The sequence below is a fragment of the Eucalyptus grandis genome, chromosome 8 (genome assembly GCF_016545825.1).
Source record: "Eucalyptus grandis isolate ANBG69807.140 chromosome 8, ASM1654582v1, whole genome shotgun sequence".
Lineage (NCBI taxonomy): Eukaryota > Viridiplantae > Streptophyta > Magnoliopsida > Myrtales > Myrtaceae > Eucalyptus > Eucalyptus grandis.
The window spans coordinates 19,909,877-19,980,929 of NC_052619.1; the positions used below are offsets into that span (position 1 = coordinate 19,909,877).

Here is a 71,053-nt window from a genome sequence, read left to right on the forward strand (position 1 = left end):
TGGACAAATTCAATCATAAACCTTTTAATATTAGTACCAATTCGCCTATCCTACCAATTTTGACCGGCGGGCGTTGACGTGGACATCAACCGGTGGCTGAACACTGATGTGGCAATTATTATTATTATTTTATTATTTTTTCAAAATTTTTATTAATTTTTTTCTTTTTCCTTTTATTTTCTGCCTTCTTCCTAGCGATGGCCGGCTAGCCTCCGGTGAGGCTCGCCCGCCATCGGCGAGGGTTGCAACCTCGCCCCGACCTCTCCTAGGGTCGCCGATGAGGCGCCTTCGCTCGGATCTAGGCAAGGCTAGCCTCACTCGCGGCTGGCGAGGCCATGGCGATCATCACCCGGGCGGAGGCGAGGTCATGAAGCCCTCACCCGCCGCCGGTGAGGGTTGTGACCCTTGCTCGGCCTTGCCCAGGGCTGTGGACGAGGCTGGCCTTGTCGTTGAGTCTTCGACGCCTCCCTCGCTATCGACCTTAGAGCATCTCGACCTCGTCACCGCGGCCTTCACCTCCACAAAATCCCAATTTGAGGCCTTGGTCCCCCACCTCCAACGCCTCATGCCGCCGCTCCTCTCGCTCAATCTTCACCTCCGAAACCCTAGCCCGCCGCCCCAACACCCTCCTCTCCTTCCAATGGTGCCGGTCCCACAACTTGTCCCTCCCCCTCTCCCTCCTCCCATGGCAAGGCCAAGGCGAGGCCGGCCTTGCCAGATCTCGGCTAAGCTGCCTTGCCTCGCAACCCTAAGCGAGGCCGAGCGAGGATTGCGACCCTCGCCTCTGCTCAGGCGGCCAGCCAAGGGCGAGGTTGGCCTCGCCCAAATCCAGGCAAAGCCACCTCGTCGGTGGCCTTGGGAGAGGTCGAGCGAGGGCCTTGACCCTCGCGCGGGCAGGCGAGGGCTTCGTGGCCCTTGCCTAATGGCCGGCGAGCCTCACCGGAGGCTCGTCAGCCACCACCAGGAAAAAAGCAAAAAGGAAAAAGAAAAGAAAAAATTAATAAAAATTAATAAAAATATTGAAAAAAAAAAAAAAAAAATCATAAAAATTGCCATGTTAGATCCTGGCTAATGTCCCCATTAGCGCCACACTGCCAAAATTGGCCGGATTGACTGAATTTGTACGAATATTAAAAGATTTAGGACTAAGGTCCAATTGAAAAGTTTATGATTGAATTGGTATCAATGTAATAGTTTTATAACTTTTTTAGTACTTTTTTCCAGAATTATCAATTCCAATTTAGAGGGCTCCTGGCGATTTCTTGCAAGGGGTTTTAACAGCGATCGGGACGACTCTTGAAACGGCTTGCCATTGGACGAGGAAGGCAAATGCAAGTTCCTAGATCTACGAAGCTAGAGGGCATCGATAGTGATCACAGTTTTGGAAGGACATGCTTGCGTTCACAGAGAGAGAGAGAGAGAGAGAGAGAGAGAGAGAGAGAGAATTGTTGCTAGGTGGGCGGTTCCACCCTCGTATCCGGGAATCGGGCTGAACTCGACATCACACGCATTGTGTCCGAGCCTCGGATGAACTTTTACTTAAAATCACCTGATTCTAAATCGATACTCACCCATTTGCCACGTACTTAGATCCCAAAAAGCATACAGCAAGTCTTGACTGTTCCTTTGAAGATAATACATGTTTCAATATCGTCACACTTATGGGATAATAATCAAGGAAGATTAAAAGAACAGACGAGCAGGAAGACCTTAAGTCTCAAACTCCTCGATTAACAGTAATCTTTCAACAAATATACAATGGTAATATTCCTAACGGTCAATCTCCTCCATTCTCCAGTCATTTGCATAGCACTAAATTGAACAGCAATAAGGACCACATGCGAATAATTACAGAATCTAATCTCTTATTATAACAACTACGCTAGACAAAAATAAACATGCTTCATTCCTATACTTGACTTATTTTTAAATAAAAGAGAGGGGCAAATTGGCCCTCTTAAGATTTTACAAGTTTTCAAATGTCAACAGATTTGTCTCCAGCTAACCGACACCCCATCATAAGCAACATTGTCCATTCCTGGGGCGGCATGTTCTCCCTATCCATCATGACAAAAAATATACTGAACATGAATAGATTCCGCTAATCCAGGTAAAATAATGTCACTATCTTCCGGAGATTCTTGGCCTCCTGGCATGTTTCCATGAGCAACCTGCTGTCATGGAACGCAAAGCAGATAACTTGCTGTACTTGTGAGATTATGTCCATATTACACAGCCTGCAGATGAAATAAGTGCATGTATATCCAGTTAGCAACATTATGTAGTCTGAACCCTTAATAAAAGCTAAACAAGTTCTTGGAGTCTCTAAATCTACCAAAGTCGTGCAAAGCTCGTCTAATAGAATTCATTCAAAAGGGTTTGATTTATCAAACAAGCATACAGATCCAAAAAGGGATCCATACAGCCCAACTGAAAAGCTAACAGGCATTTCTATTGACTAACCATATGTATTATGTTGATTAACCATATAAAATTTTACATAAGCAAAGAATCTTTGGTTGAATGAGGCAATGAAATTTCAAACTCTTATGCCCCACCCTTCATAGCTGCCAACACAAGTTTTGTTCTTGATAAGTCTGCTGAGTGACTCTATTTTGTACACATACCATAATACACACTCTAACCTAAGTATTACAAGAGTTTGATCTAATCGCTTAATGAATTCCATCCATCCTCCACTGAGTCCCCTAGGCCGTAGTACCGACATTCTCAATCAGTGCTTATAGATGGATAGTTCATATTAACTCTACCTTTGCTACCCTATAGCACAATATCTTGACAAAATATGGACACAGAATGAGGCTGGCTACTGCAAATACAATGGGAAGAGAGACTGTAGATACCATCAAGAGAAACAAGTTAAAACTTCCAATATTATAGATTGCACAACTCGGGTAGAAGCATTACCAACTGCATTATGAGGTCTTAGCATCCATGAAGCTGCCGCGTTAAACGGTGAAAGCAAGAGAGAGGAAAAGGCTATAAAACAACGAACACAGGAAGCAATGCATACCTGCTTGCTTCTATTAAAGGTAGATGGTCATTATAAGGCTTCTCTATCACATTCTGGACCTGTGAGATTAAGTAGAATGTGAAAACTTCTTCACCCACACCAAAGCTATCTATCTTAACTAGATCCAATATATGCACACTTCAAGCTCATTTAGCTTTTGGCAATTGACATCAACTGTGAACAGAATTCTATTTTAATTTCATACAGCTAAACTTATGCAAAATACTATGTTCTAATGGACTACATATTCCTGATACCATAAACATGTACAACATGTTTTGTCAACATGCTGCAAGCACCACACAGCTTCACAGTTTTGTTTTAAGAAAATAACAACATACCATAGGGAACCAGAAATTAAACTTGGTCTCTTATAACTGCAGGTTTTGTTGTGATTCTGGTCAATCTCCTTATAATTCTGTATAAGGTAAATCTCAAGAAATGAGCTTTGCTTTTATGAGTGCTACATTTACAAATTGTCCCTTAGTTTTCTCCATGGTTAACTGCCAGAATGTATCGTCCCATAACCAGCCAAGTATATGCTACTCTTTAGTTCAAGCAACATATGACAGTCTTAGACTGATCAGTGTGTGTGTGTGTGTGTGTGTGTGTGGACGAACGGGCACGCAACAAGAAAGAAGCCAGAATGAAAGGAAAAAGAGCTCATCCCACTGTACACATTTTGGCTAAAGAAGCACAATTCTACCAGGCAAAAATAATAGAACTCTGAATTACAGAATAGACGAAAACAGGAGGCAGCTTACTTTAGAGAATAATTCCTGGCTATCTGGACGCTGCTTTTTCAAACTCTGAGGTAAGATTACCGTCAGCAGCTCTGGCTTTTCTGCTCTTAAAGCACCTCTAATGACGGCTGCATTAGTCCCGGATTCCCCCGATGTATATATGTGGTTTTTCTACGAGGGAAAGTAGTACTCTCAAGAAAAAAGACCTTATCTAAGAAGTGAAAATGGATATTTGGTGCTGACATCCCATGGCTAAGTACAATCCTCAACCTAAAGTCAAAAAGGTCAAGCTGTAGTATTGGCAATCTGCCTCTTAAACAGTAGAGCTACGACTTCGCAAGATGTCAGCAGTCAAATGCAATATAAAATGACTTGTATCACATTCACAGCATCTTACAGTTATAACCATTGCATAGCTGAGAATCTCAATTAGTTCCTGATGCATGAATCCCATGTTTCTTGTCCCAAAGAAGCCAATAGCTCGAGGGCCTTGCTGTTGAATGGCCAATAACTCCTGCAAAAATGAATCCTTTTAATGAGTTCAATAAAATAGAAATACGAGAGAGTCCATAATGCAAGTACTTGCAGTAGAATAACTCAGTGAGCATAATTCGATTGGGTTTATCAACCAACACACTGGTTCCTTTGTCTAAGTTACCACCACAGAACTCTTTCCATCCGTCTTTGCCAAAGAAGAGAATCAATTTGGAATAAATTCTGAATTCCAGTTATTAAATTGGCTAAAGAATGTGTTAAATAAGTTTTTGAAAAAAAAAAAAAAAAAACTAGGAGCTAGAGTCAGAGGAAATTTAGTTGCAAAATTCAAATTCTAGATGTCAAACCTCGACTATAGGATTTCTAATTAGATCAAGAATTTGTCGCAGAACATAGCAAACACCACATTCAGAGACTTGTTTTTAGAAATAGACCTTTATCATGTGAATAATTCTATGTCAGGAACTAGCAAACAAGGGCATAGTAGCTTGGCCCTTGAGATCAATTAAAGTAGGTAGAAGTGACCGGGGAACCCATGATCTAACCTACATGAGTCCTGAATCTTGGATGACCCTATGCAGGGTACTCAAAAAACTCCCTAGTTAATTCCCAACAAATTTTAGCAACCACATGTCTCTTTTGAAGCTAGGAAACTGGATTTGATCTCTATAGACTGTGCCTCAAAAGATCCAATAGGCTAATTGAAGATATTCTCAAACTCTGTTTCTGAAACAACGGAAAATAGCATAAACTTAATTTTCTTTTAATTTTAAAAGCTACTCCTCAAAGCAAAGTAAATTCAAAACATTTAAGGAGTTGTTTTAAGTAATAGGCATGTATATACATATGGAGAGATAAATAAAGATATTTGTTGATGTATGCTTGCACCTATCGTATAAGAATTAGTTAAATCCTCTGAGACCAAGAGTGCTTTACATGGAACTAACATCATTGACCTCCGGTGGCCCACTAACACTACTGATCATCTCGTGGTGATTCAAGCCACAAAGATTCCAATGGTCACAAATGTTTCCTTGACCTTCAGGCCACAAAAGTAGAAAATAGAGTGGACAGGGTGCCAAGCATACTGTACATTTAAGATAGTGCAGATAGAATCTGCACGATTTGAACTGAAAGTATCTTACATCTGAATCAAACAAGGAATCCTCACCGCACTATTGGGACGACATATCTCAAAAGGAAATTAGAGAGGAAAAAGTTGGCCAAGAAGAGAAGGAAACCATGATGGAGAGATAAAAGAAAGAATGAAAGATAGGAACAATGCAACATCATAAGTGTAGAGATACAGAGGAAGAATGGTGCAAGATGAACAGTACAAGTGTAACTTTGGGCCTAGGAAACTATTTACTCTTGCTCGGGAAAGAAGAAATAACCAAAGATAATTTCTCTCCGTGTTTTTTGGCTCAATTGGAAAGAAAGAAAGAAACAAGAAAGAATATCAAGAAGAATCCTACTGAGACTCTTAGGATTTCTGCAACAGTCTCTACAAGGGAGGGGGAAAAAAAACCCTCACCCCTGCTTTAGAACCGATAAAAGAAAAGAATCACAGAGCAGGTTCAGATGCTAATATATCATTAGCACATTACAGGAGACAGGCCATTTTCCCCAAGATGCATCTGCTACTATGACATAATAATTCACAAAGCAAAAAGATTTGCAAAAGGAAGGAGCAAGCCAAAAAGAGGACAAATATGACTCCATGTACACCACCGAATGAAAACTACCGACCTGCAAATAATCAACTTCGGGAACTGGTTTGTATTCTGATACTAGGACAGCACCAGATCCTTCCACAAGAGATTGAGCTTGAGTTGGAATTTGAGTGCCTGCATCATCTTCGGAACCAAGCATCCGCATTTCACTCTCCTCTCCGAAGTCTGAATTGTTGACATCTTGATCCCTTCTCATAATCCCACAAAGCCACTATACCAGCACATAAAAACAGAGCCCCTGCTAGTAAATCATTAGTGAAAACCAACAGCCCAAAAATTGGTTTTACAAGAAAATTTTAGGTCATAAGCTCACGTGGAAGTTTACAACCATTTAGGAAGAATCCTATGTGCACTCACCACGTCCTTTTCTTTTTACATCTAGCAAATGATAATAAGCCTGAGTCTTCTTTCTTTTTTTCTCTTTCTGACCAGAAGAAGCCTTAATCTTCTTGAACACAGATATTAATGATTTTTAAAAGGTAGCAGTGGCGAACATCTCATAAAGATAACGATAAAATCTCAGTAACTCTTACTAGAATATGACTTGGCTATTCAATGTCCTAAAAAAGAAGCTCAAATATACCTTACCAAAAAAAAAAAAAAAAAAAAAGAAGCTCAAATATGATGTATGAAGAAATGAAGAAATGCAAAGTCGTCATTAATTACACAGTTAAGTCAGAAGCCCCTGCCCGAAAACTATGGATAAGAAACCCGGTAATTAAACCAGAATCCATTGAGAATAAATAAGATGCAAGAACTGTGCCGCCCTTCCTTTCAAATTTCTTAGAACTTCCATTTTCTAGTAACGAGAGGCACAATCCTACACGTGGGCGTAACGCACACAATGTGCGACCAAATCATGACTTATACATACCATCTCGAGCACAAAACAATCTTATATATAGAGCAACCGCCAAAGACGACAGCTCATTAGATTCTATTACTTGGTAAATAAATAAGGGGTGGCAAAAGGAAGCATCTTCTCCGCGGTGACACAACCTTAACTGTGCGAAGACACAAGTCACCCCTTATTAAACAACCTTACCCAAATAGCCACCCTCAAGATAATTATTTTAGCAGCAAACCGAGTAATATAGGACTACCTCATATGAAGGCACACACCCGAATAGCCGATCTCAAAATGACTCTTTTAGCCAGCACTCTGCCAGCAAATCATTATAAATCAATCAAAACCAAATTCAGTCCCCTCCCTCCCCTCCCCAGCAATCCCATTTCAAAACCCGAGATTCAACTCACCTAAAACAAGCTCGAGCCCACAAAACCCTCATCCCAAACGAACAAAACCCGAAACTCAAAATCCGGCAAACACCGTCAAATTAGGAACGGGCGGAAAGACTATTACCGTCTGTTGGGAAGACGAAAGTCTCTTCCTCCGAGGCCATCCGGCACAAAAATGAGAAGGATTGAAGCAACCGGGAGAGAAGACGCTCAAATCAGCTCCGGCAATCGGAGGGCTGCTGCTGTGGAAGGATCTGGAGGAGGGTTTGGAGGGAAAATCAATGGTGGCAGTGGTGAGGGGCAGCAAGTGCCTCGCGGGCAGAGGAATAATGCTCATTGCTTTTTCTCTCACTTCAACCGTGGGTTTTTGCCCTAGGAGACCAGACCAGACCAACCAATTGAGAGCTGAAATTGAGAGGGCGGAATGATTTTTCTAAAGGGGATTTTCTCGCCTTTTTCTCTCTCACTTTCTTGGCTGCTTTTTCCTTCACTTTCTCCCCCCTATCCTTTCTGGCTTTCCAAAACGGAGACGAATCAGAAAAGGGAGTGACTGGACGCACTTGAGAAAGCGGCGAGGACAGACCACCCGCTATCATATTGTGGGAAAATATAAATATTGCCTCGCGCACGAAGAAGTGAGGTCAACATATATAATAATATATATATATATATATATATATTCAAAAATTTTAAATCCATAGAATTCCCTCGCTATAATAATGCTGATTTTTTTTTTTTTTTTTCTATTTGATGGTTAAGTGACTAATCCAGGCTATTACCATAACTTGGTCTCTAGATAATTTTATTGAAATTCTTAAATTATATTGATAGATATCTGATTTGCTTTTACAAATGAAAAAAAAAAAAAAAAATCCAACTTTGGAGCTAAATAGTTATTGAGTTTTGGGTATTCTTTCAATTTTTAAAAATAAAAATATTTTTTATGAGAAAAGCTAACTTCAAATATTAAAATGCTTGTGTATATGAAATTGCAATTGGAGGAAAACATGGCGATTGGCACTTAAGTGGTACTTATGAAACGATGCCATTATAGTTGGTTTTACACCGAATGAAATCTCAATTATCTATTAAAAAAAAGGGTGATAATTTTATATGTGGCACTTAAGTATCTCTTTCGTAAGTTATAACACTTAAGTGTCTCTTTCGTAAGTTATAACACTTAAGTGTCCTTTTATACCAACTTATGACATTTGAAGCGATCTTTTGCGTCTGATTTTATATATGGTTTGTAGGATAACCTAGTCTCCTTCCCATAATGTTGCTTCCTCAGCAAGTTTGACAATATCAATTAAAAAGAACGATTTGACAATATCAATAAGCTTTCGGTGGTAATTTATTGCATATGGTTTGAAATATAACAAAAAATCACTGGCTAACAATGGCAAAGTAGTGTGTCACATCAAATACTTACTTATCCATCATTAAATCCCACCCAGACAAGTTACTGGCATTGAAAAGAGCCTTCTTCCATCTCTTCACTGTCTCCGAATCCTTCCCCAAACATGGGCTCGTGCTTAGCCATAGCTCTCACACACACCACTCTTCCCCTTCTCACTTCTCTTGGTTTCACTTTGTAAAACACCAGAAACACAATCAGCTTCTTCTGTGCCTTGCACTCCATGATCTTCGCCAACTCTTCCAAACACCTCCACAAGGAAGCATAGTCCTCCGAGAAAATGATGATGGTGTTGCGCGATTCCTTGATCACCCTCATAAGCATCTAATAGCAGTAAAAAGACTTTTTAGTTTGATATTAAGTTATTTCAAGGTACATCGATAATTAAAATATTAGCTTAAAACCTTCACGATATAGAAGTGAATGAGCTTTAACGGATAGTTTTTCCTGAGTAATGTGGAGGAAACCTTAATGAACAAATAGGAATCGAGCTCCAATACTTGAAACTCACAATCTCACAAGTTTTCTCCACCGTCACCAAATCCCGTTCACTCCATGCTAACAAGTTAACAACCATTGCTCTAACGAACACGACTATTTCTCCCAACCAGAATCAAACATTCCGCCATGGCACATGCGAAATCGCGCATCCTCCAATCGCAGCGATTACACGCACTTCAAACGGCAGATAGTTAGTTCTCAACCCCTCCCCTGAGCACAGGCGAGAAGAGTGGCCTCGACGGTGGACGCTCCACTGAGGTAGCTGAGGTGAGCTGGAGCGGGACCGATGCCGACGGCCTCGTTGGGGCACCTAACGTGGAGAGCGCCGGCGTCGGCGTCGCTATAGAAGGCAACGGTCCGAATCCCGAGCCTCCCCGCCGTCCTCATGATCCTGCAAGCTATCTCGCCTCGGTTCACCGCCAGTATCTTCTCGATGGGCTTCGGCTCCGAGGTTCGCCGCTTCGGAGCCACAGCCGCCGCCTACTCCGGCGAACAGGAGAAGAGCCTTGCCTGGAGGAGCGAGGAGGTTCGACCGTGGAGGTTGCGACGGAGGATCAACAGCTCCATTGAAGAAGGCATCATTAGTCACAGAGAGAGAGAGAGAGAAGACTGATGAGTCAACGGCGTCTTCTCGGCTTGGGAGGGGTACCGAAGGAGGAAGAGGATGATGCTTTTGTGCGACGTCGTTTGAGTGGATAGAAGAGTTCGGATTTGCATCTGACGTGGAGATGACCTGGCATTGCAACTTTGAACCGGATAATTCCATCGCCCCGACTCGAGTCAACAGCGAACGTACTTCTAATGATGGTCTTCCTGAAAAGTGCCCTTGGGCTTCGAGGGTATTCATCCTGCGTACGTCGCTCGTAATAATCAAATTAATATTGACCTTGCAAAACACGAGAACAATCCGTGCATCAAAAATCGTGAAATTTCGACTAATGAGGAAGAGGATTGGGTTTTAAGGAATGAAAAGATAAAACGGTGCGGCATGAATGCACTTTCGTGAGCAATATTACGTCCACATGAAGAAAAGAGAGAAGGGGAAAAGGGGAGCTCCTCGACCTCAACCTTGTCGGTAGCATGATATGAATCCTGTATTTCATAATGATTTTGCACTTGAATTGAAGGAGCAGACATCCAAAAACTTAACAGAATAGACTGAAAAAAGAACAAGGGAAAAGCAAAAGGCACTGGAATCAGAATCTCATACCTCTCTCCCTCAAGAATCGCTTCGTAAGCCAGTGCCCACAACTTCGACAGCCACTTTCCTGAGCGAGACAAGCATCTGTTCGTCCAGGCACGATGATCTTACCTGCTGACATAAGTGAGGGTCCTTCATTTTCTGGGTCGATTGCTTTGATAAGTTCATCATCTGTTTCACTTGAACTTTCTTCTTCCTCGGTGTCTATCCAATTGTCTTCGTCCGAGTCTCTTTCCTCCAAAGGCCATTTTGTTTCCGTCGGCTGATGGTGTTGGAGCTCGATCCTCTGCTCATCCTCCCGTTGCTCGCATATTAGACGGAATCCGCACTTCTTCAATCTTCCTTTGTATGCTTCGAGGTGAACTTGGAAATGGTTCCGATCGTCTCGCAGAACCTCCCCTTCTTCACACAGCAGCCCACTCGTTGGGAGATATGTAATCCACACATGATCGGATTTCAGAAAATGGAATTGTCTTCCCATGTCAAACACGCTTTGGCCATTGACAAGAATTTCGATGCCACAGCCCACTTCTCCTACCTCCGGGCCAAGAACTAAACAGAGTGCTAGTCCTACGAATTTGTCATGCGAGTCCCTGGGAACCATAAAGGATATGGAACCGTCTTTACAGTGGAGAAACCATTCTGGCATCTCTCTTCTACTCAGCAAAATGTCATAGTAACCCAACTTCGGGTGCTCCTGTCATACGAATAGTTCGCATATCAAGCATTCAAAGTTAGTGAGTGCGGGAGAGAGAGAGAGAGAGTGTAACTAACCTTGGGTAATAACACATCAGCCGTGTTTGCTCCTTTGCGGAATAATTCACGACATGAAGATAAGTCAACAGTAAGGAGTTTGGAGGAGTGACCCGACAAATCTGGAAATTCTTGTAGAGATCTGCAACCCTTTGACCGTAGCATATGCATATTTGGCGGAAGCTGAGGAATCTTTTGTAGCTGCTTGCAATTAAACATAATCAAGTGTTCCAAATCATCATATTTGTTGATGGATGTTGGCAGATGAGTAAACTTGTTGCCGGAAAGATCTAGGTGCGCCAATTTAGGAAAACTGGAAGAACTCTCGAGGAACTCTATTTTTGAGAGATTGCAGCCATTGAGTTCTAGCCGATATAAATTTCGGAATCTCGGATTGCCATTAGGATCAGTTGGATCCTCCGAGTTCTTTGGAAACACGACAAAATTGGAGCAGCCTCTAAGTATCAGATGCTCTAGATTTTGCAACTTATAAACACTTGATGGGAGTGCGATGAGTCTTTTGCAAAATGCTAAATTTATTAACTTCACGGAGAGAAGATTTTCAATTGATGTAGGCAGTTCTTTAATAGCCGTCCATCCTAAATCAAGCTCTTCTAGATGTTCCATCTTTTCCAGTATATTAGAGAACTTCTTGAGCTTAGAGCAACCAAAGAGATCGAGGGCTTGAAGAGATTTTGTCTTGAGTGTGTGAGGAAAGATACTGAGGTTAGAGCAAAACTTTAGTGACAAAAATTTTAACTTGTCGTGACATGCGACAGATTGGTGAACCTCCACCAAGCTTCTACACCCATCAAGATTCAATCTCTCTAGATTTGGGAGCAATGAAAGGTCAGGAACACTGACCAAGGACTTGCATTGACTGAAATTGATGTGCTTCAACACTCTAAAATGCTGCAAAAAATAAAATAAAAAATACCGGTAGAGTCACTAAGCTCTGTAAATATTTGTAGTTATAAAAAGTAAAAAGCTAATCATCACAAACGCTAACCTTAAATATGTCATCTGATCGTTTGATATGACTATCCCGGAGATCAAGTCCAATAAGTTTCTTTGGACCAGAGCCAAATTTTAGCAATGGGGCATTGGGCCATTTAAGCCATCTCAGATTACTAGGGAGACGAACAGGACCTTCCGAAGAGATATGCGCTTCAGGAAAAATGAGCATTCTCAAGTCTCTTGTATTTTTGAAAGCATTAGCCTCTATGGTTATCTCTTCAAGACTCAAATTTTTCTCTTTTGGTGTGAGCAAGTCCACTACTATGGCCTCTATTGCTTCCGTTCCCTATCCATAATTGAGCAAATTCAGATGTCATACAAAATTTTCATTGAGATCTATAATATACTGTCCAAATCAAAGTAATATGAAAATGACATATAATAATGTTTACATAAACAACTTTTACCTTTTCTTCACACAGAATGTCCAGAACATCTTCAAAATGCCATAATCTACTGCGTTGCCCAAGGTTATCTTGCATAACAATATTCTTACCCATCAATTCAACCAAATCATGCATTTGGAGGGTCCCATACTCATTTCTTATCAAGGATCTCTCCATGAGAATTTCTATTCCTATAGTTGTCGCAAAGTCACAGCCGTCGAGAACTTCTGTGATGTATTCTATACTTTTTCCCTTGAAGAAACAAGCAATGTCGAGGAAAATATCCCTCTCATTCTTCTCCAATCCATAGAAGCTTATCTTCAGAATTCGATCGATATTTTCATTAGACTTATTGGAGAGTTTATCCAGCTCACTTTTCCATGCTGGTTCGTTTCTTCCACATAAGAATGAGCCCAACACTTCGAGGGCTAATGGAAGGCCGCCAGCATAATGCACTGCTCTATCTATGAGATCATTTCTTATTTCAACTTTATGGCTGTTTGGAAAGGCATGACAAATAAAAAGGTCTAGTGCCTTGTCGTCCTTTAAAGGTTTAACTTCATACACACAATATTCGCAACGAGAAGTAGTAAACAAATGTTTATCCCTTGATGTTACAAAGATTCTACTTCCTTTGCCAAACCAATTGCCTCCTCCGGCTAACGCATCCAGTTGACACGGATGGTCAACATCATCAAGAACCAGGAGAACCTTCTTGCAATAAAGTCTTACCTTTATCAAACTAATTCCTTCAGAGACACTATGGACCATTACATGTTTAGGAGAAAAGGTTTGAGAAAGAAGTCTTCTTTGCAACTCAACTAGACCATCGCATTTGTTTGAAGTTTCTCTAACTCGCTCCAAAAATATAACTCCCCGAAACTGTCCTTGAATAGCATTATATATCGCTTTAGCGATTGTCGTCTTCCCTATGCCTCCAGGTCCCCATATACCTATCATGAGAACATCATCACCATCCAACTCTTCCAGTGACAGTGATTTTAGTTCTTCAACTAGGGACTCTATTCCAACCGGATACTTAGCAACATCCAAGGGTGTACGCTCTAGACGAATTGGTAATTCCCTTACGATGCTTTGTATGACCTCTGCTTCATCTCTGAAAAGCAATCGAAAGAGAAACACGTTTTAGCATTTCAAAGCCATGGCACGAATTCAACCTCTATCGTCCTAAGGAAAATTACCTTACAAGATGAGCAAATGATAAGATGAAAAGTAGTAACCCATTAGGGTGAACTTGTGCCTGAAGACAACATGACTCGGATACTATGAGATGCGCGATTTATCTAAAACGAAAATTTCTCATTATCCACACAGCAAGAATGGACTTCAAAGATCTGCTAGCTTGAAGTTTTGATATTCGACTACTGTGTCTACTGTCTAGCATATCTCCGCTTTGTATATGCAATTAAAAAGGCCGATTTGACAATATCTATCAGTTTTTCAGCTGTAGGTTCTCTGCATACAATTTGACATATGACAAACAATCACCAATTAACAATGGCAGAGTAGTGCATCACATCAAGTACTTACTTACCCATCATTGCAAACCCAACCAGACAAGTTACCGGCATCGAAGAGAGCCTTCTTCCATGTCTCCACTGCCTTCAGATCATTCTCGGAATTGGACTCATGCTTAGCCATAGCTCTCCCATAACCTTTTATCGCCCGTCTCACTTCTCTTGGTTCCACTTTGTAAAACACTGGCAACACAATCAGCTCCTTCCGTGCCTTGCACTCCATGATCTTCGCCAACTCTTTCAAACACCACCGCGAGAAAGCGTAGTCCTCGGAAAAAATGATGATCGCGACACGCGATTCCTCGATCGCGCTCATAAGTGCCGGCGATATTTGCTCTCCTTTCCTGAGCTCCTCACTATCCACAAAAGTGTATATCCCTTTCTGATTCAGAGCTGCATAGAGATCACGGAGGAAGTTGTTGCGGACGTCCGTGCCTCTAAAACTTAGGAACACATGGTAATTCTTTTCAGAAGAGGCCATATTCAGGAACTTGGGGACAAAAACAAGACAGAGAGATTAAGAAGGTTAGCTCTGTTGGCTCAATTTGATTCAGGGATTACGAAATATGATCAGTCTACCCCGTTGGATCACACTCACAATCTCATGAGGCTAGAAAGAAGGCATAGAATGATCATCCCTTAATGGATCCCTTATATCGAGAATGTTGAAGCTTAAAAGGAGTAAGAGCATTGAAGAAAACGCATGACGGACAATGACTTTTTGCCCCAAAAAGACGTGTGAAGACTTACTGTAGATGAGCTGGAGCTTGTGTCCATGGAAGAGGGATGGAAAGATAGAGCAGGATCTCTAACTGTTCTTGGTAAGAATAAGGAAACACGCTGCAGACTTTCAGCAAGGGAATCTCTTTGCAAATTGGTACGAAAATGATGGCGGAGGAACTTAAAAAGTCAAGAGCGAGGGAAAAATGAGAGGGAAGAAAGGCGGGAAGATGGCCCCCTCGCTGAAGGACAATTTTGGGGTGAAGTATTTGATTGAACTGTAAGAAGAATTGACAGAACGATGAAATAGGAGCTGAAATGCAAAAGTAGGTTGTTAGTTAATTCTAATTCTACCTGCCTTGCTGGACCCGCTGATCATGTAATGTGACTTTCGTGGAAGTTACCCAACAAATTTCCAAGAAATATGGAATAGCAAGTGGAGAACCTAGACTGCCATTAGTTAAATCTACCAATACAGCTTCGGCATTCCACACACGTTTCTACCCCACCTAATCAAACTAGTTATAGCTATAATGATTAGAAGATATTATTGATGAATTAACCGAATCATTGCGTATTATTTTCTTATTTAACTTGTGAGTAGACTACTTTTTTTCAAAGGATTTTCTAGTTCGATATTAAGTTATTTAATAGAGGAAAAGTCAATGAACTTTCACAAATAGCTTTTCCTGAATTGAAATAGATAGATTACTTATAATGCAGAGCAAAACCATGATGAACAAAGATAATGTCGCCAAATAGAAGATTCACGTAACAAAAATAAGTAAAATATAATGATTAAAATAATTTCATTGATAAATTCATAGAATTTAAAAGTCAAATTTACTTAATGGCAATAATGAAGAGGAAACGACTCTCTCTTGCCAATGACAAGTCCGTGTAGATGGAAGACATCTTACAAGGTTTGCTTTTGGACTTTAACGTATACCCTATATAGCACGGACACTCTCCGAAAACTTCCGTGTCGTGTCCGACACGCTTTGACACGTCCCGACACGCTCCAACACGCGGTCAATGAGTGTTGAAAAATCCGACGCGTGGTCAACTCTCTCCGATACATTTTGACACACGAGTCCAGAAATCCGACATGTGATTCCGACACGCACGAGGTCAATTTTAAAAATTTCTAATACTTGTGAGGTCAAAATATAAATATACACAAAAGAAGTAATAAAAGAAGTAATAAAAATGCTATAAATATACACGCGTGGGGTCAATTATTTTTTTTTTCGGTTTTATTTTTTTTGTGAATTTTTTTATTTTTTAAAAAAAGTCTTTTACTATGAAAGAAGTAATAAAAATGCTATATATGATAAATAAATAAATTTAAAAATATCATTTCAGCATTTTTCTTTAAATAATATTTCTTTCCTCTAAGTTTTATGTATTATTGTAACAAATTAAAATAACGAATGATATTATTTATTATTTTTGTGTAAATTAATTCTAGGCTATTTTTATTATTATATATAAAAATATATTTAATATATAACGTGTCGGAACGTGTCGAAATTCTCTATTTTTAAGAAATGATGTGTCGGCGTGTCGTGTCGTGTCGTGTCGCATATCATGCGTGTCCGTGTCGATGCTACATAGCGTATACCCATGATTTTGTCTCAACATCTCTCTCTCTCTCTCTCTCTCTCTCTCTTTTTTATGTAGTACTTATAGAAATTAATTGCTTGTTTTTTACCATCAAAAAATTGCTCGTTTGAACAGTATATGTCGTTATAGCTTATATCTGGGTTGATGGGGATTTAATTTTAGCTAATGTAATAGTGCCTCGTCACTATAATAACAGCTACATCATATTTTAGCAAAATTTATCGCGGTAAGCTTGCAGGGCCTATGAGAAGCAAGCCTCCATTAGGTTCAATCAATGATAATCGAGGCAAGGCATCAGTGACCTAGGATTGTGGTGATGGCTTGGCCTTGACAACAACATGATCACAACAACAATGGCGACCAAAGGGGATTTTGGTTGAAATTCGCTAACGTGAATACCAGTCATTCTAAGTGGCACGACCAATGTTGACATTAATCATTTTTAATAATATTTTAATATTCTTTCGAATTAATTCTTCTTCCTTTTTCCTTTCTTCTTCTTATTATCGATGGCCAACCACGAGCGATAGCCTCGCCCACCATAGGCGAGGGCAAGCCTCAACTAGTGGAGCCCTCACCTAAGCAAGGCTCGATAAGGGTTGGCCTTGCCTAAGCCAGATTTGGAGCCCAACGTCACCTTCACCTAGGCGATCCACCCGATGAGGCCAATCCTCGCCAAATCTAGCTTGGGCAAGGCCGACCCTCACCTAGGGAGGGCTCCCCTCAATTAGATGAAGCTAGTCGGCTTGACCATGGTTGGTGGCTAGCCACCGACAAAAGGAAGAAGAAAAGAAAAATAAAGAAAAGAAAATAGAAAATAGAAAAGAGAGAGATGAGGTTGGCTCCATTGGCTTGATTTGAGTCAAGGATTACCCTTGAGGGAGCTTTGCAATGTTTCTCCAAATGTATTTGCTTTATAGAGGGAAGGTTTTCAACTGATGCAGGAAATTCTTTAATAGTCCTCATTCCGGCCTTAGTTCGCCACTAGTATTTTCTCATGGGCTCCGGCTCTAGAGTCTATCACTTTGGAGCCCCCGCCTCTTTGGCGAATGGGACAAGAGTCTCTCCTGGAGGAGCGAGGAGGCTCGGCAATGAAGTTTGCGACAGAGGATCATCAGCGCCATTGAAGAAGGCATTGTTAGTCAGGGAGGGGTGGGGGAGAGAGAGAGAGACTGATGAGTCAACAACGTCTTGGCTTGGGACCGATAGCAGTGAGGATGATGCTTTTATGCGGCATCGTTCGAGAGGATAGGAGTTCAGATTTGCATCTGATGTGGAGATGACCTGGCATTGCAATTTTGTCTGGGTAGTGTACTTGCCCCACCCAATATTTTCTCCAAGTCGATAGCCAACTACTTTTTTTTTTTTTTTTTTTTTTTGGTTTGTATATTTTCTTATTTTTGGTAATTCAATAAATTTGATATCTACCAAAGTCAATATTAACTAGAAAAGACTGAACTGAATCAGAAACTTTTTGGCCCCATGAATATACTCCCCTTACAGGATTATGGTGCTATCTTCATGCTAGTCGGTGGCCATATTTCATGATCATCCACATCTCTCTCGCTCTTCGATTCCGACGAGATTGGAGATGATTGAATCCCAGGCGTTGCCGAAGAGGTAGAGAGAATGATGCGAAAGATCATACAAGAACTGAGATGATCATAACAATGTTGGTTTGGTCAGACCGAAAAGCTTGTTCACTAGAGGGATTAGTGCGAGACGTCGCTGCTTCAAATCTGTTTGAAGCTGTCTTTCAGTGTACAAGATTTCGGCTACTCTAAACTGCTGTTGAAGCTTGAGAATTGACATGGACATGATAAGATGCCTTGATGCGACGATCACACAAAGTTAACGTGTCTAATTAATGTTGAAGGAAGTGAAAGAAAGTGCAATTTGGCTAGTAACAACAGAGGAATCAACTAATCTTCCCCATGGAGACCTTTTGATCTTTTGATATGATTAGGTCAACACTTTTCTAAAGACAAGGATCATACATTAGACTGAGCAAACCTTACTGTCTCTTAAATTACTTACTTACCCATCATTGCAAACCCAACCAGACAAGTTATTGGCATTGAAGAGAGCCTTCTTCCATGTCTCCACTGCCTTCAGATCCTTCTTAGAATTGGACTCATGCTTAGCCATAGCTCTCCCATAACCCTTTATCGCCTGTCTAACTTCTCTTGGTTCCATTTTATAAAACACCGGCAACACAATTAGCTCCTTTTGTGCCTTGCACTCCATGATCTTCGCCAACTCTTCCAAACACTATTGTGAGGTAGCATAGTCCTCAAAGAAAATGATGATTGCGATGTGCGATTCCTTGATCACCCTCATAAGCGCTAGTGATATTTGCTCTCCTTTCTTGAGCTCCTCGCTATCCACAAAAATGTATATCCCTTTATGATTCAGAGCTGCATAGAGATCATGGAGGAAGTTGTTGCAGACATTTGTGCCTCTAAAACTCATGAGCACATGGTAATTCTTTTTGAAAGAGGCCATATATCAGGAACTTGGGGACAAAAACAAGAAAGAGAGATTAAGAAGGTTAGCTCTGTTGGCTCGATTTGATTCAGGAATTATGATATGTGATCAGTCTATCTCTTTGGATCTCACTCACAATCTCATGAGGCTAGAAAGAAGGCATAGAGGGATCTTCCCTTAATGGATCCCTTATATCCTATGAAGCACAAGCACTCTCCGGAGCCCGTATTGTGTCAGATGCTTCGACACATGGTCAACTTTCCCAACACGCTTCAACACACGAGTCGGGAATTGCGAGAGGCATGATGGGTTTCTGGGACAAGTCTACAAGTGCGAAGTGAGAGAATCGAGGGTGGAGGTGAGGGTAAGGGAGCGGAGGCGAGGCCATGAGCAACAGAGGGCTAGAGTAAGAACAGAGAGCAAGGCAACCCAAAGCCAAAGGCCAGTTGCGACTGCGAAGGAGGGAAGGCTGGAGGTGAGGCGGCAAGCGACTGCAATGACACGGTCAAGAGAAAGAGAGAGCAGAGATCAAGAGGAAGAGGATTGTGCAAGGAGGCGGATGGGAAGGCTATGGTTTTTGAGTTTCCATGCCAATGCTGATGCGGAGGTTCCTTATTAAGTTTTAGGAAGAATAGTAGAAAAAAAAAATTGCGATGCTAATGTGGCGTGATTTTTTTCTTTTTGGAGGGAGGGAGGGTAGAGGATGGTTTCAATTTTCAAGAAAGGAAGTTCCAGGTGGTGCCGGAAAAGAAATGAGGGAGTGAAATAAATGGGTAGAGCTTTTTCTTTTAAAGTCAGAAAAATAAATGAGTGGGGCCAAAAATGATTTCAGAAAATAAAAGTACTAAACGTTAAATAATGATAAATTTTGATCATTATAGAAAGTTATAGATTTATTTAAATAAGTTGATTCTAATATCTTATTAGTTATTAGTTTCATCAACATCTTTTGTTGAAGTTAAAAATATGTCCCTAAACATGGATACACATTATTTATGAATGTCTTTCGAATTTTCTATGAATAGATTTATTAATAAGAAAAAAGTCACCAAAAATCCTAAATTTTACCAAATGTGACAAATTTATCTCAAACTTTTTTTTTGTAACAAAAATATTCCAAATTTTATCAACCGTGGCACATTTACTCCAACTCTATGGTTAAATCGTCTTTAATATTTTCTTTTTCTTTCCTTTTCCTGTTTTTCCTTCTTCTTTTTTTTCCTTCTCTTCTCTTCCCTTTGCTGACCATGGCGAAGGGAAGAAAGGAGAAGAAAAAGAAAAGAAAAAGAAAAAAAGAAAAAAGTAAAAGATGGAAATGTGACATCCCGATTTTCGGTTCGATTTCGATTGGATAAGTCGGGCCTTAGATCAATGTGACTATATTGTTTTTCTCTAAGATGGCCACTCAGAAATAACTGGCATATCTGGTGAAGCTATTAATGGATTTTAAATGTGATAGACTTGAGAGTTCGACTAGAAATCGACTGTTTGACTGTGTTAGTCTACAGGGTCATTACGATATAATTAAAAATCAATCAGAGACTGGATATAAGTCAATTCGACTAAGATGATAATCAAAGTGTGGGTGATTCCACCTGATTGCAAAATTTTCGTCGATCAGCACTAAATCGATTTTCTGTCGTTTTGGGTAACCTGTATCCATATTTGAAATCTCAAGATTTCCACGACCACCGAAAGTCACCAATGTGTCGGATGGGTTCATAGTGGTTCGAAGAAACCGACTACGGGTCAATTGCACTAAAATTCCTAAAAACTACCCGGTAGGTAAAGTTACACTAAAAGTGCGCTTGATTGAAAATAACCGCGAATTTGAATTCGATTTAAGAAATTGGAAGTCTGTCATGTCATGAGTCATTCTTGGAACATCGACTCACCTTTTGAGGAACTTTTAGTGAGTTTGAGGTTTTTATGAAAAACTGAGATAAACGGTTCGGAAAATGAACAAAAATTCAGATTAGCCGATTTGAAGGGATTTTTGGTATCTGGTGTAAGTGAACCGGTGAATGGAAGTTGTTTGGACTTTTTCTGCATTCGAATTAGACCTCAACCGGATTTGTTTGTTCGGAAATCGATGCCGAGAAAAATGAAAGAAGCGACTCATTTTGGTCTTCATTGAAACTTCAAATCGTGCAGTTGGTAGAGAATTGGACTCCGGGATGACCAATTGACAAGTTGTTTTGAATTGATTAAATTATGGCTTTAACTGGTGTTATTTTCTTCTTTCCTTTGAGCCCACACTCTCCATGCACGAAACACCCCCTTGCCCACGATCCCATGCACGTCCTCTCCTTAAATTGGCTTGGTCTTCTAATTTGACCTTGAAAGTTGACCGCTGGACCCACCATCTCCTTATCCTTTGCGTGCATTTCTTCTCCCTCTTTCTCTTCACACGAACCTCCCTCCTTCCACGCGCGTTTTCCTTTTTCTCTTCCTCTTTGGCCGACAACTTCTGTTTTTTCTTATCCCTTAAACGGTGTTATCCCTTGGTCAGTCTTCTGTTGGACCGTGCGGCCAGCTGCCCCGCAATGTCCCCTCAATATTCAACGTTTATGTTCCTTTGTCTTGGCTGACGTTCATCAATGGCCCTCTCTCTCTTCTCTTTATATTTCTTTATTCCCTACACGTGTATTTGGCCGGTCTTGGCTTCTCCACCACGACGGACGATCGCTGCTTCTTTCTTTTGGTTGCTGTTGCTGTCCGTTCCTCACGCGGTTTACCCCACCGAAACCCCACCTTCGTCCCCATCTCTTTCTCGGTCAGCACGCTCTCTGGCTGCTTCAACTCCCGCTTCTTCATTAGTTTTCAATTGTTGCGCATGAGTCTACCCCACCAAACCTGCCCGAGCCCCCACCATTTTTTGTCTTCGGTTACTGCTGCTTCACGTGTGGTTTCCCACCGGTCAAACAACGGCACCTCTTCCTCGGGTGTTGACCTTTGGTCCACCGAAGCTGCCCTCCATCGTCCTTCCAAGTTGGGCCACCGTTTTAGCTCAACAGCAGGGTCCACGAGTCCACTTCTAGCAGGTCCAGCGGCTGAAGTTTGGCCCGGTTCACCGCCGTTTTAGCCACGGCCCGTACTTCAACCCGCTACAGCCGAGCTTAGTCCAAGCCGTGTTCAAATCAGCTCCTCAGCAGCCTATTTCATCATTTTGCAGCAAGGATTTGTAGGTCTCATGGCCCATTTTCGAGCCGTCCCAACCCCGGTTGGCAGAACCGCTTTGGAGAGGATCGATCTTTGTTGCCTGCTCATCAATTTGAACCGAGCGGATATTTAATCATGTGAGTTTTGCTCACTAATCATTACTTAGTAAACTAATAATATTTAATGGTTGATTAGTGCTAATTAAGTAGGATTTGGTGGTTAGATTATAATAGATTAGTAATTATTAGTAAATTGCATTACATATTAGCTAGGTGGTTAGTGTAATTAGCTTGAGGATAGCCTATATTATTTATTGAACGCATCTTAGGATTTTTCTTGACCTTTCTCGGGCTTCAATTAGGCATTATGGGCATAAATTGGATTTTTAGTATTTAATTATTAATTTTCGAAATTAATTTAATTAATTTTTTTTTTTGAAAATAAGGCAAGGATAGCCGACGATTGAAATTTTATGCTGATTGTTGTGGTGTAGTCTGTTTATTTAATTGCGCTCTACGTTGCGTGGAATTGAAATAATTGTGATATTTTAAGAATTTATCCTAAATTGAGTGGAATTAAATGATTGATTGGTAGATGCCGAGTTTGGTTATTTAGCATTGATAATGCTTGATAAGTTGTAAAGTGGAGAAGACCGTGAGAGTGAGTTGGGAATACTCTTGACTGAGATCAATGGGACGTCGAGGGTAGCAATGATTACTTTCGCCGATATACCAAAGTTTGAAAGAGGGCTTATTCTAAGACCATTAGGGATGGTATGGAACCAAGCCCTGAATCTATTGGGCCTCTCTTGGTATGGAACTTCCAAAACCCAAACGGTTGTCACAACCATCTCATACGTCCAATCACTCTTGGGGTCGGGGAAAACTGTGACTTGCTCTATTATTCTTGTGGGACGACTGAGATGTTTTGGGACGTCACTTAAATCGACCAAGGTGAGAGATGAGTGTGTGCTTGAAGATCGGGGCATAACAGGAAATACTTTATAGTTTGTGATAAATGTGTCATGTGAATAACTTCCATTTGATAGTAACAAGAAGCACAATCCTACACATGGGCGTAACACATACCTACATACCTTGTGCGACCGAATCATGACTTACACATACTATTACTCGGTAGGTAAATAATGGGTGGCAAAAAGAAGCACCTTCTACGCGGTGACACAACCTTAACTGTGCGAAGACACAAGTCACCCCTTATTAAACAACCTCACCCAAATAGCCACCCTCAAGATGATTATTTTAGCAGCGAACCGAATAACATAGGACTACCTCATATGAAGGCACACACCCGAATAGCCGATCTCAAAATGACTCTTTTGGCCAACACTCCGCCAGCAAATCATTGTAATCAATCAAAACCAAATTCAGTCCCCTCCCCTCCACAGCAATCCCATTTCAAAACCTGAGATTCAACTCACCTAAAACAAGCTCAAGCCCACAAAACCCTCGTCCCAAACAAACAAAACCCGAAACTCAAAATCCGGCAAACACCGTCAAATTAGGAACGGCGGAGAGACTATTACCGTCTGTTGTTGGGAAGACGAAAGTCTCTTCCTTCGAGGCCATCCGGCACAAAAATGAGAAGGATTGAAGCAACCGAGAGAGAAGACGCTCAAATCAGCTCCGGCAATCGGAGGGCTGCTGCTGTGGAAGGATCTCGAGGAGGGTCTGGAGGGAAAATCAATGGTGGCAGTGGTGAGGGGCAGCAAGTGCCTCGCGGGCAGAGGAATGCTCATTGCTTTTTCTCTCACTTCAACCGGGGTTTTTGCCCTAGGAGACCAGACCAGACCAACCAATTGAGAGCTGAAATTGAGAGGGCGGAATGATTTTTCTAAGGGGATTTTCTCGCCTTTTTTCTCTCACTTTCTTGCTGCTTTTTCCTTCACTTTCTTCCCTATCCTTTCTGGCTTTCCAGACGGAGACGAATCAGAAAAGGGAGTGACTGGACGCACTTGAGAAAGCGGCAAGGAAAGACCACCCGCTATAATATTTTGGGAAAATATAAATATTGCCCCGCGCAGGAAGAAGTAAGGTCAACATATATAATAATATATTATTTATATATATTCAAAATTTTTAAATTCATATGATTCCCTGGCTATAATAATTGCTGATATATTTTTTTCTATTTGATGGTTAACTGCCTAATCCAGACTATTACCATAACTTGGTCTCTGGATAATTTTATTGAAACTCTTAAATTTTATTGATAGATATCTGATTTGCTTTTACAAATGAAAAAAAATCCAACTTTGGAGCTAAATATTTATTGAGTTTTGGGTTTTTTTTTTTTTTCAATTTTTAAAAATAAACAAATATTTTTTTTATGGGAAAAGCTAATGTCAAATATTAAAATGCTTGTGTATATGAATTTGCTTAAAATTGGAGGAAAACATGGCGCCTGGCACTAAAAAGGAATGCATGTCCCTCCTATATAATATTGTCGCCCTTTTTTTATAATTGAGATTTCATTCCGAATAAAATCAACTGTAATGGCATCCTTTCATAAGTAAAAATTACTAATATAGTTATTTCATCAAGAAATGATATTGCTGCTCATTGAGGGACATATGTGTTGCTTTTTTCAGTAATTAACTAGTTGATACTGTTGATATTCATTTTGCTGTACCGAAAGTATATCCAATGTCATTAAAATAAAGTTAGCAATTAGACATTTTACAATTTGGGGTGAGTTTACATTACTTTGTGCTGAATAAATATCCTCAACGGTAAACATATAAGGACATTTCCGAATTGAGAAATGGAAATGAAAGCATATCGTAACGTGGTGGCTAAATAGGATCAAAATGAGATTTTCCAACATTGATGTGCAACATAGCTTATATTTGAAATGTCTAAAAATCTATTGCAATAGTGTGAACTAAGTATTAGGTTAATCTTTTGCGATAAATTGGGCCCATACTTTTCCTCTTCAATTGCTCAAAATGACTCAGGATACGTTATTAATCATAATCTCTTCTACAATAACAGGAGATTTAACAACACGACCCCCACATTTTCATTTTTCTTTTCGCTGTAATTCGTACAAGTTATTAGAATAATAAATTAATGGGGTAAATTTAACAAATCAGAGAAAAACCTAAGTATATCATTGGCATAATAATAATAAGTTAGACAATGCACTTAGCGCAATTCCGGACTCTGATCATTTGATTTTGTCCCAATGTTCTTATTCAATTCTTACAAAAGACTATTGGACATTTTTGTTCACGAAATGCGCAAAGGAACTTATCGCAAGCAAAAACATTTGGAAACACTTTGCTCTATCAAACACAGAGATTCAATCTTCGGTGAATGGATTCTATATGATTCTATAGCCCTGAAGCTGCACTCGAGCTCCGAGAGCTATCCGACATTCTTTGAGGATCATGTTCTTTGCCACCGACCAGACACATAACGCAATCCGAATCCGTAAGAGCTTCGTTACAAGCTGCATGACCGTAGCAAGGCGTAGACGACCACGACGTGCCTTCACCGACGTAAGGATTAAAACCCGAACGGGATCTCTTGGCAGACAACTCCATCACCAGATCCCTCAAGTAATGAAAGTCGGCAATCTCATTAACGATGTTCCCGTTGCATATTTTCGTCACTACGGTCATGTCCGGAAAGCCTTCTGTGCGATTACGAATAAGAGAAGCGAAACAAAAGATGATCGCAAGCTTAAGTGAGGAAGCCATACATACGTTCCTATGCCCACCTCTTTTCACGTTGCTTCCGTCACTTAGCTCAATGAAAATCAGCTAACTTTGCTTGATGAGGATAGCCCTTTTAGTAAGCTTCTGCACATGCCCTAGACACAAACATATTTGTACGCATACCAAAGCCCGCTGTGATTTGCTTCTTGGCTCCATTTTATTGATCTACAGTTGTATTTTCTGTTCCGCTTCCCACTGCAATTGTCGTTAGGCAAAGAAAAGCAACTTCATCAGTCAGATTGATTGATACTTAATACGTTAATTGCTAAGTTCGAGTGACATAGGACAGATGTTTAGATCAGTTGGCATTATCAAAAAAAAAGAATCCACAATAAAGTTGAAATGCGCGAGATCTAAGATTTTACAGCATTGAGGAGTAAAATGTAAAAGGCATTCCGATTTTTCAATTTAAAGTTGGGAAAAAGTCATCAAAAGTCCCAAACTTTATCCATTGTAACATTTTTATCTTAAACTTTTTCCGTAACACCAAAAACTCAAAATTTGAACCAATATGACACATTCACCCTGAGCTTTTACCTATGTGATATATTTACCCAAACTTATTTTTTTGTGACACAAAAAAACTGCGACACAAAATTTTTAGGATAAGTGTGTCACTTGGATATAAGTTTAGAATTTTTGATATCACAAGAAAAAGTTTGAAACAAATATGTCGACCTGTACAAATTTGGGATACATGTGTCGCATTGATACAAATTTAAAATTTTGGTGTCATAAAAAGTTTGAGGTAAATGTGTCAAAACAGGCAAAATTTTGGATTTTTGGTGGCTTTTACCCTTGAAAGTTGGTAGACTTAAGAGTATTTAAATACTAAAACACTAACCATTTTTTTGGGGTAAATATGTAAATATTGTTAATCAGATGAAGTACCATTTGCACCAAAAGATGACCAGGTCATTGACATGAGTAGACACGTTATTAGAGCATCAAATATTGTTAAGCACATGACCCATTGTCGACAACTAAAATCAATATCAATGTTGGCGAATATCGATGATTGTCACCAGTTGGTTGTCGATATACGACCACGTGTGTTCAACAATGATCGATGAGGATGTTGACTAGCAACATTTACAAACTATCAGGGTGATGGAGGAAATCCGATTGCATGAGGAGCATCAAGATATGATTACAAGTTCGTAGCCACGAGAGAACGAAGCAATTGAGATCGTAGAACAACTGGCATATGCATTTGTAAAGAAGCAAATGTTCAAGAACAAGATCATGGCCTCGAGAGAACATTGGCACAAAAAAACTTACAAAGATGGAAGAACATGGATGCAATTGATGGAAACTACTCAAGAGCGATTGTCACACTGCCATTATAATACCATCGCCCATCTACTAAAGACCCTCACACGGATCAAACGAATTTACTATCTTTTAGTTATTTTTACTTTCCTACATTCTAACTTTATTTTTCAAACTCACATTGTTGATTAAATTCTAATGTGTTAGTTATAGTTTCCATATCTGCGTTGTAGATTAAATTTTGAGGTGTTTCTTTATCTTGGATGTTGCATCATTGATTCAATTCTGGCATAGCATTTTTGCATTTTCAAGATTTTTTGTCAATTAAATTCCGACATCGTTTGTTTATGTTTGGTTCTATCATAAAGTATATATTTTCTTGGCCTTGTCATCAATTAATGTCCAGCATAGTTTATGTTTGTTCTTCTCCTTTGAGAATAATCCAAAATGGGAAGTGTTCAATTGTATCATAAAAACGTAACTGAATTGGCATAATAATCACGCATTAGAGTTGGCTCTCAACTGGTCTCTTTGGTTGGTGTCTTGTCTTCACGCAATGAGTCAGTGTCTCCCAACACAATGATAGGAGCATGACAAGTGGTCCTTTGAATTATATAGATATACGATGTTTGCTAACCTTTCAGTTATAGGCATATCTATTGTTCGATCCCTCTTGTTCTTGTTTAGTCCCCTTCGTTTCGAAAGTCGTTTCTATTTTTTCCTCGTCTTCTCCCTTCTTCTGTTTATGAGGTTTCTTTGAATTTTTCGTTAGTAACGGCGACGATATTCTATCTAAATATTAGACATAGGTAATAAATAAGAGAATACTAAAGAAATTCGAGAGATTATGTTTTCTCCTCAAAGGAGACCCTTTCTCTACACATGTACCAGTACACCCGACTAGTCTAGAAGAAATCAATATATCCGAGGAGTAGTTGAGAATTGAATTGAATTTTTTCATTGGAAAGAAGAAACAGATCTTTTTTTTTTTTGTTCCTATTCTTCTTTCTGAAAAAGGGTGGTTTCAAAAAAAGGATTATTTCATTTGATCGAGTATGCTACCAATAAATTATTCATCCGATTCTAATGTGTGCTTTCAGAGGAACATGTATGTAAGAAGGAAGCTTGAGCTTGATGCAAATTGCTAAAATATATGTTGCTTTATATGATTATCAATTTCAGTAAAGAGTTAAGTCCCATTTGAATTAAATTTGTTGATTTTCTTATCGTTTGTGATATTTCCTATTCGGAGTTGACGTAGAACCTCTCTCTTTCAATTACAAATCAAAATAACGATTTTCAGTAAAAGATATTTCGTTGTAAGAAAAATTCTAGTGAAAGTATAAAAGTTTTTGGGCAATACCAATATTACAAACTGAACTAATAATGCGAGAAAATGGAGAGAGAAAACCTCCACATAATAGCCAATACAGCATTTGCTTAAAAAGGTCTAAAGTTCCTCGTTCTATCTCTTACAATTTTACGCACGTTAACCAAAATAAAGTGGTTATTAGCTTAGTTGTTTTGAAAATGTCTGGCCTTGCTAACTATCAAAGTGCAATAACTAGTCATTAGAAAGATACATAAACCTCGCTGCCAAGTCTTCTCCTTTAGTAGCCCTAATCATCCATTGAAGTTTATTGATCCAAACTCCTAAAGAACGCTATATCTCATGTTGTGTGAGGATACTCCCCATGAACCTCTAGCACAGTCAATTGCATTTTTGGCTTGATGGATTCGGAGTGGGGCTCGGTAGGGATGGCCTAGTCAACTGCATATTTTATTAATCTTATCAAGTCATTCACAAATTTTCTAATCAAGTCTCTCTGACATAAAATTTGAGAAAATTCACTTGATACATCCATCATACAATGCAAAAGTATGACGAAGCAAATAAATCAGGTTGAAGCCCACTGAATCCGTGTGAAAAATATTAGCGAATGTATATAATAATATGAGTATGATGTGAATGAAACTTAGCTAGTGTGGACATTCACGTGGACGTGCACTTTGGGAAAATTTTATCCCATCACACTACGACGTGGTTTTTCGGTCACATTGATTGAATTTATCTGGATTTGGTCCGCCTAAAAGTACAAAAAAACTCGATTTAGATTAAGGGTAAAGGTACGAACTTTAAGCAGGCTTTGATCATCTCTCGTGCAGAGACTGAAGTAGAGATCTTCAGACCATCTCCTTCCATGGCGATCCTGCCTTTTTCCACCGGGTCGCTCCCAAAACCCTACCTTTCCGCCCCGGGAGCTCGCGCGCCCTCCTCTTTCTCCTCCTCCGGCGGCCTCTCTCCGACGCCGCCGACGACCCTCCGTTCTCTCCTAAGCCCCCCGGCCGAGCCCCAAGACCCCGGAGAAGCAAGGCCCGGAAGGAACCCCCGGGATCAAGCCGGGGCGGCGACCCGGAACGCCCGGCCGGGCCGGACCTCCCCTTCGACTTCAGGTACTCGTACTCGGAGACAAGCGCCGCCGGCGAGCCCATCGGGTTCCGCGAGCCGCCGCGGTTCTCTCCGTTCGGGCCCGGCCGGATCGACAGGACTTGGACGGGGACTTCCGCGCCGGTCCGAGAGGCGCCGGACCCGGAGAAGGCGGCGGGGAGAGGGAACGGTTCCTGGGACCTCCGCTTTCGGAGGAGGAAGTGGCGGAGCTCGTGGAGAGGTACCGGCGCAGCGATTGCAATCGCCAGATTAATCTGGGTAAGTGTGCATTTTTCGTCTTTTCTTTGTAGTGATATTTCTGATGATCCCTGAGATCTCAGCTGATGAGATAAGCCACTGCCTAGTGTAGATTGTAGAATTTGTGAAAAATTCTGTGTTGATGAATGATATGAGCCTGTTTTTGGATCTTTCTTGTAAGTTTTGATTTTTCTTGATTGGCTTGGCTACTCATTAGTATAGTTGCTGTACTTGAGACCTGTACCAATGCTGCTTGTGTATATTCCTGTAATGATATGAATGCATTTGACCAAGATGAGGAATTTTGTGAATCCTTCATGTGTGGCGAAGTCAGCACCAGGTCGACAATTTAACTTAGTGTGATTTGGGTACAAGCTATGTTCTTTGGTGGAATTGAAAATAGAGACTCAGTTTGAGATACCTAATTTTGGTTTTTGGGCAGAACATGGAAGTTTTGTCGAGGAGAGTCAATGAGAGATGTTGCCACACTTTGTTATTATCTCCATTTTGCGCTTTGTGAAATTTTCTTATATTTCTGACTGCACTTTATGTCATTATTTTCACGCAGGCAAAGGAGGAGTTACTCACAACATGTTGGATGATATCCACAATCACTGGAAGAGAGCCGAAGCAGTTAGGATTAAGTGCCTGGGAGTGCCGACACTTGACATGGACAATGTTTGCTTTCACCTTGAGGTATTAACTGAATGAACTGACTGAGAATACAATAAGGCCCTTTTGCCTTTTCATGGTCTCTTATTTGACGGATTACCAGTTTTCTCAAAGGACAAATCTGGTGGGAAGATAATTTACCGCAATATCATATCCTCCTCTTGTATCGAGGTCGACATTATGATTCGAAGGAAAGACCAGTTATACCTCTCATGCTGTGGAAGCCTTATGCACCAATATACCCAAAGCTTGTGAAGAATATTGCAGAAGGATTGACATTTGAGGAAACAAAAGAAATGAGAAACAGAGGACTGAACTCTCCCCCTTTCACGAAACTTAGTGAGTAAACTTGTTTCCAATGGCTTGGCCATTTACTAAGGTCTACTTGTTTCTTACTTGCTATAATTGATCTCAATACGAAATGATAAACTAGTCATTTTACATCAGCAAGGAACGGCGTGTATGTCAATGTGGTCGAGAAAGTGAGGGAAGCATTCAAGACTGAAGAGGTTGTGAGGTTAGACTGCAAACATGTGGGTACAAGTGACTGCCAACTGATTGGCGTGAAACTTCGAGTATGCTCTCTAAATTTCATCGTTTTTTTCTTCCTTTTCTCCTTGGGATGTTAGCTTTTTTACTATCATCTTGATTTGTATTTGTCTTTTTAGAGCTTAGATCAAATTATGTCTGTCTTACACCCATGCAGGATTTGGTACCATGTGTTCCTATATTATTTAAGGACGAGCAGATCATTCTCTGGAGGGGGAAGAGAGATACCGAATCAACCTCCACTTCACATGCATGACCATAAAATAGACATACCGTGAGACCTGCCAAGAAAATTGGTTGCAATGTGTTACACATTACACTAGAGCATTTTTAGAGTGGAGACTCTAGGTAAGCCAACTGACGCATCCATATGTACAGTGCCTGTTAAAGAAACTATTGCATCATATTTGGTATTGGATGTTTCAGATGAAGCATGCTGCATTAGCAACACAGGCTTTTTTGATCATACACAGTTTAATTTCTCAAACCTTGTGCAGATATTGTGGGGTACCATAGATTGAGATGCTGTTGCTTCAACAAAGACATTGTGCGAGAAGGCCCTGGACCTCAAAGAAACGCGACTTCCTGTCTTCTAGGACACTCGCTATCTCAATTTGAGTTCAGAGGATGGGAATGCTAGAGTTTTAACTGGCAACTCTTCCATGACAATGTACTCTAGTCACTTCTTTATGGACACTTTTGTTTCTTGAAGTAGTTGGGAGTTGGGACTTACATCCCAGGTTTGGCTATTTGGTTCTTTGCGCCTAGTTTCGGTGTAGCAGCTATGTTTCGCGTCATCCTTTTTTTCCAAGCCCTTCTCTTTCATGTGATTATGCTGTGATATGTAAATCGATCATACGAATTAGTATATAGATTCTGATGAAAAGGAATCTCGGATGGTAAGTACGGAGGTCTTTTATTCATTGTCATGCTTTAAGCCCTTGTATCTCTAGCTCGCGAAAGCTGTGATATGTAAAATCAGATATGGCCGTTACCATTTAAAACATGCTCGTGCAATGATTCTTTTTACCGTCATTTATATATTTGGAATAATTGTTTTCATTCTGGTCGAGACGAAACTAAGTACCATTTTACTTGAAAATGTCGAAATAAATTGGAGTCTGCTATTTTCAATTCATACTTTTTAGTTTTCAAGAAAGAGCCTATCTCGATAGAAAATAATAATAATAATGGAATTCGTCTAAGATCTCACATGTTAGATACATCATCTACTTATATATTTGAATTGTCATTGGTCTTTTGATTTTTCTTTCAACTTCATTTGAGTTTGCTTACAGACCAAAGTTGTAGAGGGGGTTTGGGTACCTAAGACAACATAGGGTGCATTGCAAAATAGAGAGAGACATCGCCCTCCATAAATTAAGTTGTAGCAAGTGATAAACAATGGACATGAAGTGTAGAAAAAGACTAATTCGATCAGCACTTCACCAACACCGAAGAAACGCTACAATAAATAGTGCAAATAGGGACATACACAGAGGGAGCAACCAAACACAATTTTCCATGGTTGCTTTGGACAAACCTTACATTTCTTGTGATTGAGCTCTTTTTCATCTACCATGTGGTTGGTGCTACTCTGAATGTTAATCAAGTGTACAAGATATGTAACGGCGACACGTACGATCCATCCAATCTCTTCGACAATGCCATAGACTTGGCCCTCGCCGATGTCGTGGAGCATACGGCCGACAATAGTTATAACCACTGCGACAAATCCAAAAACCACTACGGAATGCCGGATGATTGTTATGCACACGGGGCCTGCAATGGCGTGCTCGTGCCTTTGGATTGCAAGTCGTGCTTGATTGTCACGAGGATACGAGACAAGTGTGCTAGGAACATTGGAGAGCAGGTTCAGCTTCAAGATTGTAGGATCAGATCTGAGAATCACAAGTTCATGGAATAATCCCAATTATCGGTGGCTTCCATGAATTTGACATGATTTCTTACGTCTGCTAATAAATGCATGGTTGTTACATATTACTATTCGACATCAAGTGCAGTGAAACGTTTACTTGATATATACGGAAATGAATAGCGTATTTATGAGTGTCTCGAACAATCAAATCAAATCGAAATTTTGGAAAACCGTCATCTATAGCAATCGCGTCCTGTCCATGGGCTCCGTCCGTGCAAGCATTTCTCACGATCGTGGGCGACCGTAGACCCTTCGAGCCAGCTTCAAGCAATCCAGCCAGTGCAGGACCTCCACGTTCGGGTCCCTCTTGACCGCGACGCTCGAAGCCGTGATCTGCACCACGCCCTGGTAGCTCGTGATCCTGCCGTGCACTCGAGTGACCGCGTCCAACTTCACCAGCGAAGCCTGGCTGTTCGCCACATCGGCAATCAGTCGAACACCCTGGGGACGTTGGCGGGCGAAGTAGGGAGAGGTGGCGTGGTTGAGCCAGAGGATGCAGGGGACGCAGCCGGTGCCATCGTCGACCGCAAACTTGAGGAAGCGGCCGGGCTTGTGCTCGCGGTAGACGACAACGCCGAGCACCTCCGCGCGCGATAGGGAGATGCCGTCGCGGGAGAAGGTCGGGGTGTCGGGCGGGGATTGGGCAAGGGAGAGGAGGTCGAAGGCTAGGAGCTTGACGTGGACGAGGGATAGTGATTTGTCCATTAGAAAGAGGGGGGAAGGTGTCTATTGATGACGACCGGCGATCGCTATTTGAAGAGATCTACGTGGGCTGCTCTCGACAGGTCCGTTTGATTTGAAGTGGAAGTGGGACGAGCCTCCAAGGATATGGGGAATGGATTACCCATGCCAAGAACTGCCCAGATTCGACTGAACCGACTGGTTGGGTCCTGCTCTAAAGTGTGTCGATCTAGTTCCCTATTCTTAAAAGTAGAATCAACTACTTATACATATTCTTTGTTTCTTCAAAAAAATTAGTAAAATTATGAACTAAATACTATCCTGGTCCAATTTCAAATAGTAGGAAAAAAAAAGTAACCGTGTTGGAGACATTATTTATGCAATTGATTTGATTAAAGATACTTAAATCAATCCAAGATTTAGATCAATAGCTATTAGTGATTCAAAATGGTTTTGTACCTTCGTATTTTCCTTGTATTGTTTACACTTTGGAATATAGATACATGTAAAGAATACACATCAAAGCAAAGTGAATACAAAGAAATTCTTCAAGAACCCTTTTTCTTTTACATCGTTTTCGACCAATTCCATTGAATTTGAATTAGACTGAACCTAGAACCGATCAGCCTTACCAGCCTCTCCCTTTTATCTTTATTTTATCCATTTGATTCTTACCTACTTAGATAAAAGTGACGACGTATTCGTTAAACCACTCTGATTAGTGACGTGGCTTAACCCTTGCATAAACTAGCTTGATTTAGATTAACCAACCTGCAAGAGAACTACCGTTAGAACTACTATGATACGTCCATCCCCTAGAAGTAGCAGAGAAAACTAGGACATAAGTTCATAGGACGAAAGTCATCCAATACATGGAACATCTGCCGATGAATCCCCAAAAATGTACATGTTTTACAAGTCCGATCGACTCCGCCAATAGACGAGAGCAGAAATTGCGCGTTTGGCTGTGTAAATATACAATGTAACGAATAACATTTGATACATTTTAGTGACTGCCTTTCCTCGTCGGCATTGAGTGAACTTCCACTTCTTGTCGCAAATTAGCACCATCTCAAGTTTAACCAGCAGCGATGTCCCTAAGCCACAAACAATCACCGTCGTCGTAACAATTTGTCACGCGCACTGATTTTTTATATTTATTTTGAATTATTCTTTCTGGTCTGGATACTATTCCTGTGAGTAATATCAGGAGAAATAGTCAACCAATCTTCATTTAGATTAGTTGACTCGTTGAAAAAGTTCGTCGTAAAGAAATTGCTAACCTTGATGCTGAAGAGAACACTACTGTCAGGAACCTGTTGACCAGCAGTTACGGCAAGCCCATGAACATGCCCAGCAGACGGTGCTTTGACAACATGCTGCTACGGAAACTTTCAGTTCTTCCATACAGGGGAACATAAAGGTGAAATGTACCAGGTGAATCTAGCACTACCGCATAACTCCATTTTCATTGCTTCTAAAACCAATATAGGTTGACCTTTCTCCACTCGCATCCCATCCTTCTCCAGGACCTTGACCACTAAAGCTGCCATTGGTGCCACTACCGTTCCCTGTGGATGTGACGCCATCTCAAAACTGGGATTGTGCTGGCTGTCATCGTCGTCGAACAATGGCTGTCCTAGTTTCTGTCTGAAATTGTAACGACCCAGACCCGGGGCAATACGGAGGGACGGACTAAGATCGCCTCGGCAGTACGCGGGCGAGGCTAAGGGCATTTCTCTTGTCCCACATTACTTAGGGGGGAGTTCTGGGAGTCTTTATAAGGCTAGGGTCCCTTAGTATGTGTGACACGTTTTAAAGCCGTGAGGACTCAGTGTCCAAAGCGGACAATATCACACAGTGGGTCCCGGGTTGTTACAAATAGTATCAGAGCCGACTCCCGCAGCGTGTGGGGCCACAGCGAGGGCACTGTGCCTTAAGGGGGAGAGAATGTAACGACCCAGACCCGAGGCAGTACGGAGGGACGGACTAAGATCGCCTCGGCAATACGCGGGCGAGGCTAAGGGCATTTCTCTTGTCCCATATCGCTTAGGGGGCAGTCCTGGGAGCCTTTATAAGGCTTGGGTTCCTTAGTATGTGTGACGCGTTTTAAAGCCGTGAGGACTCAGTGTCCAAAGCGGACAATATCACACAATGGTGGATCCGGGTCGTTACAAATGGTATCAGAGCCGATTCCTACAGCGTGTGGGGCCACAATGGTATCAGAGCCGATTCCTGCACACAATGGGGTCCGGGTTGTTACAAATGGTATCAGAGCCAATTCCTGCAGCGTGTGGGGCCACAATGATATCAGAGCCGATTCCTGCAGCGTGTGAGGCCACAGCGAGGGCGCTGTGCCTTAAGGGGGGAGAATGTAACGACCTAGACCAGGGGCAGTATTGTGTGATATTGTCCACTTTGGACACTGAGTCCTCACGGCTTTAAAACGCGTCACACATACTAAGGGACCCAAGCCTTATAAAGGCTCTCAAGACTCCCCCCTAAGCGATGTGGGACAAGAGAAATGCCTTTAGCCTTGCCCGTGTACTGCCGAGGCGATCTTAGTCCGTCCCTCCGTACTCTGCCCGGTCAGGTCGTTACATTCTCCCCCCCTTAAGGTACAACGCCCTCGCTGTGGCCCCACACACTGTGGGAGTCGGCTCTGATACCATTTGTAACGACCTGGGCTCCACTGTGTGATATTGTCCGCTTTGGACACTGAGTCCTTACGGCTTTAAAACACGTCACACATACTAAGGGACCCAAGCCTTATAAAGGCTCCCAGGACTCCCCCCCTAAGCGATGTGGGATAAGAGAAATGCCCTTAGCCTCGCCCGCGTACTGCCAATGCGATTTTAGTCCGTCCCTTCGTACTGCCCTGGGTCTGGATCGCTGTGGCCCAACACACTGCGGGAGTCGGCTCTGATACCATTTGTAACGACCCGGGCCTCACTATGTGATATTGTCCGCTTTGGACACTGAGTCCTCACGGCTTTAAAACGCGTCACACATACTAAGGGACCCAAGCCTTATAAAGGCTCCTAGGACTCCCCCCTAAGCGATGTGGGACAAGAGAAATGCCCTTAGCCTCGCTCGCGTACTACCGAGGCGATCTTAGTCCGTCCCTCTATACTGCCCCGGGTCTGGGTTGTTACAGAAATGATGATGTTTAGACCCGTGCCAGATATGCATATGCTTATCCAAATCTTACAGGTAAGACGGGACATTGACCATCCCTCAACAAAGTTTCAGACTTTGATCATGATTTGGAGCTTAAGTCATATAAACCAAAGTAGAGTGTAGATAATCAACTAGAATTTGAGCTCAATCTTGTTCACATGGATTACTGTGTCATGACTAGCTGACTAAAAAATTACACCTAACTGTACATCCACGAAGATGAAGATGCAACACCCTGAGTTTTATGGTTTTGTCGAGTACGAGTAAGTATGACTCGACTCAATCTTTCATAAGGAAACATATACTCAACAGACATGTATTTAAGCATTTAATGATGGTCTAAAATGCCGAAAACAATTGGGACTAAAGTTTACTGACCATGCTGATAGAACTAAACTCAGAAAACTTCCTAAGATTAATTAAGAATATTCTTCATCTATACTATATTCAAATTATTTGGGGCATTCATAATTTTCGTTTGCAAGTGAATGGCATTTTCTTGCTTAGTGTTGTTTGTTATTTTCTTTTACTCTTGTAACTTCCTTTGGCAACAGATGATTGATAATGTGGCCCTCCCGATTGGCTCGTATCAGAAAAAGAAAAAGAAAACTAAATGTGAAATTTGGAAAATTATGGTTAAGAAAAGCATGGTGAACCAATTATCGTGGGTGCAGACTTAAATGATGGGTTTACTGTAATCTTTACAGATAAAGTACTCGCAGGACCACACCACAACCATCTAATTTGGGGCATATGATTTTTCTCCCCGATAAGAATTTTGATATGCAACTACACAAGATAGCACAGATAAAAAGACAGTACAGTCAGAACAGAATTATACCTTCTCGTAGGTTGCTAAACTAACTTGAACACTGACACCATTGACTTCAACTCTAAAGTCATGGTTACCTAGGTATGTCACTTTGACATGAAAGCCCAAGGAAGTGCCTTCTCCTTCTACCTGTGAGAAGATGAAGAGCATTATGAGTTTCATCTATGCAAATGATGCTCGATTTGTCGGTAACAATTGAAAATTCATTATAAACTATAATGCTGGAACAAAGAAGCACAATATTTTTTTAAAGTGGTCTTACAGTTAATTATAATATTTAACTTACTGCAGATGGGAAAGTACCTCGATATCATATTGCCCATCAGCCTGATAAGTAAGAGAAAGCACCGGTGGTTTTGAGCCAGTGCTATCATAATCGTTATCCCACTTAAATTCAAAGACACGCTTCGCACAGTGATTGACTCGAAAAGGGGGATCAGCGTACCATATGGAGTTTAATCCATTGCCTCCTGAGCAAAGAGAAATTTTTTTTTTTTTTGGGGTAAAAGCAAAGAGAAATTTCACATTACAAGGAATTAATAACAAAGAATGGAAGAAAATACAATCACTTAGCACATTGAAATCACCAGGAAAACCTTCTCTAAAATTTGAATGTTCCTTATTGCAAATGCAAGCAGCAACCAGGGCTGCACTATATATAGCCTCCTCGTATGCCTCGTTTTCATGACAGGAATCATCAAAGAGGTCATCTTTAAAGTGCTCAATAAAATGAGTTTCCACATTTCCATCCTCAAATGCCCAATGATTAGCAAGCTTTCTGAGAAAGTTTATATTGGTTGGAAGGCCTGCAACCTGTCAAAGTGGATCATCTGAGACTAAAGCAAAAGAAACTTCTAAAGGCGGAAATGATAAGAAATCTCAAACAATTAATCATCAGAAGGATAGCACTCATCATGTCATGGATATGTTTCATCATTGCACTTCATTTAATTTTGCAATGCCATAGGACAACTCAAGAAAGAAAGTTTAGTCAAGCCCGAAGACCTATCAAACTAGCAATCCATGTACATAAATTTGATAGTTCAAAAGAATCATCATAAGTGCTTTGCTCTCATCGAAGAACTGATATCTTCATAAAAGATACCTGAAACTTTGACAAGCTATCCTTCAGTTTAACCAGTGCTGCACTCCGGCTTTCTCCCCATACAACAAGCTTCGCAATCATAGGACCATAATGCATGCTAACAGTGTCTCCTTCCTCAACTCCAGTATCAACCTTCACTGCCAGATGACATATCCAGCACATTATGGCCAACTCAGCACTATCAAAGCTTTTCAAAAGCACAAGACAGGGAAGAGTTTCTTAAAGGAAAATCATTATAAGCATTATTATTCTTCATTCCAAAAGAAGAAGACGGATCTTCGAACAATGTCAAATTATCTGACGGAAATTTAGCTAGATCTCTGATGTAACTGACCACTCTATGTGCCTGGAACAGGACGATAGTGATGAAGGACTCCAGTCACCGGAAGAAATCCTTTAGGAACATTTTCATATATTCTGGCTTCAAATGCATGACCTGTCATCAAGAATATGAATAAGAAGATAGCATGTATTATTATTCTGAATATATATTCCTTTGTCAAAGGTTATAAAAAGAAGGACAACTGTTTATAGAGAACATCTAAACCATTTACCTAAGCCAGTTGTACTTCTACTTGCCAACAACCAAATGGTAAAATGCTACCATATAATAGGCCACTCAAAAGAAAAACATAATGAACATTTCACTTAGAAATAAACTACTTTTTCTTCCCTGCAACCCTTACCTACCTGCAACCCCTCCAAATGAAAAAGCGGAAGAGGGCCGTATTTTATATATATCTCCATAATTAAATCTCTGAACACATGTGCCTGCACGCGCTCACACACATGCACAGGCCCATTATCAAAAGTGCATTGCACAGGTCATCTAGTGTTCAACTACATCATCACAAGTTGATAATGAACACGTATCCAGAGAACATGTAGGAAGTACTTTGCTATGACTTCACAGGAAAAATCACAGACCTAACAATGGAACCTCTGACTGATCAATGGGAAGGGGTTCACCATTGGCAACACGAATTTGCCACTCAACAAGGTCTTGACCGACAATCATCTCAGTCACAGGATGCTCAACCTGGCAGAGAATACAAAACAAACTTTAGAAAGATTCCATCTGTGATGTAAGTTTAAAAATTAGAAAGAATCATCAAAGCACCTGTAGACGGGTATTCATCTCCATGAAGTAAAATTGGCCAGAAGCAGTATCAACTATGAACTCCACAGTGTCAGCATTGTGATAATTTACTGCCTTCACATTTTGTAAAGATACTTTGCCTCAATATTCCAAGAAATTACAAAAATCTATTAAGCAGTTCATCAGAATCATGACTAAAGAAGACAGATAACTAACCAAGATCAACATTCAGCAACCATATATGCAATCCATTAGTCACATGATCTTTGTATGGTGAGCTAAACAAGAAAATGGAACTTTGGCTTTGGTGGATCCAAAGACCAAAAGTTCATCAATAAACTCATGCACTCAGAAAAGAACAGTTCCTGGTCCACACAAACACAAGAAATCAAAACTATTGACTTACATGCAGGACTCACAATGATAGGAGGGACAAATCTCATTTGCACCAAACATCAATAACCTGTGGTAGGGGACCTTTGTCAAAATGGAATCTATATATCCGGAATCATTTAGTTGGACCCTGAATTTCAGCAGCAGCGAGTCTGTACTGTCATGAAAGCCAACGATTATCCCTAGACTTGGGCAAAGCCAATTTTAAGTCCGATCAAAGGAGAAACGAAGTAAATGATAACAACAGTGAAATTTGCTGCTAAGGTTAGGACACTTCCTCGAAGTTTATGGCATACACATGAATGGCAAGAGATAAGGCAAGAGCTGTTGTACTGGCGCCTAGACAAAAGGCAATAGTACTAAAATAAAAAAAGACTACGAAGGTTAATCCCCTAAGTCCATCTAAGACCACTTTTATACTGAGCAGACAACGAAGCTATAAAGACAGAATTTCTCAGTACAATGCAGATTCCGGTGCCTAGCTCCATATTGGCACATGGTGCTCTTCTTTGTTCTACTACCTCATTGTCTAATGTATGCCTATTTTGCAAGTAAATATGTTGTCGGTGACAAATATACACTGTATTTTGCCAATTCAGTCAACTTGTGATTCTTCTGACCATATATATTAGATATTTTATAGACTATATTCTGAACTGAATAGTTACCTCAATTGTAGTCCTTTGCTTGCAAAAGGGCATTGAGAGAAAACAGCTTGCTAAGGTAATATAGTCAATCTAATGGTGCGCGTTTTACAATATAATACAGCTTCTAATCAATTCAGATATGGTACCTTGGCTGCAGAAACAGCAGCTTGACCCAAGTGGATGCGGAAGTCACTAGTAACATTTGGCTGCACTAGTGGCACTCTCATTATAGTCTAGCAGTTCCAAATTGTGAAAACCAAGATTAGAATCAAAATGCAGTTCTTACAGCAGGAGCTTCTTCAATAATCTTCTGATGTCTTCTTTGTACACTGCAATCTCTCTCATTTAAGTAGAGTACATTTCCATACTTGTCTCCAAATATCTAAAACAATAAGAGAAACAATTTAGCTGGTCACCACATATTCATAAACATCAATCAGGCAAGTTCAAACAGATTGATATGTTGCGCTGGATATAAAAATTCAGATAAACAAGAGACCACTTGGGTTCAAGGACATGACTGACATAGAGAACAAGTGCATTCTGTTTAAATACTTTTTGTTTTATCGGCATTATAGGTAGCTGGACTTCTATATGTCTCAGTCTTGTGATATATTTCTCCAGTAAGATCTTGTCTACGCCAAAAGAAGCAGCAGCCTCATGTTGTGCTCTTTCATTTGCACTTTGAACAATCCTCATAACCTATATATATATGAAGAATAAGTTGTGAGATACTAACAGCCTCAAGGAAAACGAAAAGTAAGGGAAAGCTAAATGCATTTGGATATGATGTCAAACTCTAGATCTCTAAGAACATTAGATATATCGGTGATCTTTTCGACAGAGAAAAAAACATACCTTCCCCCCACCTCCATGTGTTGGTTTTATCAAAATGGGATAACCTATCTTCTTTGCTTCCGACCTCATAAAGTCGATGTCCTATTCATCACCATGATACCCAGGCACAAGTACCCATTTATTTGACAAGTACTCAGTTTTCACTCAGGTTGCTTGAAGAGTCTAACATGTAATAAATTGGGACATCGAGACTAAGAAGAACATTCACATCCAAAGTGAAATGTTTAACGAAAAGAATTGAGACATCCAAATCCAGACTGAGATGTCAAGATTTTTAAACTCAAAATACCTAGATCCAGACTAAGGTATAACGAGAAAGCTCGAAAAACATTCACATCCAAAGTGAAATGTTTAACGGAAAGAATTAAGACATATAGATCTAAACTGAGATGTCAAGATTTTGTGCTTGAAATACCTAGATCCATACTAAGATATAACGAGAAAGGTCGAAAAAACATTCACATCCAGAGTGAAATATTTAAACGAAAATAATTAAGATATCCAGATCCAGACTGAGATGTCAAGAATTTTGAACTCGAAATACCTAGATTCAGACAAAGGTATAACGAGAAAGATAAAAAAAGCATTCGCATCCATAGTGAAATGTTTAACGAAAAGAATTAAGACATCCAGATCCAGACTGAGATGTCAAAAGAGCCTACCTGGAATATCTTATCTTCAATGAGGGTAGAGTAATTCAAGATAGTCAGTGTTACATGTCTAGGACCCGTACCTTTCTATGGTCGTCCAGAATAGTAACATGGCTTTGTAAAGAGATTGCTTTCCTAGGACCTGTACCTTTCTACGGTTGCCCAGTATGGCAGTGTTTGGTTGTGTTTAGGACTCGTACCATTCTATGGTTGCCTGAATGGGGAAATAGGCGTTGTCTACGACTCGTACCATTCTACAGTCACCTGAATGTTGTCTAAGACTCGTACCATTCTATAGTCGCCTCAACGAAAAAAAAAAATGATTTTCCAAGACCTGTACCATTCTACGGTTGCCTGAATGTTGTCTAAGATCCGTACCATTCTACGGTCGCCTCGATGAAAAAAAATGATTTTCCAAGACCCTTACCATTCTACAGTCGCCTGAATGGGGAAATAGATGTTGTCTAGGACCCGTACCATTCTACGGTCGCCTAAATTGAGGTTTTGCTTGGCTACGACCCGAACCTTTCTTTGGTCGCCTAATCTTGCAACAGAGATCATTTAACTAGGATCCGAACCTTTCTTCGATCGCCTTAATCAGATTGAATCTGGAGAAAAATCTTTAGAGGACAACTCAATTGAGTGTCGGTATACTTGAAAGGGAATACCTGTGCAATGACAAGTATTTAAGGTATGGAGATATACTTACCTGGTAACATCTCTGCTCCTAGGGGATATGTCTCCTATAAAGCCAAATCAATGAGGTAACTCTAGGCTACAGAAGCATACCATGTCGATAAAAATGACTCTAGGCTATGAAAGCACGTTAGGTCGATAAAAGAAATTCGGGCTATGAAAGCACTCCGGTTCGATAAAAGGGACTTTGGGCTACAAAAGCACACCAAGTCAGGAACTCCGGACTACGAAAGCACGTCGGTTCAGTAAAAGGGACTCTAGGCCGAAAGCATGCTGAATCTCAAGGCTTCAAGGAGCAACTTGAATGTCAAGTATTACTCGGTCTTCAAGGAAATATTACTTGTCATACGTGGTTAGTGTGAAAGCTAGTACGAGCACCTAGAGGGGGTGAATAGATGCGAAAACAAATTTTGTAGAGTAAAGAATATAATTTTACTTTTAAACCGATTCTGTTTAGCAATAGATTATGAAAAGGAAATTAAACTCTAACAAACAAATATTGTTATATACTTCTCCATGCCTTCATACCCGTTGACACTTACTAAAGGAGTTCTTCCAATCTACCCGTTGGATAGAATCCATTATGGAGATTTCGAGTTATTTAAGGAATATGACGATAGCCCACCAATCATGCTCGCCCATACAATCGGGATCTAGGTTTCTATAAGTAAAACATTCCAAGTATACTTCACCAATCAACAGATCTAAATTACCCGAATTGAAATCAAAATGAATAATAAATTCCAAGATGCTATCTCCAACTGAGAGATCTTCTTCAGTCAATAGAATCAAATCCTTAACAAAATACTCAGTTCTGGAGAAGTCTTCTTCGACGGTCTAGAAACTGTCAACGAGGATAGACTTTAAATCTTGAGTCTGGCGGTTCGGCAGTTTTCAGACTTTGACTAAAGAGTCTGCAAGTCTTCAAACTAGACTGATGGAAACGTTTTGTCATCTTCAAAACGCACAAGGAAGTTTTCTCCAACAATCTCCCCATTTTTTATGATGACAAAACTTTCCTGCAGATTTGGATATTTTTGACCTGCAAAACAATACTCAAACAAACATGGATATCTCACAAAGATAATTGACTTAGAAAAGACAGCATTGAATCTGCATCCACAGAAAAAAAGGTTAGTCCTGTAAATAAACAACTATCTTTTCCATGAAATACCAATAGTACTTAGAATAACCAAATGATCAAACAACCCAAACTGAATCCAGTCACAGCCAAACAACCAAACAAAAGTCATTCAAAAAGTAAACAAAAGTCAAGTTTTTCAAATCCGCACCATCTCTCCCCCCTTTTGTTAGCATTTTTTTTTATAAAAAGGTAGAAATAAAAAGATAATGGAATCATGGATGCCTAGGAACACGAATGAGCTGAAAATCTTCCATTGATTGGGCAATCCCTTCCAGCTTCTTCAAATTCTCCTTCAGTTGAGCCACATCTTCACCCTTGGCATTTCCTTGAACTTGAAGAGCAAGGGCGTGAATTTGATCATGCAAGGAACCTGAAGAGGCTTGACCTACATTCTACAAGTTCTGAACTTCGCATCCTAGGGCATAAATCTGTCATCACATTTCCATAAGAACATCAAGAATTCTACGAAAGTCTCCTGAATTTTCAGTCTGAGTACTAGCTTATGCATGATTAGTAGGAGTATTTGCAGATGATGGCAAGCTAGCATGATCACTCAAATTTGGCGATGAAACCTCATGACCTTGCTCTGGAAATTAAGAAGCATAGATGTCTTCTGAATCTGCAAGTGAGCGACTAACACCTTCAGCGGTTGAAGATGTACCTCTTTTCTCAGAACTCCCCTTATTTTAATGCCCTCGGGAGGTGAGAAGTACGCTTCATGCTTTGTTTCTGCCTGTTCACCTCTACCTTCTTATTATTCTACAATTCTTTCTTCCTCTGCTTCTTTTTGCATTGATTCTCTCTCTCACTCTTTTCTTCTTCATCATCTCTGTCTTGATCCTCTCTCTCCTCAGTCTCTGGAACAACACTTTGAAGATTTCTTAGTGTAAGAGCAGAAATGGTAACATCGTCCTCATCCTCTTCATCCTCCAGAATGAGTGCTCTTCTTTTCTTGGATGGAGCTGTCATGGGCTCCTTCCCTTTTCGCTTTGCCATTTAAGAACCTTGGTGTGACTTGACAGGGGTTTTCTCTTTCAATTGCTCAAAAGCTTTGTCCAACTCTTTCAAACGCATTTTAGAAACCATTTTCAGTCCAACTACCATGTGATCACATGATCGAACACACAAAATCCTGGGAAGCTGAATATTGAAACGTCTGAAAAGCTTTGTAATAAGCCCTAAGTAAGGAAGTTGCCCTCTGTCTTTCGCCTTTGTTCCGTACATGTGAAACATGATTGTGTGAGGTAGAGAGAATTTTTTTTCCAGCGTTGATGGCATACATTAACTTTGCTTCTAAGTTAGAGACGTCTGTCTTCAAGGTTGACTTGGGTCTGAGGCAATTGATCACAATCTTGTGAAGCAAAATGCTAGAGGCATTCATCCTCAAGTACGAAATTCTTCCTTCAGCCATTCCATCCCGAACAAGCTCTACTGTCGTATGACCAACGGACACACTAATCGATTGGAAAGCCCCTCGCTCCACTCTAATCACATCCGCCAATGTGTCCATGTCAACAACATAGTCCTGGTCTCGAATACTAAACGAAAATCTATTCGCATCCAAGAAACTGAGATTAGAATAGAAGTAAGCAGTAAGTTATGGATATGCCTCAGTCGTCTCAGAACAAAATTGCTCAAGCTGAAGTTTAGTGAATTTCTCTCTCAACTTCACATTCACAGAATCAAAAAAATCAAAGTCTACACTCCTCGGATTGATCACCCCTCCTTTTAGCAACTTAGAGTAAAGTCGCCTGTGTTCATCCAAGCGAAACAAATCCGTCCTTTTGCTTCGAACATTCACCGCAACACCCATTCTAGGCTTGAATTGAGTGTACATTTTTTCATCATCATTTCCATCAGGCTGAATAAGACCTCCAACACATGGATCATTAGGAATATTCACAAATGCTCGATCTGCTGACCCTGCAGGAGCAATCTCCAATCGTTCCATTGTCCGCAAAAAGTGGGTTTCATTTCGATACCCTTTATCTTTCAAAAATTCATCGATATATTTCAAGGGAGTCCCTCCCCTTTTCAAAGCAGAGTAAAGCTTATAGATAAAAGCGGGCTTTTGAGATCTTATGGTTTTGCACCTTCAATGATTTATTCCTTCGATCTACGAACACTGCCTTGAAGTCTAGCTTAAGGAGATTGACGCTGTTGAGAATGTTGTGGGCTCTGTTCTTGTCTCGGAGATTCTTCTTTCTCGGTGAGGTCAAAATGTGTAGGACCCTCACACATTTGCTGTGGTCCATTGTTCGCAATCCTTGAAGACTTTCTCTGGGATGCCATTCTCACAGTTTTTGAGAGATTCCAAACTCGATTCCCGATAAAGGTGAGAACTTGGAAGATTAAACTAGAGAGTAAAAGTAAGAAAACGAAGGTCTGTACTTTTAGGGTTTTGAGAAAGACGATCGTATATAAAGCGATCGAAAAGAGGCATACGAAACGATGTAAAAAGGAAAAAAAATAGAAAATGCCTTTTAAAAAATAACTGCCTTTTTGAAAAATAGATAACTGTCTTTTAAAAAATAACCCCTTTTTTTGAAGAGGAATGATTGCAATAATCACGAAAACTAGGAGATGATCGTACCTTTTGAGATCAATCAATTATAGATTAATAGATAATCGTACCTTTTTGAGATTTTATCCGAGAGATAAATTTCTAAAAATGAAAATAACTTACAGTTGTTGATCTTCATCTTCTGAGTCTGAATATCATTAGACTTTTATCCCTGAGTCTGAACTTCTTCGACTTTAAGATATTCATGCAGGAACGAATAAGCTCAAATTGACTTTTCTCCAAAGGCTTTGTGAAGATATCCGCTAGTTGATTCTTTGAGTCAATAAACTGAATCGAGATTTCTCTATTTTGAACATGATCTCTAATGAAATGATGTCGAATCTCTATATGCTTTGCTCTTAAGTGAAGAATTGGATTCTTGGTGAGATTGATTGCACTGGTGTTGTCACATTTTATCTCAGTGCATGAATCTTCAATTCCAAAGTCTCTTAGTTGTTGTTTTATCCACAGAATTTGTGAACAACAACTTCCAAGAGCCACATATTTTGCTTCGCTGTAGAAAGAGCTACGATCTTTGCTTCCTCGAAAACCAAGATACTTGTCTTGTTCCCAAGCAATTAACAAGTGCCCGAGGTGCTCTTCCTATCAACTCGCATCCCGCTAGGTCTGCTTTTGAATATCCAAGAAGAGTAAAGTCTCATTCTTTAGGATACCAAAGACCTAAATTTGAAGTGGATGCAACGTATTTGATGATGCGTTTTGCAGCACTTAAATGAGATTCTTTGGGATCTGATTGAAATCTGGCACAAATACAAACACTTAACAGAATGTCAGGTCTAGAAGCAGTAAAATAAAGAAGTGAACCAATGATACTCCTGTATAGCTTCTGGTCAACTTTCTTTCCTCCTTCATTTTTTTCCAGCTTCAAGGAACTTGACATTGGTATGTCAAACTTTTTGTAATTCTCCAAGCCAAACTTTTTCACAAGTTCTTTAGCATATTTTTCTTGATGAATGAAAATTTCCTCCTTCAATTGTTTTACTTGAAGTCCGAGAAAGAAGGATAGTTCACCCATCATGCTCATTTCAAACTCATCCTGCATAGTCTTAGAGAATTTATTGCACAGATTTTTATTAAGAGATCCAAAAATTATATCATCAACATAGATTTGAATAAGCAAGAAATGTTTGCTTTCTCTTTTGATAAACAGTGTAGTATCTACTTTACCTTTAACAAAGCTATTTTGGATTAAAAACTTACTTAGTCTATCGTACCAAGCTCGAGGTGCTTGCTTTAGACCATATAGCGCATTTTTTTAATCTGAATACAGAGTTTGGTTTCCTTGGGTCTTCAAAACCGGGAGGTTGCTCTACATAGATCTCCTCTTGGATAAACCCATTTAGGAAAGCACTTTTAACGTCCATTTGGAATAACCTGAAATTTTTATAACAAGCAAAAGCAAGTAATAATCTAATTGCTTTTAATCTTGCTACTGGTGCGTAGGTCTCATCATAGTCTATCCCTTCTTCTTACGTATATCCTTTGGCCATAAGTCTTGCTTTGCTCCTTACGACTTTTCCTTTCTCATTCATCTTGTTCCTGAAAACCCATTTAGCTCCAATGATAGATTTACCTTTCGGTTTAGGAGTCAATTCCCAAACATCATTGATACTGAATTGCCTGAGTTCTTCTTGCATAGCTTCAATCTAGCTTTCATCAGTTAAAGCTTTTTCTATGCTCTTGGGTTCTATTTTAGAAATAAGAACCACGGCACTAGACTCTTCACGCCTTTTGGATCTTGTATGAATTCTCTCATTAATGTCACCAATAATGAGTTCTTTAGGGTGATTAGATTTGTGCTTTCAGTTGCTGGTTAATTTGTTAGACTGTTGATCATTTTCTTCATTTGATTCTTGAACGATCATTTGTTGCCGATCTTCTGAAGTCTGAGCTGTTTCTGTAGATTTAGACTTTGTAGAGTTTGGAGCAAGTTCAGGTTCTTCAGGTTGAGTCTGAATTGATTGAATTTGCATAAAGTCTTGAAATTTAACATTCATTGATTCCTCCACAAATTGAGTCTTTTTGTTGTATACTTTGTAGGTTTTGCTGGTGGTTGAATATCCAAGGAAGATGCCTTCATCTGATTTTTCTTTAAACTTACCAATTCGATCATTTGCATTTTTCAATATAAAACATTTGCATCCAAACACATGAAAATAGGAAACAATTGGCTTCTTTCCTTTGAACAACTCATAGGGAGTTTTCTCTAGAATAGGCCTTAAGAAGACTCTATTAATAATATAGTATGCTGTAGAAACTGCTTCAGCCCAAAAACGAGAAGAAATGTTACTTTCGATTATAAGAGTTCTAGCCATTTCTTGCAAAGATCTATTCTTTCTTTCCACAACTCCATTATGCTATGGAGTATAAGGAGAAGAGAATACATGCTGAAAACCAGATTTATCACAGAATTTAGCAAAGTCTTGATTTTCAAACTTACCTCCATGGTCTGTCCGTATATTGGAAATAACATACCCTTTCTCATTTTGAATTTTCTTAGCAAATTTTATAAAATAAGAAAATGTTTTGGACTTACTTGCTAGGAAATATACCAAAGTGAATCGTGGATAATCATCCACAATTACTAGGCAGTATTTCTTACCTCCAATGCTCTGAGTTTTGATTGGTCCAAAGAGATCCATGTGTAATAGCTGCAGTACATGATTAGTGGATACTTGATTTATTGGTTTGAATGAATTTCTTACATGTTTTCCCAATGTGCATGGTGTGCATAGGTCAGACTTTTGGTATGTCAGATTGGGTAGTCCATGAACAAGCTTCTTTACTGAGATTTTGGCTATATGCTTCATGTTGATGTGCCCAAGTTTTCTGTGCCATAGATTTGCTTCCTCTTGAATTGAGATTAGACATTAGGATTTTTCTGGTTTAATATCCAAGAGATAGATATTCTCATGTCTTCGCCCTGTGAAAGTCTGAGGGGAGTCTTTACTAGCTCATGAGTATATTCCTTCTTGAAAGTTGATTTTGAAACCGGTGTCGCACAGTTGGCTAATACTCAGCAAGTTGTAGTTGAGTCCTTCTACTAAGGAAACGTTACTAATCGTGAGACTTTCAATCTTTACAGTTCCGTATCCCACAATTCTTCCTTTGCTATATCCTCCAAAATAAACTTTTCCACCATTAACTTGCATAAGCTTTATAAAGCAGTTTGAGTCTCCTGTCATATGTTTCAAGTATCCACTATCCAAGTACCATTTAACATTTTTCTTAATAGTGACTTGCATTTAAAAAAGAAACTCAAGCTTTCTTTGGTACCCATATTTTCTTAGGTCCAATGGAGTTGGTGTGATATACAGTCTTTGCCCAAACCTTCCTCACAAGTTTCCAAACCATAAGACATTCTTTCTCAAAATGTTATGAGCTGTTACACTTAGAACATTTAAGAGCACTGCAGCTTACAGATTTTATAAAAACTTTTTGGAAATGATTTTTGTAAGAATCTTTTGTAGGTCTTTGTTTAATTCTTTCCTTTACCTTAGGAAAATCAATTAGAAGAATGGTTTCAGCAGTCATTCCCAAATCTGATTTGTTGAAGTAAAGTCTTTGTGCTAAAAGAATCTTTTCTAATTTCTCAGATCCTATAGAAAATCTTTTAGAAATACTTGAGATATCATTTTTCAAAAATGCATTTTCTTTTGAAAGATTGTTTGCATTTTCTTTCAAAGTATAACATTTTTATCTAAACTTTCGATCTTTTCTTTCCAAACAATCTCCTGTTGCTTTAGTGCAGAATTTTCCCTTTTAAGTTCGGAAATCCTCTTGAGAGAGGTTTTGAGACTAAGACAACTTTCATCAATATATTTGGAGACTTTATCAGGAATTTTTAAATTACTTACCTCTATTTCACTGTCTGAGTCTGAGTTTGTCTTAGAGTCTGATTTTGATTCTGAGTGTGCCATTAGATAAATATTGGCATAATCATCATCACTTTCTTCACATTCAGTATCACTCCAAGTTTTTGCTTTAAGTGATTTTTGATATTTCTCAGTTTTTCCTTTCTTTCTCTTCAGCAGATGACAATTAGGTCGATGTATCCATTTTCTTGCATTCAAAGCATATTACATTCTTGTTGGATTCATCATCCTCAGCTGATTTATTTTGTAGCTTTTGAAAACTTTGTTTCTTCGAATTGAATCTTCTTCATTTTCTATTCAGCTTTCTGAATCTTCTTATCATGAGAGCAAGCTCTTCATTGTCCATATTGTCTTCAGAATTTGTGACATCAAAATCATCATTAGATTTCAACGCAATGGATTTCTTACCTTTGGGATCTTCATTTTCGTTGATTTGCTCCACTTTATAAGACTGAAGAGTGCCAACCAATTCGTCAACAGAGAGTGGCATGATTCTTTGTGTCTCCCTTATTGAAGTCTTTACGTGATTCAAATCCTTGGAAAGTCCATGCAGTAACTTGTTAACCTTCATAGGTTCAGAGATTGGTTGACCTTGATATTCAAGACCATTCACGATTTCTGTAAAATGACTAAACAAGTTAGTGATAGATTCTCCTGGTTTCATCTTGAATGCTTCATAATGACTGAGCAGAATATTGATTCTGGTTTTTTTACTCGATCGGTTCCTTCATAGGTGATGTGCAATCTATCCCAGACTTCTTTAGTTGTTTCACAAGAAGATATTCTGTTATATTCAGTAGGTGATAATGCACAATATAAGGAATAAATTGCTTTTGCATCAATAATTTGTCTCTTGGTTATCTCTTTTTAAGTCATTTCACTAGACTCAACAACTTCTTTTCCTCTTTCTGAGACTGTTGCAGTTTTAGGAATGATTCTTTTATCTACCACATCCTATTCGAGATGATCCTTTGATCTTAGGAATGCCTTCATTTTGTTTTTCCATATGCTGTAATCATTTCCATCAAAATATGGCGGTTTGGTGTTGCTTTGCCCTTCAAACCAGACTTGGAGCCAACATACTAGCCATGGATCTTTAACTCTAAAATAAAAACACTTCAACTTAAATAAGTACACAAGCTCTGATACCAATTGTGAAAGCTAATATGAGCACCTAGAGGGGGGTGAATAAGTGCGAAAACAAATTTTGTAGAGTAAAGAATATAATTTTACTTTTAAACCGATTATGTTTAGCAATAAATTATGAAAATGAAATTAGACTCTAACAAACAAATATTGTTACGGTCGGAGTAAAGAGCTTAGGGAAGAGAATAAGAATACAAAGTTTATAGTGGTTCAGCTTGATCCAAGCCTACTTCCACTCTTTCGCACTGACAGCCCACCGGCTGGATTTCACTAAAAATCAAAAGAGTTGTTACAGTATAGCTCTTCTTTGATTCCACAGTGTAGAGATTCTGCTACACTTCCTCAAGGTCTCACAGAAATATAAACGCTCTTTTGAGTACAAGTTTTTGCTTAACAATTGAATTTGACAAAGAATAAGGAACTTCAGACTTTGAAATTCTTCTATTGCGCACACTCGAATAACTGAAACGACTTCCTTATATACTCCTCCATGCCTTCATACCCGTTGGCACTTACCAAAGGAGTTCTTCCAATCTACCCGTTTGACAGAATCAATTAGGGAGATTTTGAGTTATTTAAGGAATATGACAATAGCCCACAAATCTCGCTTGCTCATACAATCATGATCTAGGTTTTCATAAGTAGAACATTCTAAGTATGCTTCGCCAATCAACGGACTTAAATTACCCGAATTGAAATCAAAACGAATAACAGATTCCAAGATGTTATCTCCAGTCGAGAGATCTTCTTTAGTCGATAGAATCAAATCCTTAACAAGATACTCAATTCTGGAGAAGTCTTCTTCGACGGTCTAGAAATTATCAATGAGGATAGACTTTGAATCTTGAGTGTGGCGGTTCGGTAGTCTTCAGACTTTGACTAAAGAGTCTACAAGTCTTCAGAATAGACTGATGGAAACGTTTTGTCATCTTCAAAACACACAGGGAAGTTTTCTCCAACAATTAGAGCAAAAATTGATATGCATTCATCAAAGAGGTAGACAATCTGAGCTACTTTAAAATGCACATTTCGAAGTTCAGTGAGATTTTCATTAATTCAATCAAGGTTTATGCATAATAATTTTACCATATTTGCATCACCCAAATTTCCATTGGAGGGAATTGTTGCTAATGACATGGATTTCTCAAAAATACTAAATGAGAAACTTTCAATTAGAAAGGACTTTCAATCACTCTCATTCAGAATGGCTATTTGAGGAGAATCACTCCATCTCACTATCAGCATACCAACAAGGGTCTGAATATTCTCACAAGTAGTACGACCTTACTAGTCTAAGAGGTTTTTAATAGGGACCGTAATGTGGGCTTGGTCAATGACTTAACAAAGGGACTCATTAAGTCAAGGCAATTGAAAGAATAATTATGTAATTATCTTTGGGTTTACAAGTCAAGAACCCTGCAAAATGAGAAAAAAATAATCTTGCTCGCACTTCTTCAAGCGATGCTTAAAACATGTGAACTCCTACGCTAATTCAAGTGTCATAATCAGAAGAGACTTTGCAAGGGATGTAACGTAGGCTGGGCTCTTGGGTTGAGAAATAAAAGGATCAGTAGGCTCAAAATATGTGTAAAGGGTGAGAGTTGTTGATCATCTTGGCATTACCACTAGTTTTCTTTTTCACAATCAGGGATTGTCTTCATGAAGTGCCCCATTGATTGTAAAAACTCGGCATTTGAGTTCTTGAGTATTGCTCCATTGGAGATACAACATTTTTTCAGTCGATAGTCCCTATCTTGACTCTTTTTTTTTTTCATCTATGGATATTGGCCTTGCTCTAACCAGGCACACTGCTTTTTCATGCCCTTAGCTCTCATTCATTTTTTTTCTTCCCTTCTTTTTCATGGGCACTAGCCTTACTTTTATCAGGCACACTGCTTTTTCATGTCCCTTAGTTTCTATTTTAATTTCAATTCTTGTGCATAATGCATACGTCAAGCAATTATATTCTGAATGACACTCGAACTTTCAAGGGTCTTAATCTGCCTTTTGCCTTGCCCCAGTGTGGGGGATGATCACCAAATGGTTTTAAAGAAATGAAATTGCAGGCTCAAGTGAGCTATGCAAATGATATAAGTGTATAGGATATAGAAAGAAATGCTCTTCGTCATCCTAGGGCACTTAAATTACCATATGAGTTCAATGTAATAGCACGATTTGAAGATTGATGCAAGTGAGAGTAAGAAAAAATTTATTTCATTTTTCTCACCTCATGATGTTATTTTACCTCCAATTTGCCTCGATGTGGGGTGGTCTTGATGGGGATAATTTGAAAAAACATCTCCACCAGTGTATCAGGCTCAAAGTGGTTAAGCAATGGATCACATGTTGTGTTTGGGATAGATAAATGAATTGTCCCTCATCATTTCAGTTGTCGTACCTTTTGCAAGTAAACTCTTTACCTTGCAAATATGAAACTTCCTATACTCATCTTACAAGTGTATAAGTAGGGGATTGTGTATAGGATAAAACTTGCCTTTCATCATCTTAACACATCTCATTTAGCATTTTTAAACATTAATGTCACTCCATTAAATTGTCTATCTTGACAAATCTTCATATGAAATTGGTGAGTTAAATAGGCAAAATCACTATCAAAATTTTCTTTTGAGAAGAGTCCGACAATTTAAGCATGAGAACCTTTTGTGACTTCAAAACATACAATTTATCACACTTAAAAATGTTTTCATAAACACGATTTTGGCCATTCATTCAAAGAATTGTCCCATGAAGGCACCATCTCAGTAGTGGGTATTCTTGGATTGCCCCTATCGAAAGGGAACACACACACTAATTGATCAATCAAGACTGAAAATACGGTATTCAGTTTGATAAATGCTCCATTCTTGCTTTTGCCCCTGGTGTGCTTTTTCAGATTCTTTCTCATTGAGCCAAGAAAGTAATACTCTGAAACATAAAGTAAATGAGTCAGAAAATTAAACAAGGGTAACCTAATGCTTGTCTTCAAAAATGATTTTTTTTAGGAATATTTTGGATGAGAAAGCACGAAGAAGCCCAGTCCTTAGAATTTCTCCATTGATGATGTTTTTATTTATTTATTGTTGGATATTGTCACCGGGCTGGTTTGGTGTACCCCATCATGTCCTCTAAACAAAACTTGTAATTTTATTGATATTCATCAATCGAATTACCTTGATTGGAATGTGATGTTCAAGCATAGAAGAAATTAAAATCAATCCCTAAAAAGCGATAAAAATTCCCACACAGGGGAAGGTGCATGCCCCTAATTAAATGAGGAAATCGAACTACTTAGAATCATGAATCATGTGTACTTGAATTCTTCACTCTCTTTGATCTTGTGATGTGAACCCCTTAGGTCAGATATTCTTCCCTCTAGATATGTCACTAGTTTTTTCATGGTGGCATCAAATTTGGCTACTTTAGGAAAATGAGACAATTCAAAAAGTCTTCTTGGCTCTCTTCTTGGAGTCACAATTTCTCACTGAAGATAGAGCACTTATGTCATCGCAGCACTTTTGCTTGACAAGATAGGCTCTTTTTATCCGTCATTTTAGCTCTCGATCGTAAACGGATGGGTGAGTGGGATCACTCCATAATCACCTAATTAAATGAACAAGAACATGTAAGCATGATGTGTAATTAGAAAGTCAATCCATGACAATGATCTAATCAATTTTTCCATTTCTTTTATTCTTGAAAAGTTCGTACAAGAAGGGCTATTCCTAAAAATGGACTAGGAAAATAAAGATAAACACCCTAGCAAGACCAAATTTCCTAGACATGAATTAAAAACAAATTCTCAAAATTTTTTTTGCAAATGATTAATTGCTTGGCAATTTCCTCATTTCATTTTTAATTGACAAATGAATTAGATCAAATGACTAACCTAGATTGTCATAGACGGACTAAAAGTATGACAAAGTAAGTAAAATTACATAATATAGGGATAGAAGACTTACTTCACTAAGGAAATAAATGGCAATCATATAAACATGCGCATGGTAAGTGGCTCGATTTCTACTCTAGATAGACTCAGCAAAGTGAAGCCACAAGGATGATCGGACTAGCCACAGGCGTGTGGACTATGTTGGGTCCTCATGACTCCGGCTTGATCAAAGAGCCGACCTGGGTTGCGGGCATGCAAACCTAGGTGGGTACTCTTGACACCAAAAAAGAAACTCGGGATTGAGATGGGCGACTCGTACTGCGGGCAAGCGGTCAGAGTGGCATTCATTTCAATACCATCCTAGATGATCCTATGCGGCTTAGGTCCGGCAGCAGGTTGTGTGTGCAAGAGTGTAGTGTAAATGCAAAGCATGCATGACAGTTTATATCAAGCAACACTTTGTATATGAAAATAAGCCATACATTCTTACACCTCCCTGCAAAACAAAGGTTAGCAAACACTTCCCCTTATACCTCACATCCTGCAAGAACATTTAACACCTTAAATGTTAAGGACATACCTGAGATCCTCGCTGCCAAACAAAAATATTTTTTCAAATGAAAGAAAAAATTGGCCTCGATCCACTAAGAGCATTAACTCAAGTCCTTAGTGGAGTCGCCAAGCTGTCACGACCAAATTTTCGGGTGAACCACCTAGAGTTTGGTTAATGGATTGTTAAGCCTAAACTTAACTCAGGCTCTTCCAAGCCCATACCAACTCGGGACTTAAGTTTAAATTTCTTAACATGCAAATGGAGTTCATTCATGAGTCGTCACTAATCAGTTTATGATAAGTCGATTAGACACCTAAGTAAAATAATGGGAGGATTATTTTACTCCTATGAACCAGAGACTTCGGGTACAGGAACTTGTTACATTAGACTTCTCTAATGCAATTTCAGTACCATTTCTTTTTATTTTCAAAAATATTTTTGCAAGCAGTTTGTATTGATTTTAAATCTATTTCCCTAACATGTGAGGTGATCATGCAAGTGCGCAAATCACCAATTTAACATCCAATGAAAGCAATAAATAAATTGCATGAACTTACTTCAAAGCAACAAAAGCATCTGCATTGTTAGATCAGAATTCACATCAACAATCCTAGATATGATTTCTAATTAACACGCAATTTCTTTTTGTTTTTGCTTATTTAATGAAAATCGTGCAATATGCAATGCATGCTACTAATCTAACATGAAATAATATGACATGGCCATATGACCTAATTATATGACATAAATAAAATGCAATCTGTCCTAAATAAAGAAATTGATTTATTCTAAGATATTATTTTTGTATTTTCCATGAAATTTCGAAATTAGAAAAATGCCAAAATTACCTAGCTAGATTAAGATTCTATCCAACTTATATTAAGGATTAGGTCGGGCTAAACCCTAATTTAAACTAAGATATTATCTTAACTTAGCAATCTCTAACCTATGATGCAATCTATCTAAAAATCAATTTAAACTTAAAATGAAACATGCGATTTTACCCTAATATGCAATGATGTACAAATAATGCCATAATTCTACATGACATATGCATTATGACTTTTTTTGTGTTTTTTTATTAATTTAGAAATTAAAAAGTATCAAATAATTAAGCATGCAACCTAAGTTAACAAACTAGCAACCTAAATTGATTGATTTTTTTTTTTTGGTGAAAGGTAAGAAGAAATTGATTGATTTGATTTTTTAATTTTTGATTTTTGATTTTGATTTTTGAAATTCAAAATAAAATTCCCATTCTAAATATGCAAACCCTAAAACAAGAAATAAACCTAATCTAACTCACATTTTTTGATTTTTTTTTTTACCAAAAATAAGATCAACTTAAACGACATGGCAACAAATTAGAGCAAGACAATATTGATATCCAAATTGACGAACCATATCTCGCGCATGAGATCGAGTTGGCCAATTTTAAATAAATCGCAAATCGAATCTTGAGCGTGAGATTGGATTGTCGATTTTTCAAACGGTTGCAAGTCGAATTTCGGGTGCGAAAATTGACCTATAATCACAAATTTCAAAGACTATTTCATGTCGAACATATTGTTGGAGAAAACTTCCTTATTTGTTTTGAAGCTGACAAAACATTTCCATCGAGTCTAGTCTCAAGACTTGCAAACTCTCTCATCAAAGTTTGAAGATCGTCGAACCGCATTTAAAGACTACCCTCATTGACAGTTTCTATACCATCGAAGAAGACTTATCCAGAATCGAGTATTTCTTTAAAAATTTGATTCGAGCAGCTGAAGAAGATCTCATGGCTAAAGATAGCATCTCAAGATCTATTATTCGTTTTGAAATTAATTCGGGTAACTTGGATCCGTTGAATGGCAAAGTTTACTGAAGGTTCTACTTATGGAAACCTAGATCCTGATTGTGTGGGCGAGCATGATTGGTGGGCTATCATCACATTCCTTGAGTAACTTGAGATCTCCCTAATTGATTCCATCCAACGGGTAGATTGGAAGAACTCCTTTGGAAGGTGCCAACGGTTATGAAGGCATGGAGGAATATATAAGGAAGACGCTCTAGTTATTTGAGTGTGTGCGCGATAGATAAATTCCAAAGTCTGAAACTCGTTGTTCTTTGCTGATTCAATTGTTGAGCGTAAATTTGTACTCAAAAGAGAGTTTAGATTCTTGTGAGACCTTAAGGAAGTGTAGCAGAATCTCTACACTGTGGAATCAAGGACGTGATACTGTAACGACTCTTTTGATTCACAGTGAAATCCAGCCGGTGGGCTGTTAGTGTGGGAGAGTGGACGTAGGCTTGGTTTAAGCCGAACCACTATAAACCTTGTGTTCTTATTCTCTTCCCTGAAATTTTTTACTTTGTTCGTAACTCTTTTTGATTGTTAGAGTCTAATTTCCTCTTCAAAGTCTACTATTAAACAGACTCAGGTTAAAAGTAAAATTCTACACTATATTTTGGAAAATTTGTTTGCGCACCTATTCACCCCCATCTAGGTGTACGTACTAGCACTTTCAATTGGTATCAGAGCCTGTGTACTCATTTAAATTGAAGTGTTCTTACTTCAGATTAACGATCCATGGCTAGTATGTTAGCTCCAGGTTTGGTTGAAGGGTAAAGCAACACCGGACCGCCTTATTTTGATGGAAAGGAATACAACATATGGAAAAACAAGATGAAGGCATTCCTAAGATCAAAAGATCCTCTGGAATGTGATGTGATAGACAAAAGAATCATTCCTAAAGCTACAACAGTCTCAGAAAGGGGAAAAGAAGCTGTTGAGACTAGCGAAATGACTCAAGAAGAGATAACCAAGAGACAAGCTCTTGATGCAAAAGCAATTTATTTCTTATATTGTGCATTATCTCTTACTGAATATAACATAATATCTTCTTATGAAACTGCTAAAGAAGTTTGGGATATGTTGCACATCACCTATGAAGGAATCGATCGAGTGAAAGAAACCAGAATCAATATTCTACTCGGTCAATATGAAGCCTTTAAGATGAAATCAGGAGAATCTATCACTAACATGTTTAGTCGTTTTACAGAAATCGTGAATGGTCTTGAATATCAAGGCCAACCAATCTTAAGACGCATGAAGGTTAATAAACTGCTGCGTGGTCTTTCCAAATATTGGAATCACGTAAAGACCTCGATAAGGGAGACACAAAGGATAATGCTACTCTCCGTTGACGAATTGGTTGACACTCTTCAATCTTATGAAGTGGAGCAAATCAATGAAGATGAAGATCCCAAAGGTAAAAAATCAATTGCTTTAAAATCTAATGATGATTCTGATATTACAGATTCTGAAGACGATATGGACAATGAAGAGCTTACTCTCATGATAATAAGGTTTAGAAAACTGAACAAAAAGGGAAGAAGATTCAATTGTAAGAAACAAAGCTCTCAAAAGTTTCAAAATAAATCAGTTGATGATGATGAATCCAATAAAGATGTGATTTGTTTTAAATGCAAGAAAAATGGACACATCAGACCCAACTGTCCCTTGCTGAAGAAAAAGAAAGGAAAAGCTGAAAAATACAAAAAGACACTCAAAGCAGAAACTTGAAGTGATACCGAATGTGAAGAGAGTGATAATGATTATACTAATATTTGTCTAATGGCACAATCAGAATCAGATTCAGACTCTGAGATGGATACAGACTCAGATTCGGATAGTGATGTCGAGGTAAGTAATTTGAAAATTTATACTAAAGTCTCTAAATATATTGAAGAACTGTGTCTTAGTCTCAAAACCTCTCTCAAGAGGATTTCCGAGCTAAAAAGGGAAAATTCTACACTGAAGCAACAGAAGATTGTATGGAAAGAAAAGTTCGAAAATTTAGATAAAAGTTTTATTACTTTGAAAGAAAATGCAGACTCTCTTTCAAAAGAAAATACACTTTTGAAAAATGATATTTCAAGCATTTCAAAAAGGTTTTCTATTGGATCTGAGAAATTGGAAAATATTATTTCAGCATAGAGACCTTACTTTAACAAATTAGGCTTGGGAATGACTGCTGAAACCATCCCTCTAATAGATTTTCCAAAAGTAAAGGAAATGATCAAACAAAGACCTACAAAAGACTTTTATAAAAATCATTTTCAAAAAGTCTTTGTAAAACCCGTTGGCCATAATGCTCTTAAATGTTCTAAGTGCAACAGCTCAAAACATTTTAAGAAAGAATGTCTATGGTTTGGAGACCTATTAAGAAGGTTTGGGCAAAGATCGTATATTGCACTACCTCCATTGGACCCAAAAAAGTATAGGTACCAAAGAAAGCTTGAGTTTCTTTTTTAAATGTAGGTCACTATTAAGAAAAAGGTCAAATGGTACTTGGATAGTAGATGCTCAAGACATATGACAGGAGACTCAAGTTGTTTCATAAAGTTTATGCAAGTTAATGGTGGAAAAGTTTCTTTTGGTGAAAATAGCAATGGAAGAATTGTCGGATGCGGAACAGTAAAGATTGGAAGTCTCACAATCAACAACGTTTCCTTAGTGGAAGGACTCAACTACAACTTGCTGAGTATCAGTCAACTGTGCGACACAGGTTTCAAAATCAATTTTCAAGAAGGAATATATTCAGGAACCAAGAAAGACTCCTCTCAGACTTTCACGGGGCGAAAACATGGGAATATATATATTTCTTGGATATCAAATCAAAAAAATCCCAATGTCTAATTTCAATTCAAGAGGAAGCTAATCTCTGGCATCGAAAACTTGGCCATATTAACATGAAGCAAATAGCCAAGATCTCTTCAAAGAAGCTTGTTCGTGGACTACCTAACCTAACATACCAAAAATCTAAATTATGCACACCATGTGTGTTGGGAAAACAGACGAAGGAATCTTCTTGGGATATTCAACCACTGGCAAAGCTTATAGAGTATACAACAAAAAGACTCAATTTGTGGAGGAATCGATGAATGTCAAATTTCAAGACCTTATACAAAATCAATCGATCCAGACTCAACCTGAAGAATCTGAACCTGCTTCAGACTCTACAAAATCTAAATCCCCAAAAGCAGCTCAGACTTCAGAAGGTCAACAACGAACGAACGTTAAAGAATCAAATGAAGAAAAAGATTAGCAGTCTGTCAGACCAACTAGCAATTGGAAGCACAAGTCTGGTCATCCCAAAGAACTTATTATTGGTGACATTGATGAAGGGATTCGTACAAGATCCAAAAGGCATGAAGAGTCTAGCGTCGTGGCTCTTATTTTTTAAATAGAACCCAAAAGCATAGAAGAAGCTTTATCTGATGAAAGCTGGATTGAAGCTATGCAAGAAGAACTTAGGCAATTCAGTATTAACGATGTCTAGGAACTGATTCCTAAACCAAAAAGTAAATCTGTTATTGGAGCTAAATGGGTTTTCAGGAATAAAATGGACGAAAAAGGAAAAGTTATAAGGAACAAAGCAAGACTTGTAGCCAAATGATATACGCAAGAAGAAGAGATAGACTATGATGAGACTTACGCACCAGTAGCAAAGTTAGAAGCAATTAGATTATTACTTACTTTTGCTTGTTATAAGAATTCTAGTTTATTCCAAATGGACGTAAAAAGTGCATTCCTAAATGGTTTTATCCAAAAGGAAGTCTATGTGGAACAACCTCCCGATTTTGAAGACCCAAGGAAATTAGACTCTGTATTTAGACTGAAAAATGCGCTATATGATTTAAAGCAAGCACCTCGATCTTGGTACACCAGGTTAAGTAAGTTTTTAATCCAAAATGGTTTTGTTAAAGGTAAAGTAGACACTACTTTGTTTATCAAAAGAGAAAGTAAAAACTTTTTACTTGTTCAAATCTATATTGATAATATTATTTTTCGATCACCTAACGAAAATCTGTGCAAGAAATTATCTAAGTCTATGCAGGATGAATTTGAGATGAGCATGATAGGTGAACTATCATTCTTTCTCGGACTACAAGTAAAACAATTGAAGGAAGGGACCTTCATTCACCAAGAAAAATATGCTAAAGAACTTGTTAAAAAGTTCGATTTGGAGAATTGCAAAAAGACTGATATACCAATGTCAAGTTCTTTGAAGCTGGACAAAGATGAAGGAGGAAAAAAAGTTGACCAGAAGCTCTACAGGAGTATCATTAGTTTACTTCTTTATCTTACCGCTTTTAGACCTGACATTTTGTTTAATGTTTGCATTTGTTCCAGATTTCAATCAAATCCCAAGGAATCTCATCTAAGTGCTGCAAAACGCATTATCAAATATGTTGCAACAACCTCTAATTTGGGTCTTTGGTATCTTAAAAAATGAGACTTTACTCTCTTTGGATACTCAGACGCAGATTTAACAGGATGCAGAGTTGATAGAAAGAGCACCTCAGGCACTTGTCAATTGCTTGGTAACAGAACAGTATCTTGGTTTTCAATGAAACAAAAGTAATCTTGTAACTCTTTTAACAAAGAGTATGTGACTCTTGGAAGTTATTGTTCTCAAATCTTATGGATAAAACAACAACTAAGAGAATTTGGAATCGAAGATTCATGCACTGAGATCAAATGTGACAACACAAGCGCGATTAATCTCACCAAAAATCAAATTCTTTATTCAAGAGTAAAGCATATAGAAATTCGACATCACTTTATTAGAGACCATGTTCAAAATAGAATAGTCTTGATTCAATTCATTGACTCAAAGAATCAGTTGACGGACATATTTACAAAACCTTTGGAGAAAAGTCAATTTGAGTCTATTCGTTCAGGCAGATGGCAGAAGTCCACCACAAGTCTTAATCTTGACGACGGACACTTAAGTGTCATAACTTCAAAACCAGTACACTTAAGTGCCACTTTTTTTTTTTTTTTTCGAGTGGGACACTTAAGTGCCACCTCCAGTGACCCTCGCTGCGTAAATCCTACGTGTGAATATTTTATTATTATTTTTGCCTACGTGGCTCGCGGAGCTCCAAATCAAAGATAAAAATTAAAAAAAATTAAAATTTTTTAAAAAAGAAAATTTTAAAAATTTTAATTTTAAAAAATTAAAAAAATTAAAAAATAAGAAATTTTTAAAAATTTATAAAAAATTTATAAAAAAAGAAAATTTTAAAAAATTTAAAAATTTTAAAAAATTTAAAAATTTTAAAAAATAAGAAAATTTTAAAAATTTTAAAAATTATAAAATAAGAAAATAAGAAAATTTTAATTTAAAAAAAAATTTTAAAATTTAAAAAAAAAATAAGAAAATTTTAAAAAATTTAAAAATTTAAAAAAAGGGGGTGGGGAGGCGGCGGCGGAGGTGGCGGCGGTGAGGGAGTTGCGGCGGCGGCGGCAAGGGAGCCGCCCCGTTCGGCCTCCCCCTTTTTATAATTTTTTAATTATAATTTTTTTTTTAATTTTTCTTAATTTTTAAAAATTTTTAAAATTTTCTTAATTTAAAAAAAAAATTAAAATTTTCTTAATTTTTTAAAATTTTTAAAATTTTCTTAATTTTTAAAAATTTTTAAAATTTTTAAAATTTTTAAAATTTTTTTAAATTTTCTTATTTTTTAAATTTTTTAAATTTTCTTATTTTTAAAATTTTTTTTAAATTTTATTATTTTTAAAATTTTTTTTAAATTTTCTTATTTTTAAAATTTTTAAAATTTTCTTATTTTTAAAATTTTTAAAATTTTCTTAATTTTTAAAATTTTTAAAATTTTCTTAATTTTTTTAAATTTTTGAATATTTTATATCTAATTTAATTAATTTATATACTATTATTTACACGTAGACGCGAAACGGCGTCGTTTTTTGCATTTTCTCCGCCACGTCGGCGTGCAAAACGACGCCGTTTTGGGTGAGCTCAGCCGAAAGTCGCCACGTCGCCATTTGGCCGGATTTTCGGGAGTGGCACTTAAGTGTCCCATTTTACTCCGATGATGGCACTTAAGTGTACCATTTTAAAGTTATGGCGACTTAAGTGTCCTTCGTGCCAAGCTTATGACTTGTAGGTGTCCCGCACTCCGTTCCGCACTTAATATCTTAAAGTCGAAGAAGCTCGACTCTCGGGATAAAAGTCTAAAGATGCTCGATCTCGAAGATCAAGAATCACGACGTAAGTTATTTTGGTTTTAGAAATTTATCTCTTGGATATAAACTCGAAAAGGTACGAATGCCTATTAATCTACAATTGATCGATGTTATCTTCCCAAGTTTTGTAATTATAACAATCATTCCTTTTTGAAAAAGAAGTTATCTTTTTGACAGTTATCTATTTTCAAAAAGGCAGTTATTTTTTGAAAAGGCAGGTATCTATTGTTTGTCTTCTTCTGTTTTACTCACAAACCCTAGAAGCACAGAACATCACCTTCTTACTTTTACTCTCTAGTTTAATCCTCAAAGTTTTTATCCTTCTCGCGAATCGAGTTTGGAATCTCTCAGAGACTGTAAGAATGTCTTTCCAAAGAAAGTCTTCAAGGCTTGCAAGCAGGGGACCACAGCATACACGTGAGGGTCCTACACACTTTGACCTTACGGAAGAAGAAGAATCTCCAAGGCATCAGCAGAGTCCACAACATTCTCAACCGCATCATTCTCCTTAGGCTAGACCACAGGATATTCAGCAACAACAAGCGAAGGAAGAAATTATTGAGGATGCCGAACCTGTAAGAACTCAAAAGCCTGCTTTTACCTTCAAACTCTACTCTGCCTTGAAGGTTGGAAGTACTCCCTTGAACTTTATTGATGAATTTTTAAAAGAAAAGGGGTACCGAAATGAAACCCACTTTTTACAAACGATGGAACGTTTGGGAGTTGCTCCTGCGGGCTTGACAGAAAGAGCTTTTGCGAATATCCCAAGTGATCCACGTGTTGGAGGACTTAGTCAACCTGATGGAAATGATGATAAAAAGATGTTCACTCATTTTAAGCCTAGAATGGGTGTTGCCGCGAATATTCGAGGTAAAAGGACAGATCTGTTTCGTTCTGAGGAACACAAACGACTTTATTCTAAGTTGCTGAAGCGAGGGTTGATGAACCCAAGGAGTGGATTTTGATTTTCTCGATTCTCTGAACGTGAAGTTGCGAGAGAAATTTACTTTACTTCAACTTGATCGATTTTGCTCTGAGACAACAGTGGCTCATCCAGAACTTACTGCGTATTTCTATTCCAATCTAAGCTTTTTGGATGCAAATAGATTTTCTTTCAGTGTTAGAGACCAGGATTATGTAGTTGATATGGAGACTCTGGCTGATGTGATTGAAGTGGAGAGAGGGATGTTCTAATCAATTAGTGTGTCTATTGGTCGTGCAACTGTAGAGCTTGTGCGGGATGGAATGGCAGAAGCTCGAATTTCATACTTGAGGATGAATACCTCAAATGTCTTGCTTCACAAGATTGTGATCAATTATCTTAAATCCAAATCGACTTCAAAGACTCACGTCTCCAATTCAAAAGCGAAGTTGATGTATGTTATCAATGCTGGCAAAAAGTTCTCTCTGTTACACACTATCATGTTTCACATGTATAAATCGATGGTGAAGGACAAGGGCCAACTTTCTTATTCAGCACTTGTTACTCAGTTATTCAGACATTTTAATATTCAGCCTCCCAAAATTTTGTGTGTTCGAACTTGTGATCAAATGGTGGTAGGATTGAAGATGGTTTCCAAAATGCATATGAAGGAGCTGAATAAGGCTTTAGAGAGATTTAAGGAGAAAACCCCTGTCAAGACTCGTCAAGACTTTATGGCTGCAAAACGGAAAGGCAAGGAGCCCATGACAGCTCCATCCGAGAAAAGGAGAACACTCATCTTGCAAGATGAAGAAGATGAGGAAGATATCACCATTTCCGCTCTTGCTTTAAGGAACTTATAGCATTTTGTTCCAGAAACAGAGCAGAGAAGTGAAGAGAGGGAAACGATGAGGAAAGAAGCATAGGAAGAAAGAACTGCAGAAGAAGAGGAAAAAGGAGAACAAGGTCATCATGTCACTGAAGACGAGACGGAGTATGAAGAGTACTTTTCTCCACCTGAAGGCACTGAAACAGGGGGAGCTGTTGAGAAAAGAGGTACTTCTTCTCTTGCTTTTACTAGTGATGATGTTAGTCGTTCTCCTACTGATCCAGAAGATATATATGCCTCTCAATTTCCTGAAGAAGGTCATGAGGTTTCATCTTCAAGTTTGGGTGCTCATGCTAAAATGCCATCATCTACCAATACTCCACAAACTGATCATGCTGAAGCAAGCACTGAACTGACAACTTAGTAGACTTTCGAAGATTGCTTGATGTTCTTATGGAGATGCGATGCCAGATTTATGCCTTGGGATGCGAAATTTAGAATATGCAGAATGCCAGTCAAGCCTCTTCAGTTTCTTTGTACAATAAAGTTCAGGCCTTTAATCTTCAAGTTCAAGCAACTGCCAAGGCTGAGGAAGTAGTGCAACTGAAGGAGGATTTAAGAAAGCTGGAGGAGACTATCAAGTCGATGGGAGATTTCTAGCTTGTTCGCATTCCAAAACAATCTTAATTTTATCCAGATCTCTATTTCGTCTCTACCTTTTTAATGCTGACAAAAAGGGGGAGAAGTTGATGCAAATTTGCAGATTTGCAGATTTGACTTTTGTTTAACTTTTGTTTGACTTTACTTTTGTTTGGTTGTGACTGGCTTGGACTATGTTTTGATGGTTTGGATTGTGTTTTGATCGCTTGTAGTATCTTAAGCATTGCTGATATTCTCATGGCAAAGATAGTTGTTTTTACAGATTAACTCATTTCTTGTGGATGCAGATCGATACTATCTTTATCTTAATCCATTTATCTTTTATGAGATATCTTTGTTTGCTTGAGTATTGTCTTATAGGTCAAAAGATTCAAAAATCTGCATAAAAGTTTTGCCACCATAAAAAATGAGGAGATTGTTGGAGAAAACTTCCTTATTTGTTTTGAAGCTGACAAAACGTTTTCATCAGTTTAGTCTGAAAACTTGCAGACTCTCTCATCAAAGTGTGAAGACTGCTAGACCGCCAGACTCAAGATTTAAAGTCCGCCCTCATCGACAGTTTCTAGACCATCGCAAAAGACTTATCAAGATTCGAGTATTTCTTTAAGGATTTGATTCGAGCGGCTGAAGAAGATCTCACGGCTGGAGATAGCATCTCAAGATCTATTATTCGTTTTGAAATTAATTCGAGTAACTTGGATCTGTTGAATGGCGAAGTTTACTTGGAATGTTCTACTTATGAAAACCTAGATCCTGATTGTATGGGCGAGCATGATTAGTAGGCTATCATCACATTCCTTAAGTAACTTGAGATCTCCCTAATTGATGTCCAACGGGTAGATTGGAAGAACTCCTTTGGAAGATGCCAACGATTATGAAGGCATGGAGGAGTATATAAGGAAGACGCTCTAATTATTTGAGTGTGTGCGCAATAGATAAATTCCAAAGTTTGAAGCTCCTTGTTCTTTGCTGATTCAATTGTTGAGTGTAAATTTATACTCAAAAGAGAGTTTAGATTCTTGTGAGACATTGAGGAAGTGTAACAGAGTCTTTACACTGTGGAATCAAAGACGTGATATTGTAACGACTCTTTTGATTCATAGTGAAATCCAGCCGGTGGGTTGTCAGTGCGGGAGAGTGGACGTATGCTTGGTTTAAGCCGAACCACTATAAACCTTGTGTTCTTATTCTCTTTTTGTTCGTAACTCTATTTGATTGTTAGAGTCTAATTTCCTCTTCAAAGTCTACTATTAAACAGACTCAGGTTAAAAGTAAAATTCTACACTATATTTTGGAAAATTTGTTTGCGCACCTATTCACCCCCATCTAGGTTCACGTATTAGCACTTTCACATCTCACCCTTACACCACTGGCCGTGGTAGCTCCGTTGGATAAGAACTTCGCTGATCCTTGCCCAAAGGTGAGGGGTTCGAAACCCAATGGAGGCGTTTGGTGTCTTACGTGGGATGTCGGGGTGGTAGGTCCTCCGCTAGCGTCCCCCCAGGTTTGCTTGGCTGGTTGTCGGATTTACGGGGTTCCTAAATTGATTTTATTTTCCTTTTATTTTCTTTTCTTGCTTTCTTCACCCACGGTAGGGCAGCTTCGATGGGTCACCGAGGGGTCGGGTTGCCGGTGTTCGAAGCTTCGGCAAATACTGGCGATAGGTGGATCAGCAACGACGACGACCAGCGGCAAAGCAGACCATTGGTGTGTACTCTGATGGCGTCGAGTAGTAGCAGAAGGCGAAGACTGCAAGGGCATTAGGTCGCAACTACTGGGGCAAAGATCAACGATTGAGCAACGGTGTCAGTGTGGTGGCGCAGGCGACGACGATGGCGGTGAACGATGGCAGCAGTGGAGGCAGAGGAGTGGCGGGATTTGCAAAAATGAACAGGGTGAAAACAGCGTCGGGGCATCGAGCAAGGGTATCGCGACGAGCTGCAACTGGTAGCGGACAAGGGACGGCACCGGTGCTATAGTGGCGAGGATCAATGTGGCTTCAGCGGGCATCAGCGAGCAGGCTAGGCCGGATCACAAGCAGAGCAGGGGGCGTCACTTGGGCAACGGTAGATTGGCAGCAAAGGAGCTCGGCGGCGTGGCGAGGGTCTCAGGTGAGATTGGCGGCGGCGGTTGAGCGGAGAGGGCTCGTGGGTCGCTAATGGAGTAGCGATGGATTGCGACTCGGCTGTCGGTGTGAGTGGTGTGACATCTTGAATTTTCCAACCTGTTTTCTACTGAATTAATCGGGCATTTCTTTGACGCGTTTATAGGGCTGTTCTCAGAGCCGATCACTCTTAAGATAACTACACTATCTGGATAAGCAATTAAGAAACTTTAAAGCAATAAACTTAAGAATTCGACTAGGAATCGACTTTTCGACCGTGTTCATCTTTAGAGGTCATTGCAGCATAATTAAAAATCGATTTGAGATCAGAGATAGGTCTGTTCGACTGAGATGTGTGGCCGATCGTGGGTGACTCCACTAAATTGGAAAATTCTCATCGAGCAACACTAATATGATTTTACTGGTACTTTGGTACCCTGTGTCCGTAATTGAATCATTGATATTTTCACGACAATTGAGAGTTGCCATTAAGTCGAGTGGGTTCATAGTGGTTCGAAGAAAATCGACCACGGGTAATTTGCCTTAAAAGTTATAAAAACCACCCGGTAGTCTAAGTCACGCTAAAAACACGCCAAATAGAAATTAACCTCCAATTCAAGTCCGATTTCAGAAATTGAAAGTTCCGTCATGTTACAATAAATTTTAGGACCCACGACTCGGTCTCGGAAGATTTTTCGACAACCGAGACTTTTTGGGAAAAAGTTAGTTTAGGATCGTTTTCATTCGGTTGAAGCCGGGATTAATTCTGGTGGTGAAATTGAGAAGCATGATGGATTCTTGGATGAGGAAAATAATGAATTTGATAATTGAGACATCAATAAATTTTTGTTAGAGTTAATTGAGAGAAAATCAAGAGGGAAATTGGATGCAAAAACGCAATTGGGGACCAAGTGCTCTAATTTGAAATTCCTTTTGGGAATCAATGAGCTTATTCAAAAGAAAATGGGATGAAAATTTTCTATTATAGGAAAATTCTTTTCTTTCAAGTTTTCTTCCCATTTTATCTTTCCTTTTGGGCCAAATACCCTTTCTTTTCTCCTTCTTGCGTGCACTTCCTCCTTCCCTCCTTTTTGGCCGTAACTTCCCTTTCTCTCTCTCTCTACTCTCTCTCTCTTTCTCTCTCTCTCTTTTTCCCTCGTGCGAGGAATGCGCCCCACCGACTGCCCTCCTGCCGGTTCCAACTTTGCTTCCTTCATCCCCTTTTTTGACTTTTCAACACTTATCCTCTCTCTTATCTCTTCTTCTCTCTCTCGGTACTCTCTCTCTACCTCCTCTTGTTTGAGCGAACCAGCAAAGTAGAAGTAGAGGTAGTAGCCACCGAGAGAAGAAGACCGAAACAGCTTGCCGTCGCCGCTCGCGCATCACCCACGCACTCCGCCACTCACCGCTCGCCCTCCGCCTCTCCCTCACCCTCTTCAATTGCTGTCGACACTTTCTTTCCCTCCCTCTGTCTGCTACTCAACGTCCTAGCAGATCTGGGAAGACGCCAGAGAAGACAGCAGCAACCGGGCGTTGCCTGAAGGAATCGCCGCCCGCCATTTCGCCGTTCACGCATCCACCAACACCACCGAGCTGCCGTCCATCTCCCCTCACACTAGTCCAGCACCATCCAGCTCCAGTCACCTCTGCCTAGCCTCGTTCGGCCACCTCAGGCCGTTGCCCGACCACCTCGGCCACCGTTCGGCCTCACCGGAGCTGCACCCACCCTCCGCCGGCCTTGCCTCACCATCTTAGCCACCGGACCAACTTCGGACAGCCAAGAACAGCAACTGGTTAGTGGGTTTCCAGCACCCTTTGGCCCAATTTTGGGGCGTTTCCGGGCCCCGAACCCGAGACTTGCTTTGAGAAGAAACGACCCTCGTGTCATCCCCCGTCGCCTTGAACCGATTTGCGCGAAATTCCGGTGAGTAATCTCACTAATCCTTGCTTAGTGGACTAATTATGCTTAATGTTTGATTAGATTTAATTAAGTGCAATTAGGTGGTTAGATTAGAGTAGATTAGTGATTATTTATTAATTGTGATGCATATTAGACATTTTGATTGTGCAATTAGCAAGTAGACATAGTCTACTATTTATTGAATGTATCTTGGGATTTTTCCCAACCCTTATTGGGCTTCAATTAGGCAATACGGGCATAAATTGGATTTTTAGTATTTAATTTAATTTTCGAAATTAATTAATTAATTAATTATTTTTCTAGAAATTCAACCAGGATGGCCGGTGACCGAAATT

At 39.2% G+C, this 71,053-nt stretch overlaps 6 protein-coding genes, 1 long non-coding RNA gene and 1 pseudogene across 8 annotated transcripts; 1 reads left to right on the plus strand and 7 right to left on the minus strand.

The window, feature by feature from the left end:
- Nucleotides 1-1,848: 1,848 nt before the first annotated feature.
- Nucleotides 1,849-3,672, minus strand: LOC120286569. The gene is made up of 2 exons (XR_005545205.1): nt 3,035-3,672; nt 1,849-2,237 (listed from the first exon to the last, which is right to left on the minus strand). It is a non-coding gene; the product is annotated as an uncharacterized LOC120286569 (long non-coding RNA).
- A 100-nt stretch (nt 3,673-3,772) lies between these two features.
- Nucleotides 3,773-7,815, minus strand: LOC104456974. Of its 2 annotated transcripts, none has more exons than XM_039298848.1 (3): nt 7,369-7,815; nt 6,022-6,216; nt 3,773-4,291 (listed from the first exon to the last, which is right to left on the minus strand). In XM_039298848.1, the coding sequence occupies exons 1-3, from the start codon at nt 7,579-7,581 to the stop codon at nt 4,091-4,093; spliced, it is 609 nt and encodes a 202-aa protein (XP_039154782.1). In that variant the 5' UTR covers nt 7,582-7,815; the 3' UTR covers nt 3,773-4,090. The 2 variants fall into 2 exon arrangements, 1 of the variants encoding a protein (XP_039154782.1); XR_005545204.1 differs by having other exon boundaries at nt 4,175-4,291; nt 6,022-6,243; nt 7,369-7,811.
- A 759-nt stretch (nt 7,816-8,574) lies between these two features.
- Nucleotides 8,575-9,799, minus strand: LOC120287804 (TMV resistance protein N-like). Its single transcript, XM_039301214.1, has 2 exons — nt 9,173-9,799; nt 8,575-8,985 (listed from the first exon to the last, which is right to left on the minus strand). Exons 1-2 carry the CDS (start codon nt 9,236-9,238, stop codon nt 8,707-8,709), a joined length of 345 nt encoding a protein of 114 aa, XP_039157148.1. The 5' UTR covers nt 9,239-9,799; the 3' UTR covers nt 8,575-8,706.
- Nucleotides 9,800-12,351: 2,552 nt separating this feature from the next.
- LOC104416532 (disease resistance protein RUN1) lies at nt 12,352-14,606 on the minus strand. Its single transcript, XM_039299710.1, has 3 exons — nt 14,075-14,606; nt 12,630-13,636; nt 12,352-12,419 (listed from the first exon to the last, which is right to left on the minus strand). The coding sequence occupies exons 1-3, from the start codon at nt 14,536-14,538 to the stop codon at nt 12,352-12,354; spliced, it is 1,539 nt and encodes a 512-aa protein (XP_039155644.1). The 5' UTR covers nt 14,539-14,606.
- Nucleotides 14,607-18,440: 3,834 nt separating this feature from the next.
- LOC120287053 (TMV resistance protein N-like) lies at nt 18,441-18,875 on the minus strand. Its single transcript, XM_039299711.1, has 2 exons — nt 18,738-18,875; nt 18,441-18,674 (listed from the first exon to the last, which is right to left on the minus strand). The coding sequence occupies exons 1-2, from the start codon at nt 18,873-18,875 to the stop codon at nt 18,441-18,443; spliced, it is 372 nt and encodes a 123-aa protein (XP_039155645.1).
- A 10,364-nt stretch (nt 18,876-29,239) lies between these two features.
- LOC104428873 lies at nt 29,240-31,896 on the plus strand (annotated as a pseudogene).
- A 1,081-nt stretch (nt 31,897-32,977) lies between these two features.
- Nucleotides 32,978-33,695, minus strand: LOC104456968 (CST complex subunit STN1). Its single transcript, XM_010071872.3, has one exon. It carries the CDS (start codon nt 33,615-33,617, stop codon nt 33,138-33,140), a length of 480 nt encoding a protein of 159 aa, XP_010070174.2. The 5' UTR covers nt 33,618-33,695; the 3' UTR covers nt 32,978-33,137.
- A 3,012-nt stretch (nt 33,696-36,707) lies between these two features.
- On the minus strand, nt 36,708-41,227 carry LOC104456964 (methylcrotonoyl-CoA carboxylase subunit alpha, mitochondrial). Its single transcript, XM_039299713.1, is given in 10 exon segments — nt 36,708-36,800; nt 37,615-37,734; nt 37,909-38,075; nt 38,193-38,418; nt 38,711-38,847; nt 39,045-39,146; nt 39,638-39,749; nt 39,831-39,923; nt 40,996-41,055; nt 41,136-41,227. Coding segments are annotated over 8 exon segments (981 nt in total). The 5' UTR covers nt 39,855-39,923; nt 40,996-41,055; nt 41,136-41,227.
- Nucleotides 41,228-71,053: the final 29,826 nt, after the last annotated feature.

What these genes read in the sequence shown, in the direction of transcription:
- LOC104456968 (XM_010071872.3), bottom strand. Translation starts at nt 33,617, where the DNA reads ATGGACAAATCACTATCCCTCGTCCACGTCAAGCTCCTAGCCTTCGAC.
- LOC104416532 (XM_039299710.1), bottom strand. Translation starts at nt 14,538, where the DNA reads ATGGCCTCTTCTGAAAAGAATTACCATGTGTTCCTAAGTTTTAGAGGC. An exon ending in GGTTGGGTTTGCAATGATGG is followed by an intron (nt 13,637 to 14,074) that starts GTAAGTAAGTAC and finishes ATTGCTTTTCAG; the next exon opens with AGATGAAGCAGAGGTCATAC. An exon ending in TGATTTGGTTGAATTGATGG is followed by an intron (nt 12,420 to 12,629) that starts GTAAGAATATTG and finishes AATTATGGATAG; the next exon opens with GGAACGGAAGCAATAGAGGC.
- LOC104456974 (XM_039298848.1), bottom strand. Translation starts at nt 7,581, where the DNA reads ATGAGCATTATTCCTCTGCCCGCGAGGCACTTGCTGCCCCTCACCACT. An exon ending in TTTCGTCTTCCCAACAGACG is followed by an intron (nt 6,217 to 7,368) that starts GTAATAGTCTTT and finishes GTGCTGGTATAG; the next exon opens with TGGCTTTGTGGGATTATGAG. An exon ending in CCGAAGTTGATTATTTGCAG is followed by an intron (nt 4,292 to 6,021) that starts GTCGGTAGTTTT and finishes TCATTTTTGCAG; the next exon opens with GAGTTATTGGCCATTCAACA.
- LOC120287053 (XM_039299711.1), bottom strand. Translation starts at nt 18,875, where the DNA reads ATGAGTTTTAGAGGCACAAATGTCTGCAACAACTTCCTCCATGATCTC. An exon ending in TATCACTAGCGCTTATGAGG is followed by an intron (nt 18,675 to 18,737) that starts GTGATCAAGGAA and finishes ACCTCACAATAG; the next exon opens with TGTTTGGAAGAGTTGGCGAA.
- LOC120287804 (XM_039301214.1), bottom strand. Translation starts at nt 9,238, where the DNA reads ATGGTTGTTAACTTGTTAGCATGGAGTGAACGGGATTTGGTGACGGTG. An exon ending in TGGAGAAAACTTGTGAGATT is followed by an intron (nt 8,986 to 9,172) that starts GTGAGTTTCAAG and finishes TACTGCTATTAG; the next exon opens with ATGCTTATGAGGGTGATCAA.